Source organism: Myotis nattereri (genome assembly GCF_964212035.1).
Source record: "Myotis nattereri genome assembly, chromosome: 1".
NCBI classification, from domain to species: Eukaryota; Metazoa; Chordata; class Mammalia; order Chiroptera; family Vespertilionidae; genus Myotis; species Myotis nattereri.
This window is the reverse complement of record NC_138075.1, coordinates 24,442,457-24,503,404: the sequence shown is the minus strand read 5'-3', so window position 1 is coordinate 24,503,404 and position 60,948 is coordinate 24,442,457. Positions and strand designations below refer to the sequence as shown.

Genomic DNA, 60,948 nt, shown 5'->3' with positions numbered 1-60,948 from the left:
CCTCCTACAGCACGACAGCATTGTGATAGCAAGAACCACATCTGTTCTGCTCACAGCTGCCGAGCACAGGGTCTGGCCTGCAGTAGTTCACTGAATATTTAGTGAATGAATGAGTCAGGAGTTGTCTCTAGGAGCCGTCTTACCATCCTACACCATCATTTATTTTGGGGTGGTGCTCTTGGAGTTATAAAAAAATGTGCTAATTATCATATAATGACCACTAATGGTTATAGTAATTAGTATGTAAAAGCACAGTGGTGACGTACGGGGTGTATGGGGCCATCCCTATACTCTGAATTTGGAATCCCACTGCCAATCTCTGTGGGACTCCCATAGACAGGGTCATTCCTTTGGGGAAATTCTGTTCAGAGTTACCAACACTGGGAACAGGGAGAGCTCAGTTTCCTCTGACTCAGTGAAACCATTCTAGTCTGAAAATTAAATTAAAATACTGGGCCAGTGGTGGCCCTCAGGCTCTGAGATAGATTTCCCCATCAAGGGTCATCCCTCCTCCTGATTAAAAAAAAAAAAAAAAAAAAAAAGGCAACTCTTTCAGGATGAATGATGGAAGCAAAATCTTATCCTGCTAATTTCCTCCTTCTCTCATTAGAGTCAAAGTTCATGGCCTCAGCCTCTCCTGGGAACAAGAGGGCAATCAAAGAGAAAATAAAAAAATTTTCCCTTCCCATTCCTTCCTATCTCACAAGCTCTTAGTCTGCGGTTTCCTCTTCTTCTACTAAAAGGAGGTAAGGATTGAGGATGGAGAAGGAGAAAGAATGTCGGAGGATATAGTACTTGGATGACCCTGAGATTGGGGTTGGGGGGGTGTTTAATTGGGTGAAGGATGGCGAGACATAAAGAATCTCTGGAGATTCTTCAACAATTCTCACATCCCAGACAACCAAGACACAGCCCAGTTGCCAGGACATCAGGGAACCAGAAATGCAGCCAGTGGGAGGTGATGACAGCAAAGAAGCAGGCAGATCTGATACACAGGCCCCTACAAAGAACTGTGCCCTGTGGGAGCCTGCAAACTGCTTAATATTCGGTAGTGAAAAGGAGTGGGTGTTGAATGTGAGACCTTGAATCACGAGATTCATACTCTATTTCCAGCTTAGTCATCAATTTCTGGGAGGACCCCAAGCAAAAAGTGAATGTCAGAGACGTTGCCTAACCTGCTGCCTATGGGAGGGGTACATATTTGTAAGAGGCTTTGAAATCTCTAGATGAGAAGAATGCCAGGAAGAGCTATTATTATTCTGAGTGTTGATCATATCAGAGCCAGAGCATCATTGAAATCAGAGGCCACAGTATTTTCATCTTGGGTGGGTCAGTCCCTGGAGATCTGTTTTCTAATCGCCTCAGCTGAGAACAGGGTCATTGCTGAGGTCCATAAGGGATACAACCAGAAATCTCACCGGTGGTTGGTAGCAATTTCCAACCCAGCTCCAGTAATTTTCTGTGCAGGCAGATCCTGGATCCTGGCCAAGTAAAAGTTGCCTAGAAGGATGTGCAGGCTGTGATCTGATAACACCTTTCCCTCTCGGTCCCTCTCCCAAGCCCTCTTCCTGCTCTCTTTCTTTTACATGTGTGTAAGGCTACTTAGAAACTTTGACTCATCAAGGGACATTTGGAGATTCCAAAATGATTACCCCAATTGTGAATATCCATCTCCAACCACTTAGCCTTTTTTTTTAAAAAAATATATTTTATTGATTTTTTACAGAGAGGAAGGGAGAGAGAGAGTTAGAAACATCGGTGAGAGAGAAACATCGATCAGCTGCCTCCTGCACATCTCCCACTGGGGATGTGCCCGCAACCCAGGTACATGCCCTTGACCGGAATCGAACCTGGGACCTTTCAGTCCACAAGTCGACGCTCTATCCACTGAGCCAAACCGATTTCGGCGCCAGATATGTGACCCTGGTATTCTCCTTCTCTATTCACCCACTTCTACCCTGTACTATAAACACTCCTGTCCCACTCCCACCTCTGGTTTCTGTTCTGCAAACCATCCAGATTGCCACTCCGAAGGGATGTGTTAGTCACTGAGCACTTAAATGACAGTATATTTCTTTTCCTGGTCTCTTCAAGGCTAATAGGCTGACTACATTTATAACAGGACTTTAATCTAAGTTCACAACAAATGTCCTGAATAATCTAAGTAGCAGCCATCCATGGCATAATCCTCACAGAAACAGATATTGTATTTTTTGCTATTGCACAAAGTGGGCAAAGGTTGTCTAGCTGAGGCAGAATGAATCACTGGATAAAGCCAGAGCTGCTTGTAAACCACAAAAAATCTTAAGAATGGACATGTGACTGCCAGGCATGCTTTAGGGAGAGAGCTGAGCTAATTCTATAGTATCACAAAGATCGTGGGTATGATCAACATGGACTATTCTCTCAAATCTCCAAATCCTGGGGCTTAAATGTCATTTAGAAACTTCCAGTAGAGATAAGCTTAGGACTGATTAAAAGGGAAACTACTTCAAAGTGCAGTTAATGAAGGCATGGAACGCCTATCCAGGGAGGCAATATAATAAGAATACAGAAAAGATCAGAGCAAATTTAGGAGTTGCAGGGCCATACATGAATGAACTGGCCATTTTTCAACCCTGGTCCTACATCAGAATCCCAGGTCCCTCTCCTAGTTTGAGGGATTCCGCTTAACTAGCTCCCTCAAGTGATTCTAATTCATAACCAGGTATAAGGACCACTACTTGAATATATTCTTCTCAAGGTAAGAGACTATTGAATGGACTATAGGTTTAACCCAGCTGGTATCCTTGTGACATGGAACCAATTCCAGAGAAGCCATCAGACTCTGGACCCACTGACCAAATCCAGTTGCAACATAACCCTCTGGTCCCTGGCTCATTTAGAACCTTCTCTGAGATCTGTGGGGCGTTCCCACCTCAGGGATGAATCAGTTGGGGCTTTTGAGAACAAGGTACTAACCTTTGGAAGGGAATATTCAGATTTGCTTCCCAGAATAAGGTACAGACTTCTTGAAATATTTCCCTCGTGGCTCTTTTAGCAGAGTACAAGGCATTCCTTCATTCAGTCAAAATTCATTGACTAGAAATTAGACACGTACTCTGCACTAATGGTTTGTTGCTGAGAATATAAGTAAATAAGACAGTGATAAAACAGACCAGATGCCCTCCCTAGCCTCATAGGTTCTTAATAGGCTCCTAAAATTTTTACATTTTATTATAGTATCTCCCAGGAAACTCTACCTAAGGGTGATTCTACCCTCTTAGGAACACAGTGTTTGAGTTCTTCTGAAGACAGCGCTGACCTGAGGCCATGAACAACTGTAAAAGGAGACGCCCATCTTTTCTTTTCCAATGTACATACAAGTGAAGGACAAAAATGAACTTCCAGAGGATGAGAACTATACCTTATTCACCTTTGGATACCTAATACCAGATACAGTACCTCGTGCATAGTAAGTGTTTGGCTTTTTTGAGTGAGTGAATGAATGCATGACGCTTGAATCTCAGTTCTGCCACTTACTGTGTATCCTGTACAAGTCACAGAATCTTCCTGCCCCTCCGCTTCCTCATAACTGGAGAGTAACTACCTTGCCCAATTTGTATAGGATTAAAATCACATGTTTTAAGAGTCATTAGGACTGTGGCTGGCATAAGACAGGCACTCAACCAACGGTTGTGGTGATGGTACATACTTGTTAGCCTGAAGACCCGGGAACCAGAAGCTCCTAAGAGCCAAATTGTATGGTAAGACTGACACCTAGTGGTGCACTCTTAGAACAGGAACCTAAAGTATAGTCAATTGCTGGTTTGAAACTTAAATTGGGGAATAACTAAGAACGAAAGAGTATCTGTTTGTGATAAATGAAATAAGCCAGTAAGAGAAAGATATGATTTCTCTCATATGTGGAATTTAATGAACAAACGAATCTAACAAGCAAAACAGAGACAGACTCATAGGTAGAGAGCAGGCAGACAACTCTGGTGTGTGTGTGTGTGTGTGTGTGTGTGTGTGTGTGTGTGTGTGTAGGTTGTTGGGGTGGTGGTAGAGGGATTTAGCAAAAAAAAAAAAAAAGAGAGAAAGAACTCATGGACATGGACAATAGTGTGGTGATTGCGGGGGATGAGGGAAGTGAAGGTGGAAGTGGGTATAGGGGGAATAAACGGTGATGGGAAAAATAAAAATTTTAAAAAGAGTACCTATTTTATACAAGTAACAGTTGTTTTCAATCCTGACTGCATATCAGAATGACTTCTGAAGCTTTTTTAAAAACTGATGTCTGTATTTCACCCTCAGAGATTCTGACTTAATTTGCAAAAGGTGTGGCACAGGCCTTTAAAAATATAAATATTTTATTGATTTTTTACAGAGAGGAAGGAAGAGGGATAGAGAGTTAGAAACATCGATGAGAGAGAAACATCGATCAGCTTTCTTCTGCACACTCCCTACTGGGTATGTGCTCGCAACCAAGGTACATGCCCTTGACTGGAATCGAACCTGGGACCCTTGAGTCCACAGGCCGACGCTCTATCCACTGAGCCAAACCAGTTAGGGCAGGCTGCAACATTTTTAATAAAACAATTTTAATATGCAACCAGGTTGAGAACCACTGCAGTTGGCCCGTAAGACAATTGTTTTTCTTCTCATGTTACAAATGATGAATGTAAAACTCAAAATGATAATTTGTATGGTTACGTAGTTATTCGCAGCGGAAGGAAATCTGAACTTGAGTTTACCATTTTTCTACTACATCACACTGCATGTACAGAGGCTTCGGAGTTCCGATGCGCTTCACTGTGGGAGACTCAATCTCAGAGGCTGCAGGGAATTCCATGACTCTATGGGATGAAACGCTCCAAGTGAGTCTGGTGTTGATGGGGTAGCATGGTCCAATGAACCCTCTCTCTAGAGCCCCTCTTCTCGGAGCTTTAAACTCTACTGCTCTGTCGATGGGTAAGTAAGCAATATGAAGTTGTTTGACTCTGAATTGAATAGCTACACGGTAAATTTAGCCCAGCTGGTGTGGCTCAGCGGTTGAGAGTGGACCTATGAACCAGGAGGTCTCTGGTTCGATTCCCGGTCCAGGCACATGTGCCTGGGTTGTGGGCTCAATCCCCAGTGGGTACCATGCAGGAGGCAGCTGATCAATGATTCTCTCTCATCATTGATGTTCCTATCTCTTTCTCCCTCTCCCTTCATCTCTGAAATCAAATATAGATATAGATATAGATATGTATTTTTTTTAAAGATAAATTTAAAACTTGCTTTTCCTTTTCTGAAATCATGGATATGTTAGAGAATTAAAACAGATTAAATGAATCATCCATATGGAGTTCCAGAAAAGAGTTGCCTACACCGCTACTGCACACTTACATTTTTTGCCAAAACCGGTTGAGGGGATGGGTGTTAAGCCAGTAAAGGAAAAAGAATGTGTTTAAATTCTAACATCTGAGACTGTGTCCTGAATTGGCCTTCCACAGAGGTTCTCAGAGGACAGATGATCTTGAAAGGCGTGAGAAGCACAAGTCTCTTTCAAACCCATCCTGTACAAACTTCCAGCTCAGCCCAGGCATGGCAAGTGAAGGGGGGCTCACGGGGTCAGTGAGGAAGGCTGCAGCATCTTACAGAGAGGGCTGGGATCCAGGCCACTGCCTGGCTCAATTACTTGCTATGATGATTTCCCTGAATTTTATGAGGAATGATTCTTCAATTAGTGCTGGGCAGCAAATGCGAGCAGGCTGAGGGGCCCAAGGTTCAGCCAAGTGGGCAATATACTAGAAACTCACCATCTGAAAAACCTACATCAAGGGGTCACGAACTGCCAGTCCAAGTTTGGCCCACAGATGTTTGTACACAGTGTTGACTTACAGGGTTTTATTATTTTAAAACTAATCTCCACTATTCAACATTGGAGAGATTTCATATAAAGATCTACATTTTTTAAAATGAGCTATAGTGTAGAGATTCTTGGCTGTTCTAGTCCTTGCTGTACCCCCTGGAGCCTAGAATAGTGCCTGGAACATAATAACTTCAATAATGTTATTCAAAAAACAGTGCTATGAAATAGGAGTTATTTTCTTCATTTTACAGTGAATAAAAGAAATCTGAGAATGTAAGTAATTTAACTACGGTCACACAATTGATAAGTAACAGAATATTTGGATCTAGGTGTGTTTGACTTCCAAACCCGTGTTCTGTCCACCACACACACCACACTGCCTGCTGCCCTACACACAGTCATGAAAGGCTTTCAATTTAGACTTTTAAAAATCAGATTTACTGAGATAGAGCTAACATACCATACAATTCACCCATTTAAAGTGTAAAATGCAGGGTTTTTTGTATAACCACAGGGTTGTACCACCATCACCACAATCTAATTTTAGAACATATTTATTCCCCTTAAGAAACCTCATTACCAGTCAATTCCTATTCCCCTTCTCTCCAGTCCTTCCAGCCCCAAGCAACCACTAATCTACTTTCTGTCTCTATAATTTTGTCTATCCTGGACGTTTTATATAAATGAAATCATACAAAATGTGGTCTTTTGTAACTGGCTTTCTCCATTTAGCATAATGTTTTCCAGATTCAACCGTGTTGTGGCATGGATCAGTACTTCATTTCTTATTGACAAAAAATATTTCACTGGATGGATATACCAAATTTTTTCTATCCATCGATCAGTGGATGGAAATTTGGGTGGCTTCCACTTCTTGGCTATTATGAATAATGCTGCTACGATATCAATTTAGATTTTTGACATCATTTCAAAAGTTAGTCAATTTTTTGAGTTAAAAGCAATGTTAAGTGTATACATAAAAAATCCACCATCCTTTATAAAAATTCAGCTGGGCACTTCATTTAAAAAAAAATAGTTGGAGTCTCAAAAAAGGCAGTGTCCAGCTCAACCTTAACCTCTGAGAGGCTCTGATACTGCCTCCAGTGAACAAGCCCATTTTATCCAACTAGACAACAAACTCCTAAAAGCCAGAAAATATTGGTGTATACTTCCTGGTATATCCATGATGATTAAATACAGGCATTTGGTGACTATTTGCTTACAACACAGACATCAAGAAATGGATACAGCCCGGCCGGCATGACTCAGTGGTTGAGCATCGACCTATGAACCAGGATGCCACGGTTTGATTCCTGGTCAGGGCACATGCCTGGGTTTTGGGCTCGATCCCTGGTATGGGGCATGCAGGAGGCAGCTGATCAATGATTCTCTCTCATCATTAATGTTTCTCTCTCTCTCTCTCTCTCTCTCTCTCTCTCTCTTTCTCGCTCTCTCTCCCTCCCTTCCTTTCTGAAATCAATTAAATAAAAATAAATGAATACAATCCTGGCCAGGTAGCTCAGTTGGTTAGAATGTTGTCCTGATACACCAAGGTTTCAGGCTCCATCTCCGGCCAGGGCACATATAAAAATTAATCAACGAAAGCACAAATAAGTAGAAAAACAAATCTCTCTCTCTCTCTCTCTCTCTCTCTCTCTCTCTCTCTCTCTCTCTCTCTCTCTCCCCTTCCTATCCTCTCTGCCTTCCTACCTTCCTCTCTCTCTCTCTCTCTTTAAAATCAATAAATAAATAAAAAAATGTTTTTTAAAGAAATGGATACACAGAACAAACTGATGGATGCCAGAGTGGAGAGGGGTTGGAGGGCTAGGTGAAATAGGTGAAGGGATGATGAAGTAGAAATTGGCAGATACAAAATAGTCATGGGGATGTAAGCACAGCATAAGTGAATACAGTCAATAATATTGTAATAATTTTATATGGTGTCAGGTGGATACTAGACTTTTTGAGGGGATATATGTAAGTAATATAAATGTCTAACCACTATGGTCTATACCTGACACTAGTATAATATTGTATGACAATTGTAATCCTATATAATAAAAGGGTAATATGCAAATTGATCCTAACAGCGGAACGACTGGTCGCTATGAGGTTCACTGACCACCAGGGGGCAGACGCTCAACGCAGAAACTGTCCCCTGGTGGTCAGTGCACTTCCACAGGGGGAGCATCACTCAGCCTGAAGCCAGTTCATGGCTGGCCAGCACAGCAGCGGTGGCAGGAGCCTCTCCCACCTCCACCGCAGTGCTAAGGATGTCCAACTAATGGTTTAGGCCCCCTACCCAGGGAGCGAGCCTAAGCCATTAGTCACACATCCCCCAAGGGCTCCCAGACTGCAAGAGGGTTCAGGCTGGGCTGAGGGACACCCGCCCCCCCACTTCAAGGGCACACATTTTTGTGCACCAGGCCTCAAGTTAAAAAATAAAATGTTTTAAAAATGATGGGGTAGGTTGAGAGGATTATTAGTGAGGACCAAGAGGAGGTTGTGGTAGGGGAGAGAAAAAATTCCAACACAGATGCTTTTCTTTTGACCCACACCCCACCACTTAGTTGTTGGTCTGGTCAGAAAGAATTCTCTTGATGTAGTTGGTTCACTAATGATGCTAACTCAGATGAAGTATGTCAACGAGTAAAGACATGAATCTCTGTTGAAAATGAAAATGTCCTTTAGGTCTTGACCAAGAGAGGGCCAGCACCATGTTTCTCCCACATGCTAGGCCAAACAGAAGCTTACAGTGAAGTTGATGGATGTCTGTGGCAGAAGAAAGAAAGATGAAAAGAGGAGCAATAAAGCAGAGACAACTAAGACATTCTTTGTGAGAAGAAAATCTACAAATGCTTCAGTCAGGAAAGACAGGCAAGGCCTTTTATAAAGGATCTGTGGGACTCCTGTAGTATTTTGTCATTATAATATTTTGTTAATATGAATGGATTGGTAAGGAGAACGGATGCCCAGCTTCTCTATTGCAAAGTAACAAGTGATCCAATTTGGAAACAGGAAGGAAAAGGGGAGTGTCATGGACCTCTGCCATGCTCATTCCTTCCTCCAGCCCTCTATCCCGTCCTTCCCCTCACCTGGAAGGTCTCACTCCTCCTCTCTGCCTACCTAAGTCTTGTGCAATCTCTGAGATCCAAGCAAGTTCTGTGCCTCCATCTCTACTCCAGTACTCAAAAGCCCCCTTCACAGGCACTCCCACAGAACATCTGTGAGCCACACAATTCCTACTAGATGGAGCATATTGTCTATGAAAGGTTCTTGTATGTGTGTCTTAGAAAACCTCTTGTGAACGCCTCAGAGACAAGGGCCATTTCTTCTGTGGCTGCTATACCTCTCTCAGTGCTGACGTCCTAAAAGACCCTCTGTTTGGCCTTGCTAACTGACTGGAGGGTTCCATTCTGCTCTCTCGTTCTTGCCAGCAACGCAGAGTGGACAATAAAGTCCATTCACTATGAAATGACTAAGTCAAAGATAAAGGAGCCAAGAAAGTACTCTTACAGAATCACTTATTTTTTTTTATTTTTTAAATATATTTTATTGATATTTTACAGAGAGGAAGGGAGAGGGATAGAGAGTTAGAAACATCGACAAGAGAGAAACATTGATCAGCTGCCTCTTGCACACCCCACATTGGGGATGGCACACCCCACATTGGGGATGTGCCCGCAACCAAGGTACATGCCCTTGACTGGAATCGAACCTGGGACCTTTCAGTCCGCAGGCCGATGCACTACCCACTGAGCCAAACCGGTTAGGGCACAGAATCACTTAGTGTCTCAAAGGACTTGTGGTAGCCAGATCTCAGAATCCTGAGGTTTGATAGATGTGGCAATAACTTTGAAATATGTGATGGTGCTTTTGAGATTACTATTTCACTTGGGTGGGAGGTGTAAACTAATAAATAAAAATATGGGTGCCCTAACTGGTTTGGCTCAGTGGATAGAGCGTCGGCCTGCGGACTGAAGGGTCCCAGGTTCGATTCTGGTCAAGGGCATGTACCTTGGTTGCGGGCACAGTAGGGGCTGTGCAGGTGGCAGCTGATCGATGTTTCTAACTCTCTATCCCTCTCCCTTCCTCTCTGTAAAAAATCAATAAAAATATTTTTTTTTTAAAAAAGCGGTGCTTAAAAAAATAAAATAAAATAAAATAAAAATATGGGTTACATGAGCCAGGAAAAGAGAAGGTTTTCTGTTACATGATTAACTGATATCCCACAGTGTTCTTTCCCCACCATGTTCCATAGTTAGTAGGGGTTCAGAATATTGCTTTTCGTACTTCTGATGTTAACAGTGCTGCTGAAAGAAAGGATGTGATTCGGGGAAGAGAAAGGGAGAGAAAGATTCATATTGCCTTATTTTTTTTAAAAAAAATATATTTTATTGATTTTTTACAGAGAGGAAGGGAGAGAGATAGTTAGAAACATTGATGAGAGAGAAACATCGATCAGCTGCCTCCTGCACATCTCCTACTGGGGATATGCCCGCAACCCAGGTACATGCCCTTGACCGGAATCGAACCTGGGACCTTTCAGTCCACAGGCCGACGCTCTATCCACTGAGCCAAACCGGTTTCGGCCATATTGCCTTATTTTAATCATTGGGTGTCCCAAAGCTTTTTAGGGAGTAAACAACAATCAATATTTAGGAAAGACTGCTGGATTCACACTACTTTGAATTCTAGGTCTCTCCTCTTCTGTGGCAATTTTTGGAGTATCATGTGCTCATACAGAGTCCCATCTTTTTTTTTTTTTTTTTTGAATGTATTTTATTGATTTTTTACAGAGAGGAAGGGAGAGGGATAGAGAGTTAGAAACATCGATGAGAGAGAAACATTGATCAGCTGCCTCCTGCACACCCCCTATTGGGGATGTGCTTGCAACCAAGGTACATGCCCTTGACCGGAATCGAACCTGGGACCCTTCAGTCCGCAGGCCGACACTCTATCTACTGAGCCAAACCGGTTAGGGTACAGAGTCCCATCTTATGACACAGACATAGTTTCCAACTTTTCATGATGCTTAAATCACTTACACGTTAGGTACATTGAGGCTCATGAGAATTGCTAATTGGCCTTGTGAAACTGTGGCCATGCTTTTCACGGATCTAAAAGTATTCACACCCACCCACACAGCAGAGTGGGGAAATGACTGTGCTGGCTTGTCCAGTGCTAGTAATAGTCAAGTGACATGGCCTCCTCATTCCCCATGAGCTACATTTAAAGAACCTGCTCCAGAATAAGACTAGACTTGGGGCTTAAAAAAAAAAAATCACCTAAGCTACTAGTATTTCCTTTCTAGAAAAACGGGATTCTAGTTTGGATTTCAGAAAGCTCTTTATATAGTTTGCAAAAGATGCTGGGTCTTTCAGTATTTTTACTCTAGTAAAACTTGAAGCTCTGACCTATATTTAGTATGACTTTTCTGGGATATGGAAAAATATGCTCTATCATTTAATGTGATGTCTTTAACCCTCTGTGTAAATGGTACACATTAAAAACCAAGTCTAGCCCTGACCGGTTTGGCTCAGTGGAGAGAGCATTGGCCTGTGGACTGAAGGGTCCCAGGTTCGATTCCAGTCAAGGGCATGTACCTTGGTTGTGGGCACATCCCCAGTAGACGGTGTTCAGGAGGCAGCTGATCGATGTTTCTCTCTCACCGATGTTTCTGGTCTCTATTCCTCTCCCTTTCTCTCTGTAAAAAAATCAATAAAATATATTTAAAAACCAAGTCTAGCCCTGCCAGTGTGGCTCAGTGGTTGAGCGTTGACCTGTGAATCAGGAGGTCACATTTGATTCCCGATCAGGGCGTATGTCCGGGTTGTAGGCTTAATCCCCAGTGTGGGGCGTGCAGGAGGCAGCCGATCAATTATTCTCTCTCATCATTGATATTGCTATCTCTTTCTCCTTTTCCCTTCCTCTCTGAAATCAATAAAAAATATCTATATATATAAAAGGCTAATATGCAAAGTGTCCCTGTGGGAGTTGTACCTGGAAACCAGTTCGATTGCTTGCTAAGATGTGCGCTGACCACCAGAGGGTGGTGTGGAATGAAGGAAGGCCCCGGCTGGCAGCCTGAAGGCCCCTATCGGCCCTGATCGCTGTCCAGGCCTAGGGACCCTACCCGTGCACGAATTTCGTGCACTGGGCCTCTAGTATTTAATAAAAATACAAGTCTACTATTAAATAGATATTTTTTATAAGCATAATGACAGATTATACAACATCAATGAAAGAATATGACTGGGTTCACTGCTACCTGTGTCTTGGAGCAAGAGAAGGGTTCATCCTAGAAATAATCACCTTTCCTTCCAAAGGAAGAGGATATGACCCTGGAAAAACCTTGTCTCAGCTAGAAATCTGCGCTGTCAGATCCAAACGGTCCCATTGCAATCCTTTTCTCCCAGGCGGTGCGTAGATCTTTGACAAGTGATGATTGATTTCTCCTTCTTGTGTTTAGGTCAAAGGCTGGACTCCGTGACCAGGGACCTGGTGTGCGAGATCTCACAGGCTGCAGAGAAATATTAACACATGAGTGCATATGCAAAACATGTGGTCTCATATGAATGTAGAGCCAAAGAGAATGTCTCTTCAGCCATGGTTTATCAAAACAGCTCTGTGAACGACTATAATAAACATGAAAATAGAATCTATGTGGTTAAGACCTGCCTCCTTTGACCCAGTCAGGAGCCTCAGGGGGAGAACACACCTGATTGTCCACACAAGAAGGCTTGAGTCTATGTCTGTGTGGCGATCTCTGAGGTTAGCCTCTGTTTCCTATGTCTTTATTATTACGCAGAAGTAGCAGCAACTTTGAGACACTCTTGTAGCTATGACTAAGAAGTCCTCTTCCTGGGATGTGTTGAGGAGGTGGATTCACTCAGGGTGAAGAGCCCCTGGGGACCCAGCATTGCTCTATTTCACCCCCACAAACCAATGTAGTGATGGCCAGGGTTGAGACTGTACCTATATTAAAGCTAGATTAAAGTATCCCCAGGAACCTAAATAGTCCTGATATCAAACAGATTTCTGCATTACTCCATGGATTAATAAGAGGATATCCTCAATGCCAAATGACTTCTTGGGTTAGGACAAAAGTATGAATAGAAGCCCATTTTCCATATGTCTAAATAGTTAAATGTTGTAAGTCAAGCTAACAAACTGTTGAGTAAAATACATTCGATCACCTACCTTGACAGGAGACCAGGCCTGCATTTGAAATGTTTAGATTCTTTGGAGCTCCTTATCAAAACTTAGCAGTGCAGGAAAGCTGACCTGGAGTCCACCCATCTCTTTCTGTTCTCAGCTCCATTTCACACTGTGAGGACCTCACACATACACACGTAGAAACTTCGGACTGCATGCCCAAGTTATGTTCACATACCGCTCCAAACAATTACGGTTTGCCACCCCTTGAGTCTAACGGTACACGCACTTGCATTGCTGACCACCCTTGGGAAGACACGAGTCCACACAGCCCTAAAAATGGGCAGGGAATTCCAGAATCTTGGGTACCCAGTGTGTGTGGTCTATGAGGCAGGGTGCGGCCCTATAGACTCCTTGCTCTATGGGGAGGCATCTGTCCAGAGGTCAGAGCTGAGACCTCCAAAGTTGAGGCCCCAGGACAGGAGTCCTCCTGCCTGTTCCAGTGTGTCACTGGTTCGCTTATTGCTAGTCATCCTGACATAAGTTTGCCTCACAGAAAATCTACTACTGCCTACCAAACTGGTGATGTGACATGAAGGTACAGGATAAGAATATGTCCTATGGTGCCCAACACTGAAGAATGTTGGCAATGGAGGAAAAACAAGGTTTGAAATGTACAGGGCCAGAAGCTAGTTTATAGAAAATTCTTCTAGTAATCAAATGTATAAAATTATAAAAGGATTGTTTTCACTTCATGCCTAATAAAAAAAGTTCTCTCCTGATAATGCAGCCTTATAAATGCACCATCCATTTTTTTTATTAGGAATGAAGCAAAATGGAATATATCAGATTGTGCACTTGTAGGAAACAAACCTATAGTGGTACTATAAACAGTGAGTTTGTCTTTGTGTATATGTATCTTCATTTTTTGTTAAATAAATAGGAACATTTTTATTATGACACCTAAAGAATTTAATGGGATTATTTCTGATTTTTATACTTGATTATTCTTTAATTAATCTCAAAAGCCTAATACCAGATATATATATATAATTGATTTCAGAAAGGAAGGGAGAGGTAAAGGGAGATAGAAACATCAATGGTGAGAGAGAATCATTGATCAGCTGCCTCCTGCATGCCCCCTACTGGGGATTGAGCCCGCAAACCGGGTATGTGCCCTTGACTGGAATCGAACCCAGGACCCTTCAGTCCACAGGCTGATGCTCTATCCACTGAGCCAAAATGGCTAGGGCCCAGATTTTGATATATGCCCACTCACACATTTGCAGAAAGAATACCATGCCTCTTATGGTATTTTTTTTTTTTTTAACAGTACAGAGGTCTTTTATTTTTTTGCACTTGTCATGCCTTGAATTCATAGGGGATGGGTCCCAGCAGCTCAGGCTCCTTTCCACTGGTTCTCACAAAGTGCTTCTCTGGGTGGAGCAGGCTGGCGCTTCAGCTGAACCCAGGAACCTTTCACTGTGGCTTCCTTCTTTTTCTGATCATTTTCCTTCACACGTTTCAGAAAGCTCTCTCAGCTTTTAGAGTGCTTTATATGCTCAATATGTACATTAATTCTCTGGGCAAGAATCTTGCCCTTGTTTGTTTACAACAATGCCCACCGCAGGCTGGGTAACTGTAGACTCCTCCAGTTTTGCCACGGTAACATTTGTGAGACATTCCTTTTTGAACAGTGCCCATTCCTTTGATGTCTGCAATATCACCTTTCTTGTAAATTCACCTGTATGAGGCCAGAGGAACAGCTCCATGTTTTCTGAAAGGCCTAGAGAACCTATAGCGGGTGCCTCTCCTCTTCCCCTCTGGGTTAGTCATTTCGGCAAATTATTGGAAGATGGCAGTTCCAGTCAAAATAAGAAATAACATTTCTTATTTCACAAATAACATAATTTCAGCTACACATCATATTATGTTGTATTATAAATAATAAGAGCCAATCCAATATTTATTATCTTTTTTTTTCATTGCTTTCAAAAAATGAATAAATCAATTATAATGGACCATTTCATTTTAATTTTGACTTTCATAATGTATTCCTCTATTTATCAATTATTTCTATTACACTCTTTGAAAATTCAAGTCATGATAAAAAGTAAGTCTGAACACGAATGCTTATTTGTAGCAGCTTTATTCATAATCACCAAAAACTAGAAGCAACCAAATGTCCTTCAAAATTGGAGTAACAAATTGTGGTACATTTATACAATGGAATAGTGGTCAAAGACAAGAAATGAACTATCAAGCCACAAAAAGACATGGATGAACCTCTTTAAATGCATACTGGTTGCTAAGTGACAGAGCCAGCCTGAAAAGGCTACACATAATGTATGACTTTAATTACATGACATTCTGGAAAATGCAAAACTATAGACATAATAAGAAGATTCGTGGTAATCTTAACGTCAAGTTCCTTTGTTTGTTTGTTTTTAAAGGGGATTATATTGATTAAAAAAAAACAGAAGAGCTAGGCAAGTAATGATTAGAGATTGGAAAAAATAAGATGCATTAGGGGAAGTGTAGTTTTAAAAAACACTCTATTTTTAATGGCACAAGTGATACATGTTCAATGTAGAAAGTCCAGAACATAAAAATAAAGAAAGAAGAAAATAAAAGTTACCTGGAATCCCACCATCTAAAGATAAACACTGTTGAATATTGCAGTGGAAAGACTCCTAATTTTTTTTCAGTAATATGAATGGATCTATATATGAATGAATAGATATATACACATACAAATCGACACACAAAGTACCCCAACTGGGATCCAACTGTAATATTTATTTTGTCTGTTTTTCCCACTCATGATATATTAGGAACATTATTCCATGTCCTTAAATTATATTCCTAAAAATGGTTATTAATAGCTGCTTTTGTAGTGAGAACTAAGTAGAGCCACAGGAAAAGTGATGAAATGAAAGATAAGTCAGGCTCCAAAAGGTACCTCCCAGTCACTACGGAAACTAGGAGACAAGGCAGCAACAATATTCCTCCAGGAAATCACAGAATGCTGGAAAAAATGAAGATGAAGTCACAGGAAAGACAAGGAGGAAGAGATGTTTGTACAGGATGCGGAAGACAAACTTACAGCCTTCCTCTAGCTGAGCAGACTGTGCCTTGGCTTTGAGAGCGAACACGGACAGCTCCTCCCCCTCGTTCCCTGCAGACTGTGTCCATTGTATACTGAAAAACAATCTCATTGAAAAGGCAATTAAAGCTCCTATTGACAAACTTGACCTGCCTTCTTCAGCATTTCCCCAGGGGATCACATGTCAGAGCCCCATCAGCACACACACAGCCCCTCTGCTGTCCCTTCCTTCAGACACTGCAGCCCTAGACGAGGCCACAGGACTTGGAAGGAGAACAGTTGGTGTCAGCCGCTACCCTGGCTCTTGGCCAGGTAACTTTGTACAGGGCAGTACCTCACACAATGGTTTTGTCTGATATCGGCCCCACTGACTCAACTTCCACGGGGCATATGCAAAAATAATCTAACCTCCCTATCCCACTCTGTCATGCTGCCCAATTCAGGAACTTCTCTGCCTTCCCAACTCCTGTTTCCTCTGAAGTAGGCTAGTGACACCCAGTCATCATATAGGTAATACAGGGTTTTGTGCCATAATAATAAATTATTATTATAACTACCATTTGTAAATGTTTAGCTTTAAACCAGACTCTGTGCTAAGTGCCTTATGTGCATTATTTTATCTTTACAACAACCCTATAAAGAAGTAGGTTAAAAAAAAGAAAAAATAATAATAAACTTGTACTAAAATAGCACTTCCCAAATACCAACTGGCTAAAATACAAATTTAAAAAGAAGAAGAAGAAGTAGGTTCAATTTTTATTCTCATTTTACAGATGGGATTCCTGAGGCCTGAGAGAGTAACTTGACTGAGCTAATGCCATGTACAAGGAGTGGGAGGGACTCAATTCTGGGTCTGCTTCCCAATAGACACTTTCTGTGCACCTTCTGTGTGAAAAGCAGTGTGTTAAAAGTAAGAGCAAAAAGCACAGGAAATCCTTTCCTTGAAGGATTTTACAGTCTCTGAAGTTTAGGAGAGACTATGACAAGTACACTATCTACCAAAACAGGCACGATATGCTAACTTCATGTGAAAGGGTCAAAGTTCTCTTGTGATTAGAGATGGGAGAGACTTTGGTGAGAAGATGGAATGTGAAATAGACTTAAAAGGGTAGTGACAAAAGATGATTGGGAGACAGCATTTAGGGGAACAGCATGAGTGAAGGAGAACATAGGCAAGGAACAGCAAATAGTCAAACTTGCAGAAGTAATGTTTAGCAGAGTTGTCAAGGCTGATAAGGCTGTCACACTATGTGACTTTAGTATCTAGCTGAAGGGCTTGGATTGGTCGATGGGGAACACAGATGGGTTTTGAGTAGGGCAACGGCACATTTGGGGCCACAACTTGAGAAAATTGACATTGTAGCTACCTATGTTACAAATTGACAAGGGAGAGACTAAAGTTAGAGACTGGTTGGAGGCTACTTATATTGTGAACGACAAGGGGCTACCTAATAAACTTGACAAGCAGGGGATTAGGTGGGAGGCACATGGCAGGCCTAACAAGCTCAGTGACCAAAAGTACCTACACAGGATGTTCTGATCATAAATTCCTAATTGGGCATGTCATGTCCCAGGCCTAAAGCTTCCTTAGCAAAGATCAACCTTCACCTTAAGTGAGCTCTGTCCATTTTTCTTATGCATCTAGGATAACATACTTTTGAAAGGACAGAGTAATTTTCTTTCATTTAAAAACAAAACAAAACACATTGGCCTGGCTGGTGTGGCTCAGTAGTTGAGCATCAACCTATGAACCAGGAGATCACAGATTTCTGGTCATGGCAATGCCCCAGTTGTGGGCTTGATCACTGGTACAGGGTGTGCAGGAGGCAGCCAATCAATGATTCTCTCTCATCATTGATGTTTCTATCTCTCTCTTCTTCTCCCTTCCTTTCTAAAATCAATAAAAATATATTTTAAAAACACATTATAGTCATTTTATTTTATTGTTAAATATGTTTTTATTGATTTTTGAGAGAGAGGAGGAAGAAGGAGAGAGAGATAGAAACATTGATGATAAACATCAACATGGATTGGTTGCCTCCTGCATGTCCCCTTCTGGGGATTGAGCCCGCGACCTGGTCATGTGCCTTGACCTGGAATCAAACAGGGGACCTCTTGGTGCATGGGTCAACGCTCAACCACTGAGCCACACTGGCTGGGCCAGAGTAATTTTCTTTTCCTACCCCTGGAAGGCACAACTGCTGGCACCAGATCAGTACACCACAGAACCCCTTATTGTTATCTTGTTCCAAATACTATCTCTATGAGCTGTGAGTATTAATTATTAATTATCACCCACCAATGTAAAAGAAGTGTTTCTCCATTTTGCTTTATATCCAATTCTAGAGATTTCCCCGCTTTGCTTTCTTCTGCCTCCTTAGTCTACTACCAATGTGATGAAAAAGGATGAAAACAGCTGTACTAGATGTTATACAATTCCCTTCCCCCTCTCCACCCCACAAGCAAAGTGTTCCTTCTGAAGGCAAAATCGCCCTCAATTGAGGACTACTGTAATAGACCACGTGAGAAATAAAAAAGGCGGACGTGGCATATGGTAGGGATAAAACCTAAAAGGTTTGCCAAGTGTTTGGATAGGAATGTGACTGAGGAAGAGGATTGAAAGATCAAACAGAGCCCAGCTGGTGTGGCTCAATGGTTGAGCATCAACCTATGAACCAGGAGCTCAGAGTTAGATTCTCTCTCTGTCTATCCCTTGCTCTCTGAAATCAATAAGAAAATATTTTTAAAACAGATAAAAAGATCAACCAGAACCACAGAAAATGCCCTAGAGGCCATGCAGTCTAATCTGCTCATAACTGCTTGCAACATTGTAAACTTCAGAGGGAATTCAGTAAAACCTACTAATAATCACAAAAATTATCTTGCTCTTTGATTCAGAAATTCCATTCCTAGGAATTTATCTAAAAAAAAATTAAAATGAAGATAATCTATGTACAAAACAACAGTAATTACATGGAGATAGTGACTATGTTGTTATTAACAATTAAACTGTCATGCCTATCACAGTGCCTGTAAACAAGAGATCCACATTTAAAAGGTTGCTTTAAGTAGTATGAGTTTCCTGTAAATTTTGGAGATTAAACGCTTATTGGAGATATCATTGGCAAATATGTTCTCCCATGCAGTGGGCTTTCTTGTTTTGTTGATGGTCTCTTTTGCTGTGCAGAAGCTTTTTTATTTTGATGTTGTTCCATTTGTTTATTTTCTCCTTAGTTTCCATTGCCCTAGGAGCTCTATCGGTAAAGATATTGCTACCACAAATGTCTGCTACTTTGCTGCCTATAGCTTCTTCTAAGATTTTTATGGCTTCCCGTCTTACATTTAAGTCCTTTTCCATTTTGAGTTTATTTTTGTGTATGATGTAAGTTGGTGATCTAGTTTCATTTTTTTGCATGTATCTGTCCAATTTTCCCAACACCATTTATTGAAGAGACTATCTTGACTCCATTGTATGCTGTTGCCTCCTTTGTCAAATATTAATTGAGCATAATGGCTTGGTTCGATTTCTGGATTCTCTGTTCTGTTCCATTGGTCTATATGTCTGTTCTTGTGCCAGTACCAGGCAGTTTTGAGAACAGCATCTTTGTAGTATAGCTTGATATCTGGTATTGTGACCCCTCCAACTTTGTTCTTTCTCAAGATTGCTGCAGCTATTGAGGTCTTTTTTTATTCCAGATGAATTTTTGGAGAGTTTGTTCTAGGTCTTTGAAATATGCCGTTGGTATTTTAATGGGGATTGCTTTGAATCTATAGATTGATTTGGGTAGTATGGACATTTTAATGATGTTGATTCTACCAATCCATGAACATGGTATATTTTTCCATTTGTTTATGTCTTCCTTTATCTCCTTTTTCAGCTTCCTGTAATTTTCTGAGTACAGGTCCTTTACCTTCTTGGTTAAATTTATTCCTAGAGCCCTGACCAGTTTGGCTCAGTGGCTAGAGCGTAGGCCTATGGACTGAAGAGTCCCAGGTTTGATTCCGTCAAGGGCATGTACCTTGGTTGTAGGCACATCCCCAGTAGGGGGTGTGCAGGAGGCAGCTGGTCGATGTTTCTAACTCTCTATCCCTCTCCCTTCCTCTCTGTAAAAAAAATCAATAAAATATATTTAAAAAAAAATTTATTCCTATGTATCTTAACTTACTACTTAACAAAAGGAAGATAAACAATCTAATAAAAAAATGGCAAAGGACCTAAATAGACCCTTTTTAAAAGAGGACATACAGAAGGCCAAGAGACATATGAAAACATGCTCAAAGTCACTACTCAATCGACAGATGCAAATCAAAATGACAGTGAGGTACCATCTCACACCTGTCAGAATGGCTATCATCAACAAAGCAACAAACAAGACAAGTGCTGTCGAGAATGAGGAGAAAAAGGAACCCTCCTTCACTGCTGGTGGGAATGCAGACTGGTGCAGCCACTGTGGAAAACAGTACGGAGTTTCCTCAAAAAATTAAAAATGGAACTCCCATTTGACCCAGGAATCCCACTTATAGGAATATATCCCAAGAAAACAGAAACACCAATCAGAAATGATATATGCACCCCTATTTCATAGCTATTTACAATAGCTAAGATTTGGAAACAGCCTAAGTGCCCATCAGCAGATGAGTGGATTATAAAACTATGGTATATCTACACAATGGAATACTACGCTGCTGTAAAAAAAGAAGGAACTCTTACCATTTGCAACAGCATGGATGGAACTGGAGAGCATTATACTAAGCAAAATAAACCAGTCAGAGAAAGATAAATATCACATGATATCACTCATATGTGGGATATAATGATCAACATAAACTGATGAACAAAAATAGAGCCAGAGTCATAGAAGCATAGAACAGACTGTCTGACCTATGAGGGAAGTCAGGGGCCATGGGGATAAGAGATCAACAAAGGACTTGGATGCATGCATATGAGCATAACCAATGGACACAGACAGTAGGAGGGTGAGGGCATGTGCTGGGGGGTGGGAGCAGCTGGGGAGAGGTCAATGGGGGAAAAAGGAGACTTATGTAATACTTTAAACAATAAAGAATTTTTAAAAAAGAGGTTAATATAAGATTCAGAGATGAGATTGAGGATTCTGGAGAGAGAAGTTGTAGCTAATGAAACAAAATCCCAGAGCAGGTGGGAAGGGCAGATAACAAGAATGCAAATAGAGGGCTGGCCAGTGTGATTCAGTTGATTGAGCCTTGTTTCTTGTACCAAGAGGTGGCCCTTGGATTCCCTGCCAGGGCATGGCCCCTGCTGGGGCTCCATTCCCAGTAGAGGGCATGCAGGAGGCAGCCCATAGATGTTTCTCTCTCATTGATGTTTCTCTTTCTTTCCCTCTCCCTTCCTCTCTCTCTACGTCAATAAAAAATATATTTAAAAAGAAAAAAAGAAGAATGCAAGTCCTAACTCCTTTTTCAGAGAGAAGGCAACAACCAGGAGAATTTGTAATGGAGAAAGTGCAAAGAGAAGTTGGGTGGAGGAACTTACAGAGGGCTTCAATTAATCACATCACCTGCAGAATAAAGACCAGAACCACCCAAGGTTTAAACAAAAATCTCAAAGCTTGCCTGAGGGTATTTCTTGAAAACAAGATTTATGCACTTTCTGTGAAAAACTGCTCTGGAACATGCTGTTCAGAAATGAGGACTCCTGGGACATGCAATATGCAGAGACTAGAAAGAATGAGTTACGTAGTCAACTTTCTTTCTACTGAAGTCCCTAACAACTTGATTTTTAAATTGCCCTCTAGCCCTGGTCGGAGTGGCTCAGTTGGTAGGAGCATTGTCCCATGCACCAGAAAGTCTCAGGCTAATTCCTGGTCAGGGCACATGCATAGGTTATGGGTATGATCCCCAGCAGGTTCAAGAGGCAACCGATCCATGTAGTTCTCACATTGATGTTTCTCTCTCCTGCTCTTCCTCCCTTTCTAAATCAATAAAAAAAAATTAAAATAATTATAAATAAGTAAATAAATTGTCCTCTAGTTCTGAGCATCTACCCACAGACCAAAGGGTCTGGGGGCTTCGATTCCAGGTCAAGGGCAGGTACCTGGGTTACCGGCTAGTCCCCAGCCCCTGTCAGGGAGTGTGCAGAAGGCAATCAAACCAGGAGCCAACCAAACCAGGAGGCAACCAATGGATTTGTCTCTCTTACATTGGTGTTTCTTTTCCCCTCCCTTCCCTCCACTCTCTAAAAAAATAAAAATAAAATAAAATAAAAATCAATGGGAAAAAAAATCCTCCGGTGAGGATTACAAAAACAAAAAAAAAAACAAATACTTAAAACAACTGCCCTCTAAATATGAAATCCCTGTTAATTTGGCAGAGATTCCTCGGTTCTAGTGTGAAGCCACGCATGTAAATTAAAGTACTGTTTTGCTAAGTGAAATAAGCAAGCCAGAGAGAAAAAGTATACAATTTCAGTTATATGTGGAATCTAATGAGCAAAATAGAAATAGACTCATAGAGACAGAGAACAGACTGATAGCTGTCAGAGGGGAAGGGCGGTCAGGGTTGGGGGTGGGGAGACTGGGTGAAAAGGGTGGCGGGATCAAGCAAAACCACCAAAAAAAAAAAAAAAGGAAATCCTCCTGACAACCATATGGTGATTACCAGACGAGAGGGAAAAAGGGGTGGGGGAAGGTAGAAGAGTGTAAGGGGGAATAAATGGAGAAGGCAGGGGATTTTACTTGGCGTGGTGAATACACAATGCAACATACTGTTGTTGTACTATAGAATTGTAGAAATAAATTAAGGTTCATACAGTGACCAGAAGGCGCTGAGTGGAAGAGTGGGCGTGGCCAACGAGAGGGCTGGAGGCCCGCCCCCTTCCCACAGCGCACCGCGGCGGCGCCCAGCGTGCGCCTCCCTCTCGCTGGCTCCCGGCTCGGAGGAGAGTTCGACCATGGACGGGCTCCGGGCTAGTGCGGCTTTGCTGAGGCGCGGGCGGCTGAGACGCCGGCGCCAGCCGCAGTCACACAGCGGGTCGGTGCTGGTCCTGCCCCTGAGGCCCAGGAAAATCCGCAGGCAGCTCAGGAGAAGTGCTGCGTCCCGCATGGCGGCGCTGAGGGCCCAGACGCTGCCCAGCGAAGACTCGGAGGACTCGCGGGTGGAATCGACCGTGGACGGTCCCCGGGACCCGCCGCCTGGAGGGGCGACGGCCACCCCGGATGCGGCCCGGCGAGAGCCGTACGGCCACCTGGGCCCTGCCGAGCTGCTGGAGGCCTCGCCCGCGGCCCGCTCCCTGCAGACCCCGCCGGCGCGTTTGGTGGAGGCGCAGACCCCGCCGGCGCGCCTGGTGCCCGCTTCGGCGCCGCCCTCGCGCCTGGTGGAGACCTCGGCCCTGCTGTGCTCTGCCCAGCACTTGGCGGCCGCGGCCCCAGCGACGCTGTCGGGGTCGCAGGTGGGTAGCACCGGCGGGGAGCCAGCCTGGGACTCCCCATTGCGGCGCGTCTTGGCCGAGCTGAACCGCATCCCCAGCAGCCGGCGGCGGGCGGCACGCCTCTTCGAATGGCTCATTGCGCCCATGCCACCCGATCATTTCTACCGGCGCCTGTGGGAGCGGGAGGCGGTGCTGGTGCGGCGGCAGGACCACACCTACTACCAGGGTCTGTTTTCCACCGCCGACCTGGATGCCATGCTGCGCAACGAGGAGGTGCAGTTTGGGCAGCACCTGGACGCCGCGCGCTACCTCGACGGGCGGCGCGAGACCTTGAATCCGCCGGGCCGGGCCCTGCCCGCTGCCGCGTGGTCCCTGTACCAGGCCGGCTGCTCCCTGCGCCTCCTTTGTCCCCAGGCCTTCTCGACCACCGTGTGGCAGTTTTTGGCGGTGCTCCAGGAGCAGTTTGGAAGCATGGCGGGCTCCAACGTTTACCTCACGCCCCCCAACTCGCAGGGCTTTGCCCCCCACTACGACGACATCGAGGCGTTTGTGCTGCAGCTGGAAGGTCGGAAACTCTGGCGCGTCTACCGACCCCGGGTCCCGACTGAGGAATTGGCCCTGACGTCCAGCCCCAACTTCAGCCAGGAAGACCTTGGTGAGCCGGTGCTGCAGACCGTGCTGGAACCTGGAGATTTGCTCTATTTTCCTCGGGGCTTCATTCACCAAGCCGAATGCCAGGATGGGGTGCACTCTCTCCACCTCACCTTGTCCACGTACCAGCGCAATACCTGGGGTGACTTCTTGGAGGCTGTACTGCCTCTGGCGGTGCAGGCTGCCATGGAGGAAAATGTGGAGTTTCGTAGGGGACTGCCCCGAGACTTTATGGATTACATGGGGGCTCAGCATTCGGATTCTAAGGATCCTCGAAGAACTGCTTTCATGGAGAAGGTGCGGGTCTTGGTTGCCCGCTTGGGACACTTTGCTCCGGTCGATGCTGTGGCTGACCAGCGAGCCAAAGACTTCATCCACGATTCTCTGCCTCCCGTGCTGACTGACAGGGAGAAGGCACTAAGTGTTTACGGGCTCCCCATTCGCTGGGAGGCAGGAGAGCCTGTGAACGTAGGAGCCCAGTTGACAACAGAAACGGAAGTGCACATGCTTCAGGATGGGATAGCCCGGCTGTTGGGCGAGGGAGGCCATCTGTTTCTCTATTACACAGTGGAAAACTCCCGTGTTTATCACCTGGAAGAGCCCAAGTGCTTGGAGATATTACCCCAGCAAGCTGATGCCATGGAACTCTTACTCCGCTCCTACCCCGAGTTTGTGAGGGTAGGGGACCTGCCCTGTGACAGCGTGGAGGACCAGCTTTCCTTGGCCACCATGTTGTATGATAAGGGGTTGCTGCTCACCAAGATGCCTCTTACCTGAACTAGTTTCTCGTTGATTGCTGGAAACAAGGCAGCAGTGATGACTCTTTCCTACCACCACCACCTTGTTCTGGAGGGGAAAAAACTCACGTTCTTACCTTGATGACCATCGTTGTGCTCACACTTACCTTTAGGCCTGCTGCAGTGTCAAAAAACTCAGAGGATGTTTTAGGAACCACCACATCTAGGCACAGAAATAAAAGCAGAAGTTGGAGGTGGAAAAAAGCTATTTCTACCCAAGTAACCTTGATCCCTGATCATTTCAGAATACGAACTTAATCATCCGCCTCAGGCTTCAGTGTACTGTGTAGCACTTGCTGTCATTCTGCTTGAGACATGAGAAGTTTTTATTTGGAATTGCTTTGCATCCTTAATTTGAGTTCTCATTCATCAGTTTGGGGGAGGGTTGGGGTTAGTATCCTGTTTGTTATTGTGAGTTTGTATGAATGTTAAAAGTCATTAAAGTGCCAAAGCATGTTTCCCTTTTCTAAGGCTAGGTTATTATGTGGCATGATTTGAAGGAATGTCGGAGGCGGGGAGGAAGATGTGGATAATCTATAATGGCCTAGGTCAGTGGTGGGCAAACTGCGGCTTGCGAGCCACATGCGGCTCTTCGGCCCCTTGAGTGTGGCTCTTCCACAAAATACCACATGCGGGCACGCACGCACAGTGCGATTGAAACTTCGTGGCCCAGGCGCAGAAGTCGGTATTTTGTGGAAGAGCCACACTCAAGTGGCCAAAGAGCTGCATGTGGCTCACGAGCCGCAGTTTGCCGACCACTGGAGGTGAAAGGTAACTTTGATAGTTGTAGGATTGGGGCCAATTCTATAACTTTGGGGGTAACTTATTCATTTTAATCATGCTACTTGAACCCCCAACAGCACAATCATATTAGAAAAGTTATGATCTATTATCTTTTTGGGAGTATGTTTTTGCTCAGTGCTTGTTTGCATCAGTGGCTGGCACTGTCTCCTAGTTATGATATCATAGGTTTTAATAAACCAGCTTGTAGTGAGCTGGCCCTGAGGGAAGGCTGGTGTTCAAGTTACTTTCCACTCTCATTTTTTTCTGGCAGTTGGAAGAAACTTCCCCATATCTGGCAAGTGAATATTCTCATGTTGGTGGAAAAGAGCCTGGTGTACCAGAGAGAGCATTGGACTTGGAACCAGAAGACCTGGGTTTGGGGTGGTGGCTGGTAGGCAGCTGGCTGAATGACCTGAGGCTGCTGCTACGCCTGGGCGCACAGATTTTGTAAGTATATATTGGTCCAGATTGGTGTCTTCACCTCGTTATTTAGATTTTATCTGGAACTTTTAAGATCCTATCACCATAACTGATAGGTTCAGTTATATAAAGTTGAGAACTTTATAAAGTCTTTCTTTTTTTAAAAAAAAAAAATATATTTTTATTGATTTTAAAGAGGAAGGAAGAGGGAGAGAGAGAGAGAAACATCCATGATGAGAGACAATCATAGATCAGCTGCCTCCTGCAAGTCCCCCACTGGGGATTGAGCCCACAACCCGGGCATGTGCCCTTGACCAGAATCGAAACTGGGACTTTCAGTTCCCAGGCTGACGCTCTATCCAATGAGCCAAACGGGCTAGGGCTAAAGTCTTCCTTTTAAAGTTGCAAAACCATAGATATACGTAATATGATAGCTCTCCCTCCAACCCCACTTTTCAGAGGTAACCACTATTAAAGGTAAGCCCATATGGTTTTTTGGGGGTGTTCTACATTAGTTTTTGTTTTGTACTTGTGTTTCTAATGTCATTCCCCCCCCCCACCCCAACTTTCAAGTCAGTTCAAATAGAGCTCCCTCATTCATTTTTTTTAAAGGGATAAAACAGTAAATAAAAGCGAGGTGGGGAGGTGTAGCAGGAGGAAAAACATAACAGAAGGACGCAGAAGAAGCCCAATAAGGAAAAGTGGTAGTAGTCTTTCCTGGCTCTCATCCTACAGGACTCATAATTAAGTCACAAAACATGCAGATCCTGCCCAGCCAGAGTGGCTCAGTGGTTGAATGTGGTCGACCTGTGAACCAAGAGGTCACAGTTCAATTCAGGGCACATACTTGGCTTGCAGGCTTGATCCCCAGTAGGGGATGTGCAGGGGGCAGCCAATCAATGATTCTCATCATTGATGTTTCTACCTCTCTTCTCCCTCTCTGAAGTGAATAAAAATATCTTTAAAAGAAAACACCCACAAAAACATCCAGATCCTAAAAGCATCGGACTCACCCCTGGAAAACCTACCTTGAAAAGTTTCTTGAAGAAAAGTATGTAGTTTCTGTGGTTTTTGCCCCTCTTTGGGTTGCAAGTAAATATGTTTTGCTTCCCCCTTTACTTTTTTTATGACCTTCTCTATCTTGAATATTTTCTGCGTCAGCAAGTCCTTTTGGTTTAGTGTTTGAATCTAGATCAAAACAAATAATATTGGGGAAAAACAACCACTTGGCTACAAATCATCAAAAAGCATTAGTGAAGTAACTTAGTGCTCGTGCTTGTTAGTATTAGGTGGCACATAAATACCAGAGAGCATTGTTCTCCTGTGATATTGGTGGGGCATTTTTACATTTGTTAATGAAAAATTAGCTTTTTGTGCCTGATGAAAGCAATCTGCTACGAAATGTCTGCTTGGTGTGAGGTTGGTTTTGTGAATTATATATGAAGAAAGAATCTTTTACATTTTTAAAGTCCTTTTCACTCTATTTCTTCCACTCCTCTAACAGCTTTGAAAAGTTAGAACCACCTATTCAGCTAGAGTGTTCTTTTGGTGACAGAGCCCAGATCAGGAAAGTTTAGAAGGAAAAAGAAAACCTAGGAGGCCAGCTCCAGTCCCTCATTCCTTCGTTATACCTATCTGGGGGGGACAACAACTTTGGTTTAGGAGATGGTGAGGAGAAAATAGGAAAGGAAGGAAACTATTTTAGAAACAACAACAAATCCTGATTTTGAGAACTACTTAATAGAACTAATAGGATTTTGGTTTTGTCTTTTTACTAAGGGGATTTTATAATCCTATTTTGCACAGATGTTTTGTGTCTTCAAATGATGGTGTATCTGCCCTGACTGGTTTGGCTCAGTGGATAGAGCATCAGCCTGCGGACAAAAGGTCCCAGGTTCGATTCCGGTCAAGGGCATGTACCTTGGTTGTGGGCACATCCCCAGTAGGGGGTGTGCAGGAGGCAGCTGATCGATGTTTCTCTCTCATCGATGTTTCTAACTCTCTATCCCTCTCCCTTCCTCTCTGTAAAAAACCAATAAAATATATTAAAAAAAAAAAAAAACTTGTATAAAAAAAAATGATGTGGTATCTGTCTAGGATTGTAGAAAGTACTTCCGTGATGGGGGAAAATGGTGTGTACACATGCTTTAGGGGCAAAAAGCGTTTGAAGAATTCTTGCAAGCCCTGAATTTTCCCTTGAAAACACAGCTTGTATTTATCTACCCTGTTCTTGACCTCCTGAAGCATTTCTTTGTTTCCTTCACGTTCTATCTTGAGTATCTTCATTGCCTGGTGAATTTCCCTGAAAAATAAGAAAACTTCTTAGATTGTTTCTATCCTTTAAAAAAGCATGGGGGTGGAAAATACAGGACTTGGAATCAGTCAAGAATCCTAAGTTCCAATCCTAACTATGCACTTTTGCTGTGCCTTATCCTCCAGTGGTATGATGTTTAACTTTTAAGGATGTTACTTAGTTTTTGAGATGATATATTTGAAGGTACTAATAAATACCATTTATTGAATGTCTTTATGACAGGTAGTGAACATTAATCACCACAAACCCATAAAATGGACTATCGTCTGCATTTGATATATGAAGAAAAAAAAGGGGGGCTCTGAGAGTTTAATTAATTTACTTGGACTCACATAGCTAGTGCAGGCATGAGTTGGTATTCAAACCCTAGACTTTAAAGCCTGTTGTCACAGTAGGCACTTTTGATACATGTTAATTGAATAAATTAATAACAAAACACCTGGGATAGAGAATAGGTGCGTGAACTATATGAGCTTGACTTTCAATCTAATGTAAATTCGTTTTTCTGTTACCCATTTTGGTAAGTAGGGGAATGGCACAGGTGAGCACATGCTTTTACAGCCATTAGGCAGCCACAAGGCTGTCTTCTGCTAACAAGGACGGGCAGTACATGGGGTAGGGGAAGGAACCAGAGGTTTAGTGCTTACTTTAGAACAGCATCATGTTTTTCTAGGAGCAGCACGTCCAGGAAGGTGTCCCTGACCCGGTCCCCTTGAAGGTTGAGGGCTAGGATACTACGGCAAGCTTCCAGACGTACACCTGGTGACGCCTCATAGTGTATAGCCCAGAGCAGGAGGTCTGTCAGCTGGGGACTCACTTGGCCAATCTGTCCCAAAGCTGCAGAGATCAGAGGGCAGCGTCTTCCACTGTCACTTAAGACTAATCTGGCTATATCCTAATAATGTGTAGGCAGCCACTAAGTATTTGTTTTGTTTATTTTTTCCCTTTTGGATGATAATCACCATTAGAGTTTCGGAGATGAGTTTGAGTAGAGCATTATCGCCAAAGGACTCCTAGGAGGGGTGTTCTATCCCATCCTTGCCTATTAGGATATGAGAATACACTACCTGTCGTAAATAGGTAAATGTAGGGATGAGATATGTGACTCATAACTCAGAAAACTAGCCTAGTCAAGGCAGAGTGATGCTATGGCAAGCTTTAGTTGTACTCCTGGTGACACTTCATAGAGCCTAGCGGCCCCTAGCCCATAACAGGTCTGTCAGCGGGGCCAATCTGTGAAGAAAGGGGGCACAATAACTTCACAGGTTTACCTCGGGCCGATTCTGCTAGGGACCTGCCAAAGACTCAAGCAACGTACAAGATCCTTAAAAAGAAACTAGGAAATGTTGAGGGCAGGGTTTTAGGTCTGTAGCAGTCTTGAATGTGGTCTCACTTGTATAGAGTCCTATAGTTGAAATCTCCAGAGAAAGCAAGTGTATCCAACAGTGTTTTCCAAGTGGATTCCTACTTGGAACTAATTAAATTGTCAGGGACTGTCAGCCCCTTTGCCTTAACAAGTTTGACATTGACCTAGACTCAGGATCCTTAACTAAAAATTTAAAAGCAAAAAATAATTGAATTTCTCAGGCAGGGAACTTCTGAGCAGGTGTGATCATCTCCCCTACACTCCACCCCTTACTAGAGAAATTCTGGGGATCATTTGTACTAGCTTATGGAAAAGATATTTGAGGTTGAGGAGCTGAGGCCATTTTCTCTGTCATACCTTGAAGGGCAAAGGCTTTGATTTTCCAGTAAGGATCTTTCTGTATCAGATTCCGGAGGCATTCAAAAACCTGGGATAAGAAAGAAAGAAAACACCTGGGATGGATAAAAGGCAGTGTTGAGTGGAGAAGACCAGAGCAAAAATGAACGAGAGGAAGGGACCCCTCTTGTCTGAAAAATGACATATCCTAGTGACAAATGAGCTAGAGTCTGAAGTATTACCCTGCACGCATAATATATTAGCTGAATTATCTCCTATCTGTCCATTGTTTTTCTCAGCTCACAGATCTATATGGTGATACAGGCTTCTTTGGAATACCTCCATCAGGTTTTCCCCTAATAACGTGGGATTACAACTTCACTCACTGGAGTTGATCTTAAAGCCCATAAATAAGGTGAGAAGAAGATTCAAGGATGTGCTCTAAAGGAAAGTCTGGACTGGCTGGGAGCTAAATGTGGTCCCAACTGATAGATGTGGCCCATATATCCCCTCACCTTCCTGGGTCTGATCTCTCATTCTGTGTCCCCACAGAATGGTGAGTGTACTGTGCACAACAAGGGAAGCTCAGGGTAATGCTCTCTTCGGGTTATCACGTAAGATGGGATCGTGTTTCCTTGACTCACCATTGTATTACGGATCTGCAGGGCACCTGCTGCTAAACAGGCTGCTCGCCGAACTGCCATGAAGTCATCAGAGAAGCAGTTTAGGAAGCTGGGGAAAAGCTTGGCGGTCATGAGCTTGAGCCCACCAATCAGAGACAGGGCTTCCACACGCTCTTGGGAATTTCCTAGACTCAGCTTGATTCTGTAAAGTACAGGTGCTTTTATTTCCCCTCTTCAAACTTTTGATGCTCCTTCCCCCCAGTGCCCTCAGGATAAAATCCAACCTCTGTAGGCTCTCCATTATCCATTTCCACCCTTTCCTAGTCAGCCTTATCCCCTATTAGGTTAAGTTTCACTGGGTAGAGACTCGACTGTCTTATTTACTTGAATCCCTATTACCTAATTATGTTGAATGACTAAATAAAAGACACTTTCAAACATGCACCTCTTGCTTGCTACAGTTCTCTTTGCTGCCTTCACCTGTGCCATGCCCATTTCTATATTTGGCTCCCAAATGTCTTTCCTTCTCTTTGCCTGTGTAGTCTTAGCTGTCCTCCATGAAACTTGACCTTATTAGATATTTGTGTATCTTGCCTGTATAATCAGAATCATGTCATACTTTTGAACTCGTAATCACCAAAATAGTGACTAACACCTAGTAGGCACTGAATGATTCTGTCCTTAGCCACATTGTTAGTATCTATAAGGACTGTTAACCTTTTGTTTTATCTAAAAAAAATAAAATAATCCTGCAGTGGCACCTCGTACAATGCTGAGCATACGGAGCAGCTCCCCAAAGGCTGGCTGGCTAAATCCCAGGGCCTCTGAACATGTTTTGAGAATAGAAAAGTTTCTTTCTTCATGTTGCCTCAGTTTACCTGATTGTATCATGCAGCTCTTTCCCAAGATTCATTCGCCCCAGAGTTTCGGCAGCTGCTTGTCTTACTTCCTTATTCCAGTCACTCCACATCAGTTGGATCAACTTATGTTTCATATCCTATGAGTAGGTGTAATAATTAGCTGCCATTTATTGAATATCAGTTTTGTACTTGACACTGTGCTCAGAGATTTTACCCATCACTTAATCCTCTCAAACAATCCAATAAAGCAGATATAACCATTTACAGATGACAGAATGCAGGTTTAGATGTACTTGCCCAATGTTAAGTTGAGTGCTGGAGCCAGGACTCAGACCCAGGTCTGTTTTCTAAGCTCATGTTTCAAACTACAATACTATGGCCTTGGCCTATTTGACTCAGTAATTATGTGACCTATATATATCCCCTCACCTTCCTGGGTCTGATCTCATTCTGTGTCCCCACAGAATGGTGAGTGTATTGTGCACAACAAGGGAAGCTCAGGGTAATGCTCTCTTCGGGTTGATCAGGTAAGATGGGATCTGAAGGGTTGTGGGTTCGATTCCGGTCAAGGACACATATCTTGGTTGCAGGCTTAATCCCCAGCCCCATGTGCAGGAGGAAACCAGTTGATGTCTCTCTCACATCAATGTTTCCCTCTCTGTCTCTCCTGCTCCCTTCCACTTTCTCTAAAAATCAATGGAAAAATATCCTCGGGTGAGGATTAACAAACCAGAACAGTTGATACTTCTGTATATTGATACTTCTCCCAGAGGGGAAGGGACAAAGATTATTACAGTTGTAGTTGATTTTGTGAATTTGTCTGAGCTATTCTCCCTGCTAGAAACATCTCCGTTTTTCACCCCTACCTGGTACCTGATGTTTTCCTACTCTGCTTTTCTGATTTAGTTCAAAAGTCATCTCCTCAGTGAACTCTCCTCTGTAAGCATAGGGAAAATCCCCATACTCATACTATCTTAAAACTGCTTCTGTTATAGCTATTTATAACCAACTGAAGACATTATCTTTCATCCCCAGTGCTAGCAATGTAGGATGTGGCCAGAAACTGCTTGCTTACTGAATGGGTGAACTGAGGGACATACTACCTTTCTTTTTTTTTTTTTTTTAACATATTTTATTGATTTTTTACAGAGAGGAAGGAAGAGGGATAGAGAGTTAGAAACATCGATGAGAGAGAAACATCGATCAGCTGCCTCCTGCACACCCCCTACTGTGTATGTGCATGCAACCAAGGTACATGCCCTTGACTGGAATCCAACCTGGGACCTTTCAGTCCACAGGTCGGCACTCCATCCATCGAGCCAAACCGGTCAGGGCCATACTACCTTTCTTAACTCCAGCAATCTGATGTAACGTTCTCATCTTTACCCTGTCCCCTGCTTGCTCTGCATGTCTTTTTACTTTTAGTCCTGAGAGATAGCTGCTAAGGGGATGAATGTGCAGATGAACTGGATGTTAAGATGATATTGTTAAAATGCAGATTATGATTGAGTTCACCTGAGGTGAGATTGTGCATTTCTAACAGCTCCCAGGTGACGCCTGTGCTTCCTGTCGAGGACTTTAGCAACAGGGTGCTATAGCAGTTGAGACAGAATTAATTCAGACTAAAATGTCTTCAGGTGATCACACTGAGCGGCCAGATTTTTTGCTTTGCACACCAAAATGCGAGGATCAAGGAATGGAGGGTGTTCACTTGTCATGGGAATGGGAATGTTCTGGGCCATTCTGGAGGTACTCAGTGTTATAAGGAAAAGATATAGGGACACATAGGAAGAAGGAGAAAATCCCACTTGGATAGCTGAAGATGACTTAAAAATTATGGCAAGAAGAAAGTTAGTTGAAAGCCTAAATGATGCTCAAGATTTCCATGCTGTGCGGAATCTTGGAGGAAGGCAGGAGGAGTGTGGGTGGGTGGGAGGTCATCAGCCAAAGAATATGCATATATTCATAATCCATGGACTCAGACAATAGGGTGGTGAAGGCCTGGGGTGGGGCTGGGGGAAATGGAGGGGGTTAATGGGGGGGAAAGTGACATTTATAATACTTTAAACAATAAAAAATTTTAAAAAAGATTTCCATGCCAGAAGTCCCCTTCAATTCTATCCAAGTCTTGCTCAGCTGTCCCACACTCCTTCACAGAACTTTAACTGATAAGTTCAGCCTATACTACTCTCCTCTCTCTCTGAAAAGTTTTAAGAACACCTTACATTTATTGCTTGTTCTTGAATCATTTGTGTCTGTTAGTCTTGTTACTTCAACTATAATGTCAGTTTTTAAAAGTAGGGACTGTTTTATACCTTCTTTGTGTTTACTAAACACTCAGGGAAAGCCAGCATAGACACTGGTGTAATTGGGTTGTTGGGTAGTTTTAAGTCAGTGCTTCTTAAACTATCTGTGATAGAGAACCAGTATTTGAGTGGGAAAATGTCATTGATACTTAAAAAGTACACTGATATTGAGGTAAAGTCAAATTACTATAAAAGTTTCTTTAAAAATTGATTTTAGAGAGAAAGAGGGAGAGGCAGAGAGAAACACTGATTTTGTTGTTCCACATATTTATGTATTCATTAGTTGATTCTTGTATGTGCCCTGACCAGGGATCAAACCTACAACCATAGTGTGTCTGGATGATTCTCTAACCAACTATGAAACCCAGCCAGGGCGACTATAATAAGTTTTTTAACTCTATTGGGTTTTTTTTGCCTATTTCATGGGTGGGTTATAAACAATTTATGGATGGCCACCAAACTGAGAAGCAGTGGTTTAAGTCACAGGAAGACGTTGACATTTGAAGATAATTCTGGTTTGGGGTAAAAGATAGTCATGTGAAACCTGGCTGGGTTGTTCATTTGGTTAGGAGCATCACCTGGATACGCCAATGTTGTGGGTTTGATCCCTCCCTGGTCAGGGCACATACAAGAATCAACCAATGGCCCAGCCAGTGTGGTTTGGTGGTTGAGCATTGACCTATGAAGCAGAAGGTTATGGTTTGATTCCCAGTCAGGGCACATGTCTGGGTTGCAGGCTCGATCCCCAGTGTGGGGCGTGCAGGAGGGAGCCGATCAATGAGTCTCTCCCCCTCTTCCTTTCTCTCTCAAATCAATAAAAGTATATATATTTTAAAAAGAACCAATGAATGTATAAATAAGTGGAACAATAAATGGCTCTCTCTTTCTGCCTACTTTCCTCTCTCTAAAATCCTATCTAATGAAAGAGAAACATGGTAATTAGCGTATGACCGCTACCCTTCCCATTGGCTAATCAGGGAGATATGCAAATTAATTGCCAGCCAAGATGGCGGCCGGCAGCCAGGCAGCTGGAAGCGAACATGAGGCTTGCTTGCTTCAGTGACGGAGGACTCCAATGTTCCCTGCCTGCCACTGCCGGCCTCTGAGCTGCAACTCTAAGCAACTATGTTACAAATATAGAAGCTAAACAAAACCCCAGAAACCTGCTTTAGTTGCTGGGCTTCAGCCAGCAGGATCGCAACATTGTTTCAAATACAGAAGGTAAACAAAGGCCAGAAACCTGCTTTCAGCAGCAGAGGCCTAAGAGCTGGAGCCTCAGAGCTAAAGCTGGCCCAGAATAGAAAAAAAGGAGCAGTTGGGAGCTTCAGTCACCCGCCAGCCTGAAAACAGCCCTCAGCCCCTCACCCAGACTGGCCAGGCACCCCAGTGGGCCCCCACCCTGAAGGGGGTGTGACCAGCTGCAAACAGCCATCATCCCCTCACCCAGGCTGGCCAGGCACCCCAGTGGGGACCCCCACCCTGATCCAGGACACCCTTCAGGGCAAACCAGCCAGCCCCCACCTGTGCACCAGACCTCTATCCTATATAGTAAAAGGGTAATATGCCTCCTAGCACCGGGATCAGCGTGACAGGGGGCAGCGCCCAAACCCCCTGATCGCCCTGCGGCTCTGTGTGTGACAGGGGGCGGGGCCACAACCTCCCTATCCGCCCTGCTCTGTTCGTGACAGGGGAAGGTGCCCCAACCCCCTGATCAGCCCTACTCTGTGCCTGATAGGGGGGAGCTCCCCAACACCCTGATTGCCCTGCGGCTCTGTGTGTGACAGGGTGCAGCGCCTCAAACCGCCCCCCCCCCCCCATGGGCCCTGCTCTGTGTGTGACGGGCTAGAGCCATAACCTCCCCATCAGCCCTGCCCTGAGTGTGACAGTGGCGGCTCCCCAATCCCCTGATCGGCCCTGCTCTGTGGATGATAGAGGGCGACGCCCCAACCGGCCCCCATGGGCCCTGCTCTTTGTGTGACAGGGTAGAGCCATAACCTCCCCATCGGCCCTGACCTGAGTGTGACAGGGTGCAGCGCCCCAACCCCCTGATTCACCCTGCTCTGTGTGTGACAGGGGGCGGTGCCCCAACTCCCCTATTGGCCCTACTCTGTGAGTGACAGGGGGGAGCTCCCCAACCCCCTGATCGGCCCTGCTCTGTGCGTGACGGGGCAGCGCCCCAACCCCCTGATCGACCCTGCTCTGTGCATGACAGGGTACGGAGCCCCAACCCCCCTGATGGGCCCTGCTCTGTGAGTGACAGGGGACAGCACCCTAACCCCCTGATTGGCCCTGCTCTGTGCGTGACGGGGTGGTGCCGCAACCTGCCCATCGGCCCTGCCTTGAGTGTGACAGGGGGCGGTGCCCCAACCCCCCAATCAGCCCTACCCTGAGCATGACTGAGGGTGGCATCGCAACCTCCCAATCCGCCCTGCTCTGTGCATGACAGGGGGCAGCGCCCCAACTCCCCAATCAGCCCTGCTCTGAGCCCGACCAGGGGCTGCACCTAGGGATTGGGCCTGCCCTCTGCCACCCGGGAGCAGGCCTAAGCCAGCAGGTCGTTATCTCCCAAGGTGTCCCAGACTGCAAGAGGGCACAGGCTGGGCTGAGGGACCCCCCCCACCCCCCCGAGTGCACAAATTTTTGTGCACCGGGCCTCTAGTCAATAATAAATGAATAGGACAGAGATCTGTTTGGTAAGAATGGGATACTAGATAGCAGCAAAAGGTGGAAGGCTCTCTAGCATAGACTTTATCCTGGAAACACAGAAAGAGAAGACTTACCAAACAGACATTTCCACTGACCCGTGAAAGAGCCCGGCAGGCCACAACCCGATCCTTCCATTGATGGCTATTCAGCTCCACTGCAAGCATGGTGTGTATCAGGGTCTGAGGAAATGAAAGACTTGGATGGGTGTTCATGATCATCTTGACAGGTACTAGAACCTTGAAGAACTTCCATCCTAACATGGCATCCAGTATAATGTCACAGACATGTGAGATACTCATCCCTAGCAAGGAATAGGTTATAAAATGTGGAGTGCTCTTCCAACCTTTTTCATCTCATGGCACACGTAAACTAATTACTAAAATTCTGCAGCACACCAAAAATATATTTTTTGCCAATTTGACAAAAAAAAGTAGGTCTAATTTTGATTCATTCACACTGGACTATTGTGTTGGCTATTGTCCCTTTTTTTATTTGACAAGCTAAACTGTCCAGGCCGGGTGGCTCAGGCAATTGGAGCGTCATCGTAAACACCAAAAGGTTGCAGGTTCAAGTTTGATTCCCGGTTGGAGCATATACAGGAGCAGCTGATCAATGTTTCCTCTCTCACATTGATGTTTCCTCCTCTCTTTCTTCCCCTCCCTCCTTCTCTAAAATAAATTAAAAAAACATATTCTTGAGTGAGGATTTAAAAATAACAAAATAGCTCTGGCCAGTGTGGCTCAATTGGTTTGACTTCGTCCCATGCTCCGAAAGGTTGCTGGTTTGATTCCCAGTCAGGGCATATGCTTGGGCTTGGGGCTCCATCTGCAGTAGGGGGAGTGCAGGAGGCAGCTGATCGATGTTTCCTCTCACATCAATGTTTCTCTCCCTCTTCCTCTCTCTAAAAATCAATAAACAATCTTAATAAAAATTCTTGGCACACCAGTTGAAAATCACTGATCTAAGCCAACTGACATCTGGGATTATGAATCAGGAAACAAAATACAGATTTTGTCATCTGAGCAGAAAACTGGGGCTTTCTTAATTTTTTTAAATTTCGGAGAGACGGGAACATGTTCCACCTATTCACACACTCACTGGTTGATTCCTGTATGTGTCCTGACCAGGGATCAAACCCACAACTTTGGCGAATGGAACAATGCTCCAACCAACTGAGCTACCAGGCCTGGGCATTCCTCTTCTTGACTTTAACTACCTTTACTCCTAAAATGATTTTTATGTGCCTCAATCTTTGTGTTTCATGTTTCTGCTGAAAGTAAACAGAATTCTAGGTCTGTGTGGTTTCAAGGGTAAATTTGTGGCAAAATTCTACATGTTATAACTCTTGCGGCATACACAGAAACTGTCTGCAGTCTACTTTTCTCGCCTAGACTAAGCTAACTGTTGTCACTTTTCCTTGTATACACCTCTCCACCCCAGCTCAACCACTCCACGTCTAGCTTTACCTGTGCTTGAGATCATCTTACCCCACCACACCTGCATTTCCGATTCTTTACATGCACTGAGACCCAATTGTTCCCCAAACTTGGTTTCTTTTTCTGACCCTATAATGCATACAGACCATCTTCCCACTGAGATGGCTCAGGAGCAGGCAAGCCTGGTGCTCGGTGTCCTCATTCTTCTTGTGAAACAGCTGATGGAGGATCCTCTTAATCACAGGGTAAATGTCCACACCGTCCAGAGCCAAGCACTGAGCTGCAGCCCAGCTGTCCACGCTATTACCTGCCACGGTGGGGTGAATAGAGTCCAGGTAGGTGACCTGTTTACCCCGCAGAGAGAACAGCCTTTGGGCTGGTATCCAAGGCTGTTACGTGGCTCATCTCTCACTCCCCTGTGCCCCTCTCAGTCTAGAAATCCAATTCCATATTTAACCATGTTTAAATGGATTATATCAGGGTTTTAAATATAGACTGAAAAATCTTAATCTCCAAAGTTAAATCTTCCCCAGCTGCAATGAATTGCATCAGGTTCCTAAGGTACTGCCTCCTCTTCCACTCCCACTTTGCTACAGATGAAGGTGTCTGTTATGTAGTAGAGAGAGGGGAGCAGGATCTCTTCCCTTGGGTTTGCACCACACTGGGTACTTCTTAGGACTCATCCCTATGTCCCATCTCGTGAGGGTCTTACTCCACACACTGGGATTAGTGGAAAAAGAGCACATAAGAGGATACAGGGCTCTCCAATCTCTGATATCCTCACAGATTTCACATATTCTTCTAATCTAGCCTGTACTTGGCCTTCACTAATTTGACCACAGTTCTAGCTGAATGCTTCTTACTGGTCCCAGCTGTATCTACTTCAGGTGAGTGAGTGTTCATGTCTTCTCTTTCCCTGTAGGCCTTGTCTGTCCTTATACAGTGGGGCCTTGACTTACAAGTGTCCCGACTAACGAGTTTTTTGAGATGCCAGCTGTGTCTCGGCAGATTTTTTGCATTGAGTTGATAGAGTAATTTGAGTTAACGAGCTCCTTAACGAGCTCGGGGCTCGGAACCAATTAAACTCGTAAGTCAAGGCCGCACTGTATTTTGAAGTTAGTCAAGGTTTTTTTTTAATGTAAGGGTGGGAGTAACACTCCTTCCAGCTCCCTATATCCAGGGCAGAAAGTGAAAGACCTGAATACTTTTTTCCGGCCCCTTTTGGAATAAAAATATTTCTCAATGACTTCTATGTTTCCAAGATTTAAATATCCCAATGTGTAAATTAACATGTACTCAATTCTTATCCAATCCCCACCCTAATTGCATTTTTATTTTTCTTGTTAAAAAGATTGGTTCAGCCCTAACCGATTTGGTTCAGTGGCTAGAGCAGTGGTTCTCAACCTTGGCTGCACATTAGAATCACCTGGGAATCTTTTTAAACTCCTGATTTCTGGGCCCCATCCTCTGGAAATTCTGTTTCTTTGTTACTAGTGTTGTGACTTCACCCCATAACAAAGAAACAGAATTTCCGGAGGATGGGGCCCAGAAATCAGGATTTTAAAAAGATTCCCAGGGGGTATTGCTCAGTGGTAGAGCATTTGACTGCAAAAAGATTCCCAGGTGATTCTAATGTGCAGCCAAGGTTGAGAACCACTGCACTAGAGCATCGGCCTGCGGACTGAAGGGTCCTGGGTTCGATTCCAGTCAAGGGCATGTACCTTGGTTGTAGGCACATCCCCAGTAGGAGGTGTGCAGGAGGCAGCTGATCCCTGTTTCTCTCTCATCGATGTTTCTAACTCTCTATCCCTCTCCCTTCCTCTCTGTAAAAAAATCAATAAAATGTATTTTAAAAAATAAATAAATTTTTAAAAAAGATTGGTTCATTGGCTATGCTTACATTTTCTATGGGAAAAGGGAAGATTTCTGCTTTGGATCGCACCCTTTAGAGAGAATTAAATGTGATCATAGAATTTGTCTTCTGTGGCTTGTTGATTATAAAGAATAAAATATACATATGTGTGTGTGTGTGGTGGGGGAGTTAAATCTTAACAGATTCTTGTTAGGTAACAGCAATGAGGCACTTCTGGCCTGGCTGAGAGATACAGTTTTTCCTCCCCTTTGAGATTGGGAAGTCTGGAGTGGAGGCTTTCTTAAAACAAATGAAACAAGTTGTTGAGCTTCTATATGCAGGAGGACAAACCAGTCTGTCAGTTGTCTTTTCCCAATTTCCCAAAGAACAAGGACATCTCTGAGCAATTAGGCACCTTGGGCATATCACTTGACCTTTTTGCTGTATTACTACTCCAAGAATGCATGTGGACAATGCCTATAAGTTAATGTGCACAAATGGAAGCATGATGTGTTCAAGTGGTGATTTTTAATTTTCAGGAAGTATTCTTAAATATTGTTACATCATATTTTCAATTTAAACAAAATCCAGTTGTGTGAAAGGGCATGGTTTCTGGTCAAACACATCTATGAAACACCACTAGGTGGCAGTGTACCTATTTTGTCAAAGTACCTAGGAAGAACTACCTTTTCTATGTTCTAAGATGAACTGAAATCCAATACAATAGACATCACAGACATGACAATGGAGAGTAACAGATGGAGAAGCTAATGGTAAGATATCTCCTCTTGCTCTGACCGGTTGCTCAGTGGATAGAGCGTCGGCCTCCAGACTGAAAGGTCCCAGGTTTGATTCTGGTCAAGGGCATGTACCTTGGTTAAGGGCACATCTCCAGTAGGAGGTGTGCAGAAGGAAGCTGATCGATGTTTCTCTCTCATCGATGTTTCTAACTCTCTATCCCTCTCCCTTCCACTCTGTAAAAAATCAATAAAATATCTAATCTAATAAAAGAGAAACATGGTAATTGGAGTACGACCGCTACCCTTCCCATTGGCTAATCAGGGAGATATGCAAATTAACTGGCAGCCAGGCAGCTTGAAACTAACATGAGGCTTGCTTGCTTCAGTGACGGAGGAAACCAAAGTCCCCCGCCTGCCTTGCAGGCCTCTGAGCCTGCAGTTTGAAACATTTTAACAAATATAGAAGCTAAAAAAAAAAAACCCCAGAAGCCAGCTTTCAGCGAGCTGGGATCTCAGAGCTGGAGTCAGAGCTGGAGTTATACATTGTTTCGATTACCTACTTTCAGCAGCGGAGGCCTAAGAGCTGGAGCCTCAGAGCTAAAGCTGGCCCAGAATTAAAAAGAAAAAAAGGAGCGGTTGGGAGCTTCCATCACCCGCCAGCCTGAAAACAGCCCTCAGCCCCTCACCCAGACTGGCCAGGCACCCCAGTGGGGACCCCCACCCTGAAGGGTGTGTGACCAGCTGCAAACAGCCCTCAGCCCCTCACCCAGTCTGGCCAGGCACCCCAGTGGGGACCCCAACCCTGAAGGGTGTGTGACCAGCTGCAAACAGCCATCATCCCCTCACCCAGGCTGGCCAGGCACCCCAGTGGGGACCCCCACCCTGATCCAGGACACCCTTCAGGGCAAACCAGCCAGCCCCACCCATGCACCAGGCCTCTATCCTATATAGTAAAAGGGTAATATGCCTCCCAGCACCGGGATCAGTGGAGCTGAGAGGCCTCCCGGCACCAGGATCAGTGTGACAGGGGGCAGCGCCCAAACCCCCTGATCGCCCTGAGGCTCTGTGTGTGACAGGGGGTGGGGCCACAACCTCCCTATCCGCCCTGCTCTGTTCGTGACAGGGAAAGGCGCCCCAACCTCCTGATCAGCCTTGCTCTGTGCCTGATAGGGGGGAGCTCCGCAACCTCTGATCACGCTGCGGCTCTGTGTGTGACAGGGTGCGGCGCCCCAACCCCCTGATCGGCCCTGCTCTGTGTGTGACAGGGTGTGGCGCCCCAACCCCCCCACCCCCCCACGGGCCCTGCTCTGTGTGTGACAGGGTAGAGCCATAACCTCCCCATCGGCCCTGCCCTGAGTGTGAGAGTGGTGGCGTCCCAACCCCCTGATCGGCCCTGCTCTGTGGGTGATAGAGGGCGGTGCCCCAATTCCCCTATCAGCCCTGCTCTGTGCGTGACAGGGGGCAGCGCTCCAACCCCCGGATTGGCCCTGCTCTGTGCGTGACAGGGGGTGGCGCCGCAACCTCCCCATCGACCCTGCCTTGAGTGTGACAGGGGGCGGTGCCCCAACCCCCCAATCGGCCCTACCCTGAGCGTGACTGGGGGTGGCATCGCAACCTCCCAATCCGCCCTGCTCTGTGCATGACAGGGGGCAGCGCCCCAACTCCCCAATCAGCCCTGCTCTGAGCCCGACCAGGGGCTGCACCTAGGGATTGGGCCTGCCCTCTGCCGCCCGGGAGCAGGCCTAAGCCAGCAGGTCGTTAAATCCCGAGGGGTCCCAGACTGCTAGAGGGCACAGGCCAGGCTGAGGGACCCCCCCCTTCCCCCCAAGTGCACAAATTTTTGTGCACTGGACCTCTAGTATATTTATAAAAAAAAAAAAAAAAGGATATCTCCTCTTTACCCCATATTCCCAGGTCAGAAGAATCGGAGAGTTCCTCACCTTTCAAAAGGGCAGTATGCATGATGTCCTGGGCAAGGGGATTATGTGACTGTATAGCATATTGGCATATTGCTGCTGCCATCTGCACATTGAAATTCTGGTCACCAAGAGCAGCCTCCAGAGGCGGGAGTAGAACCTCTGGCAAGTCCTGGATTGATGGGGCTTCCACAGTCTTCTCGTCTGTGATCAAAAGAGAGCTGAAGAAGGGAGTGCTAGCCCCTTTGCTTTTCTCGGAAACACAGCTTCCTTCCCATAGCCGCATACCAGCCGCAGGTGCTTACCTCTATGGGCCCCTACAATGGGCAGGATTTTATGACTCACTTCTGTGCTGGGTATGCCAGTTCCATCCTTTATCATCTGGCCTCAAAGAAGGTATATTCAAGCCAAAGAAGAATGTTTCCAGCTAGGCTATGGTGACTTTCACCATTAGTTTTAGTGATAAAAATCAACCTATTTACCCTATATGTTTTTGTATTTTTACATTACATTTTGTACTTTTATATTATTTTTTAAAATATATTTCTTTATTGATTTCAGAGAGGAAGGAAGAGGAAGAGAGAGAGAGAAACATCAATGATGAGAGAGAATCATTGATCGCTGCCTCCTCCACACCCTCCACTGGGGATCGAGCCCACAACCCAGGCATATGCCTTTGACTGGAATCGAACCTGGGACCCTCCAGTCTGCAGGCCGACACTCTATCCACTGAGCCAAACTGGCTAGGGCTATTATTTTTAATAATAGCAATTATATTTAGGTAGTGCTTTGCCATCTATATAGTGTTTTCATACTCATTCATTCTTCCAACTTTTATTGAAGTAGACAAGGCAGATATTACTGCAGAGCTCACCTGAAATATGTGTATGTTTAACAAACAGGCCCACAACACTGTTATAAGCCCCTCAGTACCAGTCTTCCGAAGGACATAGGATGGGAGCACAGTTTGCCAACAGGGCAGCCTCAGGCACTCCTTTTGGCCAGAGTTCCTGAGGTGGTTTGTATAGCATTCCACAGATCCCTCTGGGGACACCTCAGGACTACGGAAAACACTTTGAGGACAAGTCTTATGTTTCACTGGAGTTAGGATCTCTTATAACAACTCCACAGATATCATGTTAGGGTCCCTAAAGGAAATGCTGTTATATAAGTCACAGCATTCATGGAAACCCAAAGGATGGTGCCCCTTTACATATTTACATTTCATTCATAGTTCTTCCCACTCCAAATGTAACTAATCAGTCAGGGTGCATTTTTATCAGAAACAGTGTTGCCTATAAAGATAGTTCCTGTCCTTATCAGGTTAGCAGAGTAGCAGGTATGCATTTAATTAAAGCTCAAATTCTCAAGTAGAAGGGGAAGGATTTTATTAACCTTTTGTCCACAACTATCCTCACTTGATAGATAAGGAATTTGAAACTCAGAAGTTAACTGACTTCCAAGAAGCTGGACCTGTGACTAAGGTTTTAGGACTTCTAATCTATCCTTTGTACTACTGCTGCAATCCACTACGCCATGTGTTAAGAATGACCTAGATGGAAATATATATTTCAGGGGAATGGAAGCAATTGATCATCTCAAGAAATAATGAGGAGATCATTTTCTTTGGGAAGGTGTGGGGAGCAAACAACAAAATCTAGACACCGAGGACACGTGAAAGGGATCACGTGAAAGGCATAGTTCTGGCGGAAGATAACGATGTTTGTATGTATGTGGAAGATTTGGGGATAAGATTATGATATATGTTGCTGTTTATTGAAGGTTTTTTCTATGTGCCAGGCACTGAAAATATATCATCCCATTTAATACCCAAGGAAATAAGCAGTTATAATAAAAAATGTATATGTGTGGACACATGTCTAGCAGGGACACCAAACCAAGTCTGGGTAGTGGGGCAGGGAAGACTCCTAAGAGTAGGTGACACCTTAGCTGAAAACTGAAGGGAAAGTATAGAAATTAATCATACGAAGAGAGGAAGAGTTTTCCAGCACAGGAAGCAACAAATTTGAAAACTTGAAGGAAAAATGCCCATATCTGGAACTCAATAGACAGGATATAAGTGAAATGAAACTTTAAAAACCTGGCAGTTTTGTAGAGCCAAATAGTCCCTGCCCTGAGAGAGTTCCTTGCCTGCTAGCGATGGCAGAAAAGTAAACAATTATGATAGAGTGATAAATATTAGGACTGGAATAATATTAGGATGTTACCTGCAGCAGAGAAGAAAAAGTGTCAGCACAGGCTTCACATAAAAGGTGATATCTGAGAGGGTGCTTGAGGAATCAGGGTCCATTGGTTTTATGTCCTTTCAATGGCATTTACAGCTTCCACTAAAGGCTCGGTGCACAAAATTTGTGCACTGGGTGTGTGTCCCCCTCAGCCCAACCTGCACCCTCTCCAATCTGGGACATCCCTCTCACAATCCAGGACTGCTAGCTCCCAACCGCTCATCTGCCTGCCTGCCTGATTGCCCCTAACTGCTTCTGCCTGACAGCCTAATCACTCCCTAATCACTCCCCTGCCAGCCTGATCGATGCCTAACTGCTCCCCTGCTGGCCCGATTGCCCCCAACTGCCCTTCCCCTGCCAGCCTGGTCACCCCTAACTGCCCTCCCCTGCCAGCCTGGTCACCCCTAACTGCCCTCCCCTGCCAGCCTGGTCATCCCCAACTGCCCTCCCCTGCCGGCCATCTTGTGGTGGTTATTTTGACAACATGGGGTGGCCATCTTGTGCAAGGGTGTGGTGGTAAATTTGCATAGTACCTCTTTATTATATAGGATCATTGCATCCTGTGTCTTGTTAAACCTGTTTTTGCTAACTGAAAGAAAACTGAAGAGGATTTTCACATTTAAAAAAATGTCATTACCATACTAATGACTTCCATGAAAACGAAGTGGCACATTCGAACTTTCAGAAAGTGGGAGATAATGCTTCGCTTCGTGCCACTTTGGCTTACAAAGGGTTTCATAGGAGCGTTCTACTGTTGGATCGCAGGGGAAACCTGTAGATAGTATGCTCAAGCAGTCCAGTTCTGGCTCTCACCTGAGTCCCCCTGCCTGATGGCAATCCGGGGCCGTTCTAAAGCGGCGGTGGCACACGTGGTGATGGCTTGGATCCGAATATCATCATGCATGTCCACCAAGCCCCGCAGCAGACCCTCTACTGTCTTATGGCGCCACTCGATGACTGTGACACAGGGACAAAGTGAGACGAGAACCACTTGGTCAGGGTTAGATACATACTGCAGGCCCCCCACCCCCCACCCCGCCAGGACAATTCAAGCAAAACATTAGCTCAGAAAAATAAAGGGCCTCAGAGATGGGATCCTTAGGGAGGCTATTTCTCTGATGATCCCTATACTCTCTAGTTCAGTCCCAAACAACTTCCCCCCCCCGCCCCAAATCTCATCCTATATTCTGTCTCTCTCTCTTAAATAGTTTCACCGGTACCATCTGGGAAACAAAAGGGGCAATAAAACATAGTGGTTAAGGGCACTTTGTTATCAGACATACCTGGTTTGGAATCACAATTATTAGCTGTGTGACCTTGGGTAAGTTACTTAACCTGTCTGAGCCTGAGATTTTTCATTTGTAAAATGGGAATAATACTAGAATCTACCATGTTGAGTGATTGAATAGTGCATGAGTTAACTAGACAAAGGTTAGCAAGATACCCTCAGGTTTCCTTGCCTTTGAGGGCTCCTCCATCTGGCTTTCAAGGTCATTCTCATTGTATTGCTAACTGCTCTCTTTGTAGGTATCAAGCTTTCATTTCAGTGCTCCCACCATCTGTAGTTGCTCCCTAATAGTGGCTTTCACTTGGTATCTCTTTTTCAACTCTTTTATGTTTATCTGATCCCGTTTATGAAATGGATCACCTCTCTTCTTCCTGCACTAGCTAAATTAGTTTCCTGGGTTCTGAAAGACAGCAGCCCTGGAGTCCTTAAATCTTATAGCTTTCAACAGTCCTTGCCAGGTGCCTACTCTGCCCCAGGCACTCAGACTTCTACTCCCATATCTCTGAGGGCAAAGTAAATATAGGATAATCCCAACTCCAGGAATGAATTTTGGAGAGGGGTGGTTTATACCACAGACAACTACCATGTGAATAAAATAGTTATAAGTGTTTCTTGGGATTTTTTTGACCACCATTACATTTCCATTGCTTGGACAGCGTGTTTCAACCTTCCCTTCATGCATTATTTAGTGAACATAAGGTTTCAGAGGTCAGTAAGTTAGGGTCCCTGCCTGTGAAGAGTTCTCAACATAGTGTGTTTCCACAGACTACTGAAGTAAAACCCACCCATGCAAAAAGTATTCATACGTCAACTAGCATTGTGTGAAAAGAAGGCTCTTGTCTAGTCTAACCTTGATGAGGCAACCAGATTTTTATGTTTTATGAGAGGGATGGATTTTCAAAGACTGAGAAACACTAGTCCAAGCTGAGATTCTCATCCTCCACAAATACATACCGATACCTCTTGATGTCCCGCCCCCCATTCCCTTCACTCACTCAGAGCCCAGGCGGTCCTCCATTCCTGCAGCATCCTCCGCAGGACCAGCAGTTTCCAGGGCACATCCTCCTTCAGTGAATCCGCCTGCATCTTCAGTTTCTTGGCCTTAGTGGACATGTCCTCAGGCCCCTGCACCAGCTGATCCTTGACTGGGGTGGGCAAAGCAGTCCAGCGCGGGGCTCCTTTCACGGGCCTGCAAGCTGTGCAGTGTGCCAGTATGAGGTCCTGCCCTAGGCCCTGTGTTCCAACCAGCTGCTCATTCCTATTTCTGACTAAGACCAAGGCAAAACAGTGTTCTCAAGAGCAAACTTTCCTGTCGTTATAAAGGGAACTGAGCACAAGTGGCACAGGGAGCTGTGACTACAGACATGAGAAGCCACGATGGTGGGGGAGAAAGGTGGGGGGGGGGGGAAGCTGAGCTATTTACAAGCCTTTCTATAAGTGTAATAAATCTTTAGGCACATAAATATGTTTATACTAGAAGTCCAGCGCACAAAATTGTGCAGCCTTTAGGCACATAAATATGTTTATACTAGAAGCCCAGCACACAAAATTGTGCAGCCTTTAGGCACATAAATATGTTTCTACTAGAAGCCCAGCACACAAAATTGTGCAGCCCCGCCCACCCGCACTGGCAGCCCTGACACACTTGCAGCCCCGCCCATCCACACGCGTCTCGCCGCGCTCACAGCCCTGCCCATCTGCGCTGGTCTTTGGTTGTTACAGCGTTAGGGCCACTGGGTTTTTATAATTATAGATGTAAAAGGGCTTGCTCCTAAAATATGATATTTGATATATTGCAATTTAGAGTATAATGGGCCATTAATTCCTAGTTTAATTGTTCTTTTTATGCTTTTAATTTGGGAGGAAGAATGGTCCTGCCAGCTGCTAAATTTTAAAGATTTTAGCATCTCTGAATTTTTCCTAATTATGACAAATAACAGTTGGAACTTTGAGAACAGAAGAAAATCCTATATAATAAAAGGCTAATATGCAAATTGACCAAACAGCAGAATGACTGGTCGCTATGACGTGCACTGACCACCAGGAGGCAGATGCTCAATGCAGGAGCTGCCCCCTGGTAGTTAGTGTGCTCCCACAGCAGGAGCGCTGCTCAGCCAGAAGCCGGCCTCACAGCTGGCGAGGGTAGTGGTGGTGGTGGGAGCCTCTCCTACCTCTGTGGCAGCACTAAGGATGTCCGAATGATGGCTTAGGCCCACTCCCCAGCAGTCAGATATCCCCCAAGGCCTCCTGGACTGCAAGAGGGCATAGGCCGGGCTGAGGGACCCTCCCCCCCAACACACACACACACACACACACACACACACACACACACAAACCCTGAGTGCATGAATTTCATGCACCGGGCCTCTAATATTATATAAGTACAAGAGGCCCATTGCAGGAAGATTCCTGCAAGAATAGGGCTTCTTTTGGCCAGAGCAAAGCAAAGAAGGGATTGAAGCCTGCCCTTCTCCACTGCCTCGCTCCCTTCTGTCCCCGCTGCCTCAGCTCTGCTCCTGTGTTCACTGCCTCGGGACACTCCATCAGCGGCGGAGCAGCAAGGCTGGATCGGCCACTGGAGTGGGTGGGTCATGCCTCGCTGCTTGCCCCCATGGCCGCTGGCCAGGTGACAGGCCCGGACACTCCAGCAGCGATGGAACGGTGAGGCTGGAACCACCGCCAGAGTGGGCGGATCCAGCCTTGCCACTCGCCCCCCCCACCCACCTCCCCTGCCACCTGCCTGGCCAACAGGCCTGGACACTTCAGCAGCTGGGCTGAGGGGACTGGGCACCGCTATCTTGTGGCTATGGGCGCTGCCTTCTTTGTGACAGAGTGACAGTTAATTTGCATATTACTCTTTTATTAGATAGGCTAGTTGTTATATAAAAAGTTATAGCTGTTATATTATTCTAGACTTAATGTGATCCCTGATATGAGATTCAGAAAGCGTCTTTCTCAGAGGAGTAGTTATGTAGCAAAGAAGGCAAAACAGATAAAAATATTTCTGGCCTGGCCAATGTAGCTCAGTGATTGAGCATCAACCTATGAACCAAGAGATCATGGTTTGATTCCAGGTCAGGGCACATATCTGGATTGCAGGCTCAATCCTCAGTCGGGGTGTGCAGGAGGCAGCCAATTAATGATTCTCTCTCATTATTGATATTCTCCCTCTCCCTTTCTCTCTGAAATCAATAAAAATATATTTTAAAAAGAAAACAAAACATTTCCAGACTACTAATTTCATTATTTGCCACATTGCTTCTCAGTTTCATGTTCTAATCTGTCACTATCAGCAGTTTCTGTTTTTCCAGATCTCATTCCAACTTAAATGTGTTTAGATTTGCTCTGAATCAATTCTTTTCTTTGAGCAAGGAGGGCTTCTACCACTTCTTCTAATGTAAAAAGAATCCTGTGAGACTCAAGGGCAATCTAGCTCAGATGCTCCTGTAGAGCACACCCTAAAAATGGTGCTCACCCAGCTTGATCACACTGGGGGAACTCAGTCACCCTGAGTTCAGGGATTCCTTCCTTTGCAGTGTAGGATGTGCACAGCCAGAAGCCATAGAACCAGCTCCAGACAGGTCAGCTCCTAGTGAATAGATCCTTGGCCATATGACATTCCCCCACTTCTCTCTGCCTTCTTAAAATCCCTTTTCTGGAAGTGAGAAGTAGCTGTTCCTCCTGTATCCCCCTGCCCAGGGAGTTAAAATCTATGTGGTCAGAAAGTCTTAAATCACTGCCAGTTAAAGTCTTAAGAGAATAAACATGTACAACTACCAACATTTATTTTACTTCTAGCCCATGAGTTCCAGGCAGGTAGAAATACATCCACTTGCCACCTCCCACCTCAGAAGTCACCTAAAGGGAGCATAAAAAGAAACAACCCTTTGACTGTCTATGGGAGAAAAGGCACAGTGCACTTTGTTGGCAGAAACAGATGGTACCTTTGTGATGTGTATTGTAAAACCTGTGCTTGGTATATAGGAACCATGATGATCTAGGCACACTAAGAGAGTTTTCTGTCAGGCTGTACACTTCGTTTCTTTCTTTTTAAAAGAATACTAGAGGCCCGAAGCACAAAATTCGTGCAAGGGGCTTGGCCCTCGCAGCCACGGTGGCTGCCTTGGCCCACACAGCCCAGGCTTCGTCCAGAAGGACGTCCAGAAGGTCATTCGGCTGTCTAATTAGCATATTATGCTTTTATTATTATAGATATTTTTATTGATTTCAAAGAGGAAGGGAGAGGGAGGGAGAGATAGAAATAGCAATGATGAGAATCACTAATCAGCTGCCTCCTGCACACCCCCTACTGGGGATCTAGCCCGCAACCCAGGCATGTGGCCTTGACCAGAATTGAACCTGGTACCCTTCAGTCCTGAGGCCAACACTCTATCCACTGAGCAAACTAGGGCTGTACACTTTATTTCTTAAGAATTTTAATCATTTTAAGGGAATCACCATCTAAGTTTTTCAATTCAATCAAAAGGGGGCGGGGGAGGGGGGAACCTATGAACATCTAACCTCAGGAAGTTTTCTATTATTTCCAGGTTCTTTCATATCCAGTATTTCCTGAGATGAGATGGTGAATAAAATAGTTTTAAGAAGATGTATGTATATATTACTATTCTGACTTTACTTCCCCCAGATCAATTTCAAGTACTGTTTTAAAGAGAGATTTGATGTCAAAAACCTACAGCATTAGCTCATTAAATGTTCTGTGTTCTGGGGGAAAAGGTGGGTATCCAGCTCTATTGGGGAGAAGGTGCCTATGAAGCAAGTGAGATAGGTCGTGAAGTTTCTATGAAAGCAGCAGGAGCCTCAGAGGATTAAAAAATAATAATAAGGCCCTAACCGGTTTGGCTCAGTGGATAGAGCGTCGGCCTGCAGACTCAAGGGTCCCAGGTTCGATTCCAGTCAAGGGCATGTACCTTGGTTGTGAGCACATCCCCAGTAGGGGGTGTGCAGGAGGCAGCTGATCGATGTTTCTCTCTCATGGATGTTTCTAACTCTCTATCCCTCTCCCTTCCTCTCTGTAAAAAAATCAATAAAAATATATATTTTTTAAAAATAGCTTCATTAAGGTAGAATTCACATCCTGTAAATTCCACCCTCTTGAAGTATATATAATTCAGTGGTATTTTAATATATATGCAGAGTTGTGCAACTGTCACCCAGCAACCACTGATCAACGTTTTCTCTGTGGGTCTGCCTTTTCTCAGAGCAGAGGACATGCGGAATAGAGCTGGCTTGTGGGGACAGTAGTGTACTAATAAGAGTGCCTTGAGTTTGTACAGCACTTAATGGTTTATAAAACATATTCACAAAGTCACCTAAGTATCAATAAGTATCACAAAAGTGCCCTGCTATAGGAATGATTAGTGTCTCAATTTTTTAAAAAAAAATTTTTTTAATTGATTTTAGAGAGGAAAAGAGAGGGGAGAGAGAGATAGAAACATCCATGATGAGAGAGAATCATTGATTGGCTGGGAATCAAAGGTCCCCTTCTGGGAATTGAGCCCATAACCCTGGCATGTGCCACTGACCAGAATCAAACCTGGGATCCTTCAGTCCAGAGGCTGACACTCTGTCCACTGAGCCAAACTGGCTAGGGCTAGTGTCTCCGTTTTAATGAAGCAACTAAAACTCCAGAAGGTGACTTGCCAAGACCTAACCCAAGGCTCTGCTGGGGTGCTTTCTCCACTGCTTTATAATAGCGGTCCTCAACAAAGGAGGAGTGGGTGTGGGTATTGGGGAAGCTATGCATAGCCACCATGAGTAGCATCTCTACTCTAATGACTGATAGCTAGCCAGGCAGCACTAGAGACAGAGGCTTAGAGGTGGGTGGGAAAAGAATGGGTCACTACTGCTACTAGTTTCTGCACATGAGGGGACCACCTCAACAGTGACACTGCAAAGAAAAGAGTCATGGGAAATGGATACACAGTCTCTTGGAGAATGGGCACTTTTTGTTTCATTAGCTCATTTCTTGGCTATTTTCCTTCCCTCTCTCTACCTTCTCTGTCTCACGTAATCAAAATGATGTACTGGTAGAGGATGCTACTATGGCCTGAGAAGCAGATATTGGCCTGAGTATGGAGTGGGAGGCCAGCCCAACGCAAAAGAGCAGAGTACTCGATCAGGGTCTGATAAGCATCCCCTGGAAGCATTAAGATGGAATTATTGGCACTTATTACACCTAAGTTTTATTTTATTTCAACTGAATGAATGCTTCACAAAACCTCTTCCTAGTTATAGTTACTATTTTATAATTTTATGAGATGATTTTTTAAAAAGATTTTTTATTGAGGGGAGGAGAAAAACATCAATGTGAGAGCGAAACATCGATCGGCTAGGCATGTGCCCTGGCCGGGAATCTGACCGCCAACCCTTCCGTGCATGGGATGATGCCCAACCAATGGCCAGGGCAGCGAGATGACTTCTAGTCGGTAGGAAGAGACTCTCCCGGATGCTGGTGGTGCCCTGCCCTCTGAAATAGGGACCTTAAAGAAATGGTGCCCGAGCCAGTGTGGCTCAGTTGTTTGGAGCATTGTCCCCTACACCAGCAGGTGTCGGTCGGGTTCAATCCCTGGTTGGGACACAAACAGGTGGTTGGGGGGGGGGGAGAGGGAGCAACCCATTAATGTTTCTCTCTCTCTCTCTCTCAGATCAATAAAAACACATTCTCGGTGAGAATTTTTAAAAGAAAAGAAACGGCCACACTTCCATCTTTATGCCCGTTATCAGCTTCCTGCTTACGTGCTTCAGGAACTGGCTGGGAGGTCCACCTTTCTGGGGTTTCCGGGAAGACCTTAGCTAGCTGCTTGTGGTACTGGTTGAGGTTCTCCAGGAAAATTTGGTCTCTCTTTGCACCAATCCGGTGGATGATCTGGACTTTATCTATGAACAGATAAAGAAATAATGAGTCAAATAAAATATACAGAGGGGACAAAAAATAAAAAAGAAAGAATGAGTCCCCAGCACCTTCCTTCTCTCTCCTCCTGGGTTTTTAGTCACCAGGGCCAGATCCAATTTCACTTTACCCTCCTCTAAAGCCCCTAGGACACATGGCTGCCGGGCTCTGTGAGGCCTGGATGTCAAGGCAGAGCCTTTCTCACTATGAAAAGCTATTTACTAATGAAGGGCCACCTAATTCATCTCTTATTCTCCATCAATACTTTTTCTTAAGCACTTTAAGAATACGTTCCGTTTATAGCACTTTAGGAACAAGATGGGAGTAGAAAAGGATAAACAGCGTGGAACATGCAGACCTAGATCGTGCATCCTGGAAGCCCAGGCATCTAAAGGGAAAGCCCAGGCGAGCTGGAAGGGAAGGTGGTGGGCATTTATTGGGCGTTGGGCAAGACGCATTGTAAATGCTTTCTTGTCTACTGTTTACAGTAAGTGCATTTTTCTTAATACTGTTTTACAAATAAGGTACATAAGGCTCAGAGAGATTATATCATTTGCTGAAGGTTAGTAGGAAAGGATTAAGCCAGGATCTAACCTCGGATCTGCCTGACCCCAAAGCCTGTGATATATTTTTTTCCAATCTAGCCCCTCAGTGGGGGAATGTCTCAAAGTGAGAGGAGGGAGAAGGGTGTACAGAGAAGAGGTAGATTGTTCCCAAAGCCAAATCTTGCTTGCTTTACAATCCCACCCTCCACTGCCTCCTTAGTAAGATAGAGAGCTAGAGAAAGGAGGAAGAAGAAGAACCATTTTCTCCCCACCAGACATCTCCCCCTACCCCCCACACATACCCCTGGCAAAAAAAAAAAAAAAAAAAAACCACAGGAAAATAGCTTGTATGAGAGTAACCAGGGAATGTTATGGAAATGTTACCATGAACACCTGGGTCATCCAGGACCTCATCCACACCCATGACTGTGTCATCCCCCAGCTACCTTCCATCTCCATATCTACCTTAGCCCCCACCAAAGGGCCCCAGCTCTATTACCAAAGTAAATCTCCTGTTCAAAGGTGTTGTCGGTGGAGTAAGCATACTTTCCAGCTCGGCGAGTCACCTGCCGGACGTAGCTCTGGACTGGGGACTGGCAGATGATCTCTTCGTTGATATCCTCAGTGGCCTTGTGGTCAGACGTTGTTTCAACACCCTGCTCTTGAGGCGAGTAACTGGGCAATCTTGGCCGGAGTGAGGGAGGGAGGGAGAAAAGGGGGAGGAAAGGTAGGAGATGGACTTTCTCGTTTCCATCAGATCCACAGCTCACTCCCTTTCCTATTTTTTTAAAAAATATGTTTCTATTGATTTTTAGAGAAAGAGGAAGGGAGAAGGAAAGAGAGAGAGAAACATCGATTGACTGCCTCCTGCATGCCCCCTACTGGGGAATCGAGCCTTGCTGGAAGCCGGTCCATCCTTGCTGCTTGACACAGTCGCTGCAGGAAAGAAACATCTGCACAGCATATGTTTCAAGGGACCTGGCATATATAGCATACTGTTCTTAATATGTTTGCTCCCCTTAGCGCTATGTGTTTTAACCAAGGTCACCTCTCTGAGAAAGGTTGTTTCCCCAGGTAGGGATTTTTCCCTGAAGTTAGGGAGGAGATAAAACCCCTTAACTAAGTGCCAGGCGGGTAGTTAATCACTTTAACTACGAACAATTGCGCTTAAGCTACATAATCTTTACTCCCTAGAATGGAGATAAGAAACGCCCTAACCCTTGGAATAGAGATTGATAGGATTGGAATCAACTGGTATAAATACAGATGTAACAAGACAACAGGACACAGAACCTAGAGACAGAACCTAGTGAGAGAACCTAGCGAGAGAACATGGCAAAAGATCCTGGACAGAACCTGGCTACAGAACTTGGCTGGAGAACCTAGACAGAACCTGGCAACCGAACCTGGCTGAAGAACCTGGCTACAGAAGAGCCTGCAACCCAGGAATGTGCCCTGACTGGGAATCAAACCATAACCTCTTGGTGCATGGGATGACGCTCACACCACTGAGCAACACCAGCCAGGCTCCCTTTCCTTTTTAAGCTCAAGGCATACACACATGAGCATTTAAAGAACACCTCTATCTAACTATTGGCCTTGACCCCAAGGTCCACTTGAATATGGAGCTGCCAGAAGGGCCTGACTGCAGCCACCTTCCCCCTTCCCTGGTGGAGCCACTCCTTCTGTACCCACTGGACAGCACAATACAGTCCCATCCTCCCGGCATTACCCTTCTTTAACACTGGTGCCCTTGGTGTATACATGGACTTGGGGAAGGGGACCCTCCTCCTACAGTACCTCACTTCATTATGTGTGGTTACTTAATGTTTGTTGGACAGACTGTAAGCACCTTCAAAGATAGGTTCATGTCTATCTCATTTACGTTGCATTCCCAGCACTTTGCAAAGTAACCGCAAAGCAGTGGGAATGCGATTTCTATTTTACTAATAAATGGGTAAATAAATGAGCTTCCACTTATCTTTAGTTCACTTTTGGGAATGAGAGGTATCATAATAGCTCCAGTCCTCCCTCTAGCTATAAGTGAGGAGGAAACAATCTGAGACACGCACAGTAACCCTCTTCTCAGGCTGTCTACTTCTCTGCCCTGCTGCCAGTCAGTTTTTGAGTCAGTGACATGCTGGCTTCTTATCCAAAGGGAGGCAGGACCAAACCTCAGAGCCAGGAGGCTCTGCCTTCCTTACTCTCACTGTGCTTACATTTCTGGGAGCACCTGGACAGTAACTGGATCAGCAGAAAGGGAAAGGCTGAGAACCAATCCCTTCAATGGCACTGGTTCTAACCGGGGAGCAATTCTGTCCCATGTGTCAATGTCTGGAGACATCTTTGGTTGTCACAACTGGGGAGTACCAGTGGCATCCATAGGAAAATGCTGTTAAACATCTTACAATACCCAGCGCAGCCCTCTGCAACCTAGCATGTCGGTAGTGCTGAGGCTGAAAACCTTACTTGACGCAGATGGACAGAGCAGGTTGGCAGGGAAATCACAAGAGGTTGATGGGAGAGGGTAAGCCAGCCCACCCAGGGTTCCTTGAAGGGAAGCCCAGGATTCTTAAAGGCATGTCGGGGGCCCAGCCAGTCTACCGATAATAAACAGGAAGCAGCAGCTCTGGCTGCTTTTTCTCCTCCGTGGGCAGGGTGACACTTTGTTCCTCAAAATCCGCCATCTCTGCTTCCTCCAGTTCTTTCAAGAGCTCCAGGTCGCTGGCGGAACTGAGCTCATCCCGGATGTGGCTCCAGTCGTATTGTTGGCGCAAGAAGCTCTGCCACTTGTTGGGGGAGACCCCGGGCCTTAAAGGACGCTTGTTCTGTATCCATCTGGCCGTGCGCTTGTCCAGCTTTTCCAGCACGATGGCCTCCCAGGCTCTGGCCTCCTTCTCGTGGGGCAGAAGCCAGGTTTCCCCATCCAGTTCCAGATCTGGAGTAGGTGGCAAGCTCAGAAAGTCTGGATCCATGCAGCAAAGAGGAATGGGAAGGCAAGACTTTTTCTGGACGGTGCTTCCTGACTTGGACTTCGTTAGCTTCTTCCTAAAATAGGTAGGACTTTCTGTTTTCTCAGCCTGGGAGCTGACCCTGGCTGAGGGACTTGAAGAATCCAACAACTTGAAGCTGACGGGTTTCTCAGGCCGGGCCTTCCTGATGTGGGGAGGCTGGATGATGCTGTCTGCGTTGTAGAGGTGATGGAAGCTGCACTGGCTGTAAGGAAAGCTGGCTAGCCCTCGCTGCCACACCACCTCCTGAGAGAAGGTAAGGTTTGAAGCCGCCTTTTTAAAATACTGGCTCTTGAGGTCTGCACAGTGCTGCGGGCTGAAGTGAAAGACGGGAGGCACGCTGGAGATAGAGGTGCACTCCTCCATGCTTCTTGGGTTCAGGTTGGAGAAAAGCATGCCCCGTCTCAGCTGTCGGGGGAGTGACCGATAGAGAACTTGAGGAAGAAAGGTCTTTTCCTTTTGGTTCCTGGCCATTGTTTCCCGGAAGTGCTTCCTGCCACACTGCCTGGTCCAGAGGCAGGGCCTGGAGGCGTGACCTGTTAAAGGGATGCGAGGGACTGGTAAGAGCTCTAGGTCATAGAAGTTGGTAACCCATAGCAATACAGAAAGAAAAGAACTTGGAAGATAGGTGGGAGGAGGGAAAGTCGTGTGAATTGGAAGGATGAGAAAAAGAAAAGGTACAACATTCCAAATATTCCTTGCATCAGACCCTTGCTTCCAATCTCACACTTGTCCCCAAAGCTCAGCCCCTCATCTTCTTACGAGGGATAACTGCTTTTCAACAGTATTCCATGCTTCCAGTTTTTCCTCAAACGTTGCTTTCTCTCTGTTCAAAGGCTTTTAGCATAAAGTTCAGACAACTCAACCTGGCACTCGGAGTTCTCCATGAGTGTGATCCCCAGTTAATGACCTTGTCCTGATATGTAAGGGGTCTCCTAGCTCTTCTCCGGGTATTCCTCCCTTCACATAGTGGAGCTTCCATCTGTGCCTTCTATATGAAACTGGTGGCCTGGTGCACAGATTCATGCACATTGAAAGGAAAGTAATTAGAAGAAATATTTTAATATTGCTACTCGCCCTTTCTCTATAATAGAAGTGTCAGAGATGAAAGAAAATTAGTAAAATGTATATGAAAATAATATATAAATTGATTAATAAATAAACAATAACAACATGATTTAACAACAAAAACATGATATAAAAACAATAAAAACATGATATAAAAACAACATTGATAAAAATAATGACTGATAAATTTATTAAACTTATTCTAATATTTCCCTGTGTACCACATTAAGAGTAAAAACATTTTCAGAGTGCTTGACTAATTTTCCTTTGATGTCCCAGCATCAAGAAAGGTTCAGGAAATCTGGAGTAGGCTGTGCGTAGATTAAATAGGAGTCCAGAGACAAAGCATAATTTTGAAAGGCATTTGGGGGTCAGAGGAGCTTAGCTTAAAGGAAACTAAGATGAAAGGTCTAAGGCAGGGGTGGGCAAACTTTTTGACTCGAGGGCCACAATGGGTTCTTAAACTGGACTCAGAAGAAGGAGCTGCGGCCATGTTTCCCCGACGTTGCCATGTTAACACTGCTGCTGGTGAAGGAGCGGAGGGGAGAGCAAGAGAACCCTCCACTCTTTCGGCTCCGCCGGCCGGATAGAACAGCCGAACGGGCTGTAGTTTGCCCACGGCTGGTCTAAGGTCTAAGGTCTAAGGTCTCCTCGTCTCAGGACCCCATGCTTTTTATTAATACAACTTTTCCTGAGGCGTGGCAGAGATATACACTTCAAAGGGTCAGGGTTTGGTACAGAGTCCATTGTCAGAATGGGGGAATTAGCCTACGGCTGTTCAGGTGTTTGGCCAGTAGGAGGCAATAACATGTAGATTAAGATGCCCTTTTAGCCTTCTGGCAGCCAACAATTATCCCTTTTCAGGTTTGGGGAAATGCCACCAGCAATTCCCAGATTCAGCCCTGCTGTCATGCTGGAATTGGTTTCTGGCAGAACTCCTCACAATTTTAACTCTAACGTCACTTGCTCTTTGAACTTGAGAGAAAGGAACATATAACTGACCATGTCTGATAACGGGTTCAGGTAGGAATATTCCTACTCTGTCTAGATTGGTGCCAGTGAGAGCTTTATATGTATCGCACATGCGCAGGTCAACGTTTATTTTTAAATTGCCAGTGTGTGTCATATGTACCGGCCAGTCAGACAGTCAGACGGCTGGACGGCTGGTTACTTAGCCTTTTATATAGAAAGACTAGTGGCCTGGTGCACAGGTTTGTGCACATTGAAAGGAAATTAATTAGAAGAAATATTTTAATATTGCTATTCACCCTTTCTCTATAATAGAAGTGTCAACCAAATTCATGATCAACAGTGACAGATCGAAACATACACATGTTATTGGCTCCAGCAAGAGCTTTATATGTATCGCGCATGTCAACTTAGCCTTTTATATATATATAGAATAAATTTGTTTAGTTAGGCCTGCTTTCTGATTTAGCTAAACGTCTTCCAGCCCAGTGAAGCACCCCAACTTCTCTTTCAGGTAACTGTCAGCAACACAGTAGTAAATATCAACACAAAGAAGATTATTATTGTAGATCATGCAGGGAGAACAAAGGGTAAAATATTTAACTACAGCAGTGTTTGACTATATTCTGCACAGTGAGAAAACCTGATGTAATTTTCAAGTTCCACCATTTCTTACTTCTTTTCAGTCAGGTCAAGCTTCTACTAAATCTCTGTTTTCTGGCTAATGAAACGAAAATAGGATTCCACCAAGTCTCCTATCTACCTACTCCAAGACTTCTGTGAGGATCAAATGAGATGAGGCACGGGAAAACACTTCACAGACATTTGGTTAGTGTAAAATGTTTCCACCTGGCTATAAAGCAAGTCTTGTTCCTGGGCTAGAGAAACTGCAAAGAGGCTAGTCACTAGGGAGAGGAAGCTGGGCGTTGCTATGTGGTGTCATTACCCGGACGGACACATAGCATGTTAGCCTTTTATATACATAGATTGCCAGTGCGCGTCATATGTACTGGCCGTTGGTTGGATGGCCACACGGATGTACGGTCAGTCACTTAGCCTATCTATATATATAGATAGCCTTTCTTCCATATTTAACACAAATTCTATTTCCCAGGCCCAGCTCAATTCCTGCCTGCTCCATAACTTCCTTGATCTATCCAGGCCTCCATGTCATATGAAAATTTATAAATTACTTCTAGTCCATGCCAGTTGTTTTAACTTTTAATCCTGTGACACTTCAATTATTAAATATGTGCTCTCTAACTGCATTGCCCTGTCTCTGCTAGCCTTCAAAATCACCTGGTACTTTTCCATATTGTTTCATAGTCATCATTGTTAGAATTTTTTTTAATATATTTTATTGATTTTTTACAGAGAGGAAGGGAGAGAGATAGAGAGTTAGAAACATCGATGAGAGAGAAACATCAATCAGCCTCCTCCTGCACATCTCCTACCGGGGATGTGCCCGCAACCCAGGTACACGCCCTTGACCGGAATCGAACCCGGGACCCTTCAGTCCGCAGGCCGACGCTCTATCCACTGAGCCAAACTGGTTTCGGCAATCATCGTTAGAATTTTTAACCGCTGCAAAATATTTTATCAAGTGTATAAATCATCTTAGCTCTTCCTTAATTACTGGGCAAGCTGTTTCCATGTGTTAGCTAGCATGGAAAACACTGTAGAGAACCACTGCCTGGATTTAGTGCTTTGAAAAATTTTTTTCTTCTGAAGCACTTACTTGGACTAATAATGATAATTGACAATTAGGAAGTACTTTGCTAAGGGCTTTACACAGGGAAGATTTATAGTTTTTATCTCCTATGGGAAGAAGCCGCAGCTCAGAGAGGTAGATAAGTGACTTCAGATCACACAGGTTGTAAGTAGAGCAGTGATGCTTCAAGCCCAACTGCCATTGTCCAGCTCCAGGGCACTTAACCCCTGTGCCACACTGGCCTTGGGTCAAGCCCCACTCCCTACCACTCACTGTGCGGGCCTTGCCGTTCCCTGAGGGCAGGTCGGCCTCACGCACAATGACACAATTATCTTGCCTCGCTTGCCCTGTGCACAAGGTGCCCTTTAGCTCAGATCTGACTTATTTCTCTTTCCTTTATAACACTCAGCACAGTACCTTCTCTCCTTAGGACTTGATTTATCCCACTGGCTTCTGTGCACTAAATCTCATCTCTCAGTGGATTTCTTTTGTTGAGGACCAGCTTTCATCTAGATGTCACTAGGCCCAAATTGATAACCTCACTCAAATGAAGTCCCACATCATTGATATGCTATCCCTGTAGGAT

The 60,948-nt window shown here is 44.8% G+C and overlaps 2 protein-coding genes and 1 pseudogene across 3 annotated transcripts; 1 reads left to right on the top strand and 2 right to left on the bottom strand.

The window, feature by feature from the left end:
- Positions 1–12,203: 12,203 nt before the first annotated feature.
- HEATR4 (HEAT repeat containing 4) lies at positions 12,204–57,088 on the bottom strand (the record flags this gene model as incomplete). Its single annotated transcript, XM_081100367.1, has 16 exons — positions 12,204–12,362; positions 25,064–25,119; positions 27,188–27,347; positions 28,383–28,461; positions 29,121–29,310; positions 30,197–30,266; positions 30,820–31,000; positions 31,677–31,795; positions 36,745–36,849; positions 38,253–38,413; positions 42,639–42,818; positions 45,674–45,817; positions 47,144–47,344; positions 52,905–53,045; positions 54,103–54,287; positions 56,208–57,088. The coding sequence occupies 16 exons, from the start codon at positions 57,086–57,088 to the stop codon at positions 12,204–12,206; spliced, it is 3,012 nt and encodes a 1,003-aa protein (XP_080956493.1).
- On the bottom strand, positions 14,279–14,833 carry LOC308526688 (large ribosomal subunit protein eL21-like; annotated as a pseudogene). The gene has a single exon. The product of its transcript is annotated as a large ribosomal subunit protein eL21-like (transcript).
- On the top strand, positions 23,032–25,414 carry RIOX1 (ribosomal oxygenase 1; the record flags this gene model as incomplete). The annotated part of the gene is made up of 1 exon (XM_081100374.1): positions 23,032–25,414. One exon carries the CDS (start codon positions 23,032–23,034, stop codon positions 24,934–24,936), a length of 1,905 nt encoding a protein of 634 aa, XP_080956500.1. The 3' UTR covers positions 24,937–25,414.
- Positions 57,089–60,948: the final 3,860 nt, after the last annotated feature.